Source organism: Salvia hispanica, chromosome 3 (genome assembly GCF_029641045.1).
Source record: "Salvia hispanica isolate PSC_SH4W2 chromosome 3, Shi_PSC_v1, whole genome shotgun sequence".
NCBI classification, from domain to species: Eukaryota; Viridiplantae; Streptophyta; class Magnoliopsida; order Lamiales; family Lamiaceae; genus Salvia; species Salvia hispanica.
Genome location: NC_142694.1, coordinates 65249659 through 65310606, shown reverse-complemented (window position 1 = coordinate 65310606; position 60948 = coordinate 65249659). Strand labels below are relative to the sequence as shown.

General features: G+C 35.3%; 6 protein-coding genes, 1 long non-coding RNA gene, 2 other non-coding genes and 2 pseudogenes across 16 annotated transcripts; 1 reads left to right on the top strand and 10 right to left on the bottom strand.

The window, feature by feature from the left end:
- Window positions 1–5271: 5271 nt before the first annotated feature.
- LOC148931242 (Polyketide cyclase/dehydrase and lipid transport superfamily protein) lies at window positions 5272–8060 on the bottom strand. Its single transcript, XM_089069112.1, has 7 exons — window positions 7920–8060; window positions 7618–7841; window positions 7405–7540; window positions 7067–7333; window positions 6312–6393; window positions 5889–6073; window positions 5272–5762 (listed from the first exon to the last, which is right to left on the bottom strand). Exons 2-7 carry the CDS (start codon window positions 7806–7808, stop codon window positions 5478–5480), a joined length of 1146 nt encoding a protein of 381 aa, XP_088925238.1. The 5' UTR covers window positions 7809–7841; window positions 7920–8060; the 3' UTR covers window positions 5272–5477.
- A 2720-nt stretch (window positions 8061–10780) lies between these two features.
- NIAP (Major facilitator superfamily protein) lies at window positions 10781–14703 on the bottom strand. Of its 4 annotated transcripts, none has more exons than XM_089066333.1 (6): window positions 14563–14703; window positions 14212–14483; window positions 13201–13438; window positions 11881–12391; window positions 11277–11479; window positions 10781–11202 (listed from the first exon to the last, which is right to left on the bottom strand). In XM_089066333.1, the coding sequence occupies exons 2-6, from the start codon at window positions 14481–14483 to the stop codon at window positions 10948–10950; spliced, it is 1479 nt and encodes a 492-aa protein (XP_088922459.1). In that variant the 5' UTR covers window positions 14563–14703; the 3' UTR covers window positions 10781–10947. The 4 variants fall into 4 exon arrangements, with proteins under 4 accessions (XP_088922459.1, XP_088922457.1, XP_088922460.1 ...); XM_089066331.1 differs by having other exon boundaries at window positions 14552–14699; XM_089066334.1 differs by having other exon boundaries at window positions 14212–14491; window positions 14563–14699.
- A 1656-nt stretch (window positions 14704–16359) lies between these two features.
- Window positions 16360–19858, bottom strand: LOC148931240 (transcription factor-like protein). The gene is made up of 4 exons (XM_089069209.1): window positions 19458–19858; window positions 18296–18831; window positions 16886–17794; window positions 16360–16800 (listed from the first exon to the last, which is right to left on the bottom strand). The coding sequence occupies exons 1-4, from the start codon at window positions 19620–19622 to the stop codon at window positions 16542–16544; spliced, it is 1869 nt and encodes a 622-aa protein (XP_088925335.1). The 5' UTR covers window positions 19623–19858; the 3' UTR covers window positions 16360–16541.
- Window positions 19859–21981: 2123 nt separating this feature from the next.
- On the bottom strand, window positions 21982–24720 carry LOC148931239 (putative bifunctional methylthioribulose-1-phosphate dehydratase/enolase-phosphatase E1 1). Its single transcript, XM_089067461.1, has 9 exons — window positions 24498–24720; window positions 24382–24434; window positions 23693–23770; window positions 23461–23616; window positions 23135–23281; window positions 22961–23062; window positions 22756–22865; window positions 22560–22678; window positions 21982–22223 (listed from the first exon to the last, which is right to left on the bottom strand). Exons 1-9 carry the CDS (start codon window positions 24586–24588, stop codon window positions 22132–22134), a joined length of 948 nt encoding a protein of 315 aa, XP_088923587.1. The 5' UTR covers window positions 24589–24720; the 3' UTR covers window positions 21982–22131.
- A 1327-nt stretch (window positions 24721–26047) lies between these two features.
- On the bottom strand, window positions 26048–26380 carry LOC148931238 (protein RALF-like 19 pseudogene; annotated as a pseudogene).
- Window positions 26381–28287: 1907 nt separating this feature from the next.
- On the top strand, window positions 28288–34331 carry SDE5 (silencing defective 5). 5 transcript variants are annotated; one of them, XR_016137105.1, is made up of 12 exons: window positions 28288–28975; window positions 29145–29170; window positions 29825–29902; window positions 30139–30209; window positions 30320–30561; window positions 31664–31749; window positions 31946–32002; window positions 32573–32640; window positions 32724–32815; window positions 32895–32962; window positions 33606–33670; window positions 34023–34097. XR_016137105.1 is itself a non-coding variant. In XM_089068391.1 (11 exons), the coding sequence occupies exons 1-11, from the start codon at window positions 28483–28485 to the stop codon at window positions 34137–34139; spliced, it is 1398 nt and encodes a 465-aa protein (XP_088924517.1). In that variant the 5' UTR covers window positions 28289–28482; the 3' UTR covers window positions 34140–34331. The 5 variants fall into 5 exon arrangements, 3 of the variants coding, with proteins under 3 accessions (XP_088924517.1, XP_088924516.1, XP_088924515.1); XR_016137104.1 differs by having other exon boundaries at window positions 32724–32824; XM_089068391.1 differs by lacking the exon at window positions 33606–33670 and having other exon boundaries at window positions 28289–28975; window positions 34023–34331.
- A 10337-nt stretch (window positions 34332–44668) lies between these two features.
- On the bottom strand, window positions 44669–45309 carry LOC148931234 (uncharacterized). Its single transcript, XR_016137106.1, has 2 exons — window positions 45195–45309; window positions 44669–44862 (listed from the first exon to the last, which is right to left on the bottom strand). It is a non-coding gene; the product is annotated as an uncharacterized LOC148931234 (long non-coding RNA).
- LOC148931236 (small nucleolar RNA snoR8a) lies at window positions 45040–45127 on the bottom strand. Its single transcript, XR_016137487.1, has one exon. It is a non-coding gene; the product is annotated as a small nucleolar RNA snoR8a (small nucleolar RNA).
- Window positions 45164–45250, bottom strand: LOC148931235 (small nucleolar RNA snoR126). The gene has a single exon (XR_016137486.1). It is a non-coding gene; the product is annotated as a small nucleolar RNA snoR126 (small nucleolar RNA).
- Window positions 45310–47377: 2068 nt separating the features above from the next.
- LOC148931233 (pentatricopeptide repeat-containing protein At3g49710-like) lies at window positions 47378–49038 on the bottom strand (annotated as a pseudogene).
- A 5985-nt stretch (window positions 49039–55023) lies between these two features.
- On the bottom strand, window positions 55024–56088 carry LOC148931232 (uncharacterized). Its single transcript, XM_089066763.1, has 2 exons — window positions 55705–56088; window positions 55024–55545 (listed from the first exon to the last, which is right to left on the bottom strand). The coding sequence occupies exons 1-2, from the start codon at window positions 56086–56088 to the stop codon at window positions 55024–55026; spliced, it is 906 nt and encodes a 301-aa protein (XP_088922889.1).
- Window positions 56089–60948: the final 4860 nt, after the last annotated feature.

Here is a 60948-nt window from a genome sequence, read left to right as displayed (position 1 = left end):
TTTCACTTATTATTAGAGGAAAGTTTTCAAATTTTAGATCATTTAAAGTTTAAGTCTATTAAAGAGCCTAAAAAATATATCATATATGTATTGCCTGTAAATAGGAGTATAATAATAATAATGATGATGATGATAATAATAATAATAATAATAATAATAATAATAATAATAATAATAATATGTAATTTACTTCTAAATTTTGTCAAAGTCTCATATTGAAAATTTGCAATGTCAAAAAAGTCTATTTTAATTTGAATTAATTTATTATGGTGTAGGATAAAATTGAATGATTATGACTAAAATGCAAAAAAATATGATAAAAAATTTGACGTTTTCGGTTTTACAATCATGCAGAAATGCGTAGAATTGAGAATACACAAAATCAATTAACAATCTTTGTGAGAAAATTTCAGAATTTTATATATTATAGATTGAATCATTGAATTGAATGATTGATCATTGAAGGATGGCCGTGAAATAGTTAATTCAACTTTTGGTGATAAACTAATAGTGTGATTAGGTGTAGGTTGAGTTATCTATCACAACCTTAGTCCTGCAAAATAAACATTTGAATAAGTTAAATCAATTCCGTTAGTTCGGTTGTAACCGAGAACCGACCGGTTCTAACCGAGTCGGTTAATTAAGTAACCGAACCGAATCGGTTCGGTTACGGTTAGTTTTTAGAAGGCATTTTGGGGTCGGTTAACCGACCGAATAACCAGTCCTAGAACAAACTAAAAAGAAAAACGTGTCATCTTAAGCAGGACGGAGGAAGTAGTATATTTTTATAGGATGGATGGAGTATCTTTTGACAATCCTTCATATTTTCCAAAACCTCACAAAGTCAAAATGAGATTTTATTTTGCAGAGGAGGGAAGTATTATTTTGTTAGTGTCCAATATACTTTACTATTTCACACTGGGAGGGTGATAAACTAAAATTTTAGTCAAGAGTCTTTCACCTTCTATAAAAAAGGAAAATGCCATTAATTTATGATCTCTTGGTTCATATACTTTTCAATGAATTAGTCTCATTAATATTTTCCGATACATATGCAATAATTAGTGTAATAAAGTTTTGAAAATTTGGAGTCAATGTTACTATATTTATTGTTGGATTGGCTAATCTTCTCCTTAGGGTGCCTTAGGTAGAAATGCAGGGCTTTTATCAAGTTTTCATATTATAGGTATTCCCAGAATTTTAATTAACTAATCTCGATTTTTCCATTGTTTGGTAGAATTATTTTATATCTTATTCCATTGTTTGATAGCTCTTTTACATTATGCTGAATACTTATATTAAACATTGTGAAGACATGTATGTCCTTTCTTTTTGAAGAGAAATGTCTCCCTTGGCCTCTTCCGTCCTTGCTCCCCTGCAGATTGGCGCGGATTATTTGCTTGATTCGCGCCATCTTCATATCCTTCCCTCCATATAAGCATGTGCAACATCTTTTCATTCCATCGCACACCCACTCTGAAAACCATCCACAAGTAAGCTCCCAGATCATCCGACTCCAACAAATCCATGATCCTAGATATGAAGTCATTGTTCACATACACCTTAGCCGCCTTGGCTTCCAAAGAAGACGAGGTCACAAACTTGAGCAAGAACTCGTATACCAGCTGCAAGTGTGACCACGCAGGATCAAACATGTGCTCATCATCGTTCTCATTTTCACCCGAGCATGTGCTTCTTGACCGACATTTGGGTGGGAAAACACAGAACAAATTAATGGAACACATCTTGCAAGAAGCTAAGATGGCATGCTCTGAGAACTTTGGAGGGGTTTCGGATACAAAATCGACTAACTCGACCAATGTGGCTCGTTTAAGCTCATTTTCTTGAACATTTTTGGTAGGATCAGATAAATCAAACACAACACAGCAAGACTCAACTTACTAATGAACAGATTCATCTTCTCCGAGTTTGAAACATCTTTAAACGCAAGCAATGGCTCGATTCTTGCAATCACACTGGCTGGAAACATCGCAGCCGAAGCCCGCTTCGCAGCGAAGCTGCCTGAGCAGGCAGCATAAACATCTTTAAACTGCTTCCACATTCTTCCCTTTTCAAATTTCTCTCACTATTTTCTTCTCCTCAGAATTAAATCGAACAAATTACACGGAGATAAAAAAAAGGTGAAATTCAAGTAGTTTCAAACTTCCAAACTAGTAGCAGAGTTTTATGATAAATAAAACTGCGGATCTGATGAAAACCACACCTGATCAACAAGGTGCCCTACAATTTTATCACAAAATGTACAGAGACGAGATCTCCAAACAACAAAACTAAACCGAATCACAGCATGAATTTCAAAATAGATAACACAAACAAACTGAATCTAGAACTACACCATCAACTCCTACATCAGATACCAAAATTTGATTTTCAACAATAATGCGCAATGTGCTTGCACATGAATATAGTACTGTATAAACCCCAAATCTTAAACTTGAGTCATCAAATTAGCGATTTCTGTAACGGCTTACCTGTGGTTATCGGAGCCATCGATTTACCGCCGCGTAAGAGTGTCCGATGCTACCTCTGTGTGTCCGGTGCTGAGTGACATGCAGAGCACCTCGTCCGACTGTACAAGGGCCTCATCGGAGATCATTTGCCTACAAGCAACAGAATCAAGCTCAGCTTTGCTGCCTGGTGCAGGGCAAGCTATCTCTTCCACTTTTTCTTGGATCTTTGCTTCAATGTGGCTGGCTGTGCATTCATAGCAGAATGAGTGTTGACACGTGTGTCGTTCGCGAACATCAGCCAGCTCGCTTGGTCTTCCAAGCATATCCCACAGAAGATTTGGCCCTAACCCTCAGCTATCTCAACCTTCGTTATTTCTCTATTAGTTCAGGCTCTTGCATTGATGAAGATGGATAGTCCAACTCCGAAGCAAAAAGTGAGGCTATCAGTGCTTCTTCGTTATTCCATGTGTTTGGTTGAATGGTAATGAAATCGTAAAGTGATCAATTATTCCATGAATACCCTCAATTAATTCCCATATTCTCAAATTACCAAAATTATCCTCTATCTTTATGCTTATTTCCAAAAAAAAAAAATAGGTGAAAATAAAGTCCTTTCATGACTTTATCTGACCAACATTACAAAAACTGATAGGTATATGTCCATTTTTTACTGATTAGAAAACATGCTCAAACGGCCTTCTTTCAACGGGCCATGACCCAATACTCGGGCCACCAAGAAACACTAAGGGCATGCTTGATATGATGAAATGGAATGGGGGTGGAATGGAATGGAGGTTGAAATGAAATGTCAATTTCCTTGGATTTCCTTTGTATTTTCATCCATTCACTCATTCATTCCATCACACCAAGCAAATGAATACTTATCATACAATTTAAGCACGTCCTAAATTTAGTGTTCTCAAAATCGATTCCTTTTGTAATGAAGCATAATACTGTTCGATAGTTTATTATTGACTCAACCTTCAAATGTTTCTATACTGAACACATAATAATTGATTAGCTTAATTAGGCCTAACGTGCTCTCTAACGGACTAAATATTTATGGAGATGGTTGTTTCAGGTAACAATCAAATTTGGGCTATAAAAAAATAATAATTGGGATACATTAGGCGCAAAATTCTTTTGGGCTTGAGAATATTAATACTCAAAAGACTCTTCAAAGTTTTGGACTCATCAGAATAAAGTAAACCAGAATATGCTGGCAATAAGATGGCGTAATATGAAACGAGTAACTCCATTTGATAAGTCAAAGCAGTGCATAATCAATATCGTATGCTCAATGCTAACCTATATTGATTAAGAAATAAATATTTATCAAGACCTCGCCTTTCAGCAGATAGCCTAAGGCAAGTCTTGCTGTTAGATCCGTTCAGTGCTATACCACACCAATGTCATCTTATTTCAGTAAGGCTTAGAAATATGCGGACTGACATTGCAACCTTTCTCGTTGGATAGTCAAATTCCAAATAGGTTGTGAAATTCATCTTTTTCTTTGTTTAGAACTGACCGTATTACCTTAAAGTGGACGACGCCCACAACCGGTCTACTAAAACAAAGACTTAGACTTTGTTAAGTTAACTTATACATTTAAACATGCATTAACATCCATTAAATGTAAAACATAACAACATTATGATAAAAAATAATCTGTTTTATTTATTGGAAAATAAAATAAGAGTTTTACAGTATTCAATCACTCGAAACGTGATTTCGAGTATACAAACTCTAACATAATCTCCAGTAAAAACTAAAGTCGTCCTAAACCTATGGTCCTAAGCAAAATCAGAGAAACCCTATATTCTCCTCGCCTCTCTTCTTTCTTTCTATATTTCGGACAGGCGCCGACTGCCCTTGGTTGGTCACCAACATCCAACGATTGTGAGGCTCCATCTACTTCCCTAAATGGAACCCTAATCGAGAAAGTTGAAGACCACTGCCTGCCTACCCTCTTCTCAAATTTGTAGTGTCCAACCATACGAAACTGACGTCGCCTTTCCTCCTTCTCAAACGCAACCATAAACTCGTCATAGCCGTGACGGAAAATCGTTGTAGCTTTCTTTGTCGCGGAGAAATGCACTGGAGCATTGATATGTACATATGGAAATGTTCATCTCCCTTTCTGATTAGGACATGTTCGGTCTGCGTATTTCCGAAATTGTGTTCCTCCATCATGTATAGTTATGGGTCGAACTTATCTGGATGGGTCTTGAAAAAATCATTTGTATCAGGTAAAGTCGAGGTTCTTAATTATCAGTAATGGAGGATAAACCCTAATTTCACACTACAAACCAAATTTACAGCGATACCAAGGACAGCGACTTTCGAAAACAGGTACCAGCTCGTCTTCGCAAGGGAACATCATAACATGTGGGTTCTAGGGTACGAGGGAAAGGAGAAATCTTCACTTTTCCGAATAGAGGTGCCAATGAAATAAGACAATTGGAAATGAAAGGTATTTTTTCGATAAAAGGCTAAAATCAGAGGTATCATTTAACATAAGGAAATTAATATCAAGCTCAAGCCAGTTATGTATAAGTGAAAATTTGGCAGACTGGGTAATCATGCCATGCCTATCAGTATAAAAACGTCGGGCCGAAGCCATTCAGTTACCATTGTCGTCAAGCCAAACATAAATACCACTAACTGGGCCTAAATGCAGGCCGAACAACTCCTTATTAACAATATGAAGTTATGTGGGATCCCAAACTCATACTGGCTTCTCCTTTCTGATTAACAATATCATTGCACTGCTCTACTAAAGTTATGCAGGATGCCAAACTTATAATAATAACAGTAACAAACACAACTATAATATACTGTATGTCAAATTTGACCAATTCATGTTAAACAGACCAAAGATACCAAAATTACTTGTATAGTTTGTGTAATACTCAAATATCTTGATTTGATACGACAAAACTATATCAGATATACCCCATCCTCCGTATTTACAGCCCATTTGCATTTGCAGCACCATCATCATTTCTAGCCTCTCTGTCCTTGTTTCTCATAAGAAGCGCCTCGTTTTGTAAGCTTGCCTAACAAATAGGCCACGGCAACCTTTGAACCCAAGCTCGTGTGACCTCTCGAGAGGCAGATGGCGCCGCCAAGGAGAACTAAACCATTAGCAATTAATTTACTTGAAGGCATTCTTCTCAGCCTAGTCTTGTTGGACTTGCAAGTCACAACATGCTGATTGGCAACTACAGCTGGGGTTTGTTCATCTACGGTGCTGATACTGATAGCTGTGACTTCAAATTCAGCTGGGACCTATCAAGCATCTCACCCCGATAAGCAATAGTTATAAGAGTAGCACTAGCACACAAACTCAAGAGGTTGGATTGCATATGTTATCAGTCAATATATGGCTTACTTACAGAAAATTCAATTCCTTACCTTCTGAATACACAACCTGGGACCAGCTCTATTCGGCTTTTTAACAGTGTACTTGCGAAGTGCATCATCCATCTTGCACACGTAACTCCATATCCTCTTTAGAAAGGCAAGTTTTGCCATTTCCGCATTCAATCCAGCATCTTCTTGGTGCACCATTCTAATCTCACAGGCATTTCTACCTGGAACTGCAGAAACAAACATATGCATGTTGTAAGGTAAAAACACACAGTAAGAGTGGAACTCAGAACATACTACATAAACAATATATGTACATGTATATGATGTAAGGTAAAAACGCATACACATATAGATGAAGGCTTAATTAATGGCTTGTTAGAGGTATATGAAGGCACACGCAGTCAAATTTTCATCTTTATAGTCATGGATGAGCTAATAAAATAAGAATATGTTTGAACTACTTGCCTTTCCTGATTCTCCAGCCAGATCTGTAAAGTGCAACTCTTACATATCTTTTATCCTCCGGGGCCAGTGGATGATCACATTCCTTATTGTGGTCATGAACACAAGATCAGCAACAAAATAGTTGGAAACTAACTCAAGAATGTTAACAGATAACTCGGTACAATACCAAGTGCAGCAAGTTATACCATCGGTCAAGAAATCAAAGTAAAGAGAAGAATAGAGATCTGGACAAACAATTCAATATCACTCTTCTAAAAATCTATCCCTGTAGATAAAAATCCATGTAGTTAAATCAAGCACTCAAACAGTTAAGTCATTAGAACAACATCTTTTACACCACGTAGATAAATCCATGTAGTTAAATCAAGCACTCAAACAGTTAAACTAGCGAAGATTTCAGTATCAGTGCCCAACAAACATACTACTACTACCTACGTCCACAAAAAATAGACTAATTTTACCATTTTGAGCCATCCACCAAAATTTAACCAATTCTAATTATACCCTATACATCATTCTAAATGTGGACCCCACAATCCACTAACACTACTTCCACAACTTTTTCACTCTCTCTCTCTTACTTTACCAATTGCGCATTAAAACTCGTGTCATCCACAACTTTGTAGTATATTTTTTGTGGACGGATGAAGTACTATTTATTATTTAAACAACTATACCACCACAGGTAGCATATAACAGTTGCATCCAAGTCCAAACTAAATGAAATGAAACAGCTTAGAAACACACACACACACCTTAGTAAAGCAGTAGTAAGAGCCATCGGTTCCCTGCCATAGTTTCCAAGCAAGAACATACTCTCTGCGAGTCAACCAGGGAAATTTCTTAACAGTTCTACCAAATTCAGTGGCAGTGGTTTGATCCAGCTGCAGTTGTTGATCCTGAACAACGGTCTTGTCCCACTCCATCCTATAATCACTGTCCATGTAAAAATCAAGCACCATATCCACAGAGCAATCCTCAAATGTGGTCACACTCAGATACTTCAACGCTCCAACTCCATCCTAAAACCCCAAATCAAATCAATAAAAACAAAAAACTGAAAGAAAAAAAAAGGAAAATACAGAAAACCTACTTTAGGTTTACAGCACTTGGCCATGTAAGAAACCGAATTAGAACTTTTCTCTATTAGGTTTTCCCAATTGCCCTTGCTCTCATCCAGCTCTTCCATGAGATTCTTCAAATCTGAATCAAATATAACCTCCCGAGCCCTAGATGCAAACAACAACACCGAATTAAGATGTGAATTTTGCAATTCCGTATTCACAGAAGGGAAATAGCAGTTTACCGGAGGGGTGCGGCGGCGGCGGCGGCGGCGGCTGGGGAAGATGGAGAATTTAGCGGTGGGGAACGGCGACGGAAGGAGAGGAATCGGTAAAGGGAGATGAAGAGCAGGACGGAGAAGGTCCATGTCAAACCATATCCATCCATTTTGGGACTGAATTTGAACTCTTCTTCCCAATCCCAAACCAACTTCATGTTTATGAAATTCCGATCCCAATCAGCTCATCTCTGCAATTTGCCATTTGTAATTGAAGATGCAATAACAAACAAAAATGCAATTCAAATAACAACAAAAATGTAATCAACCTTCTTGTTTGTTAGCTACACGATTATATGTGGATAGCGCATGTTGAAGCAGATGCGCCCATGCCTCACGCCCTCTGGTCTACTTCGGATCTCTTCCACAACCAATTTCTGCCTATTATAATTTTTAGTTAACAATAATAAAATATTTGTGTGCATCTTGATAATTACAAAGACAGGACTTTTGATTCTAGCTACTTCATTTCATTTTCATTTTCGTTTTCATTTTTTTATCTTATTTCGTCTTCCAAATTTTATTTTTCATAAACTCATAGTTTTATACTCTCTTCATTCCACAAAAGATGTCACACTTGTGGGACGGCATGAGATTTTATGAGGTTTTATTTTATGTGTTAAATAAAGAGAGAAAATATTATTTTTATATTCATGTGAGAGAGAATTTTTTCTAAAAATGAAAAATGTGACATCTGGGATAAACTAAAAAGGAAAGTGTGACATCTTTTATGAAACAGACAGAGGAGTTTTTTATTTATAAATTGAATTGTCGAGTTTTATAGCACATATTATGTTTTCATGCCAATCATACTCCAATTGGATTAATGTCGAGTTTGTTTGAGTATTTGTCGAGAAACAGGCAAAAACGAGTGATAAATGATAATGGTAAAGAACGGTGATACACTTTTTGTTTTGCACAAAAAATACTTGCAACTATACAAGTTAATAGATACAGTATAGTTAAAAGTAAGTACCGAGATATTGAATACGGAGATTGCAACTGACTATCTTTGAATTGGAGTTTGTACTTTGAATTGTAGTTTATCTTTCATTTAGATAAGAATAACTATTTTACAACAATATTTTCCTTGGTTTTCCATTTCTATTTGTAGTGTTTGAATTGATGGTATGTTATCTATAATCCTGAATAACACATGTTTGATTTGTTAGAGCATCTCCAATCATTTACACTAAAATCAAACCTATTTTGTGTAAATGTCACATCAAATAGTGTTTTACTCAAATCATTTTACACTAATTAAACTCAAACCAAAAGGAATATTTTTTAAAATATATGCTTTTTTTACTCATAAAATTTGAAAATTATTTTAGTTTAAGTTTAGTATAAACATAAAGATAGGTATTTTTTTCCCAAACACCAAAAATGTGATTGGTTTTAGAGTACTATTGGAACTAATTAGCTATCTCATTTTAGGTTTTTGTATACCCTTTGAGATGGTCTTATTTAAAGTCACACTATAGTAGGAAATTCCAAAATTATCCTCTGACTTTTTCTATTTCTCCAAGACTGAGGGTTATATTAGTAATTCCAAGTAATTTAAGATTGAAATAGTGTTGCATAGATTATATCACTGAATTTAACCAACAAACCAAACAACAGATAAGGTCATTAAATGTACTCTAAATGTCCCTATCTAATCCATTTAAATACACTCTTAAGCGTCATATATTATCTAGAGACACAAAGTTATGATTTGAATTTAAGAAACTAAACAAAAGTAATTAAATAAATATCATGATATATAAAAATAAATAATAAAATCAGACAAAGAATGGAATTCTAGATATATTGATTTCACAACTTAGTCTACCAATTAACAGTTTATCATCCAATTACATGTCTACATGATTAATAGGGTGAGTCACCTAATTATTGTCGTTGACAGAACAACGTTGATTCCTAGCATTAATGTTGTCAATTTTAGTTGTAGCTCCCAACTATTTAATTAAACCTTTAAACAGCTCTCACTCTTATATTTATCTTTTTTGTGACATCATCAATTCTGATCTAACATATGGATCCTCTCTCGATTAACCCACATGTTGTCAAATCATACATAGGTTGCGTCACTCAACTAGAAGCATTATCACATAGAATTGAACAAAATAAATGAAGACTTGGAATAATAAAACTGAATTAAATAAACATACGTGCTACAATCAAATCCCCATAATTCTTATAGTTTAACTACTCATGGACAATCAGTAAAGATAATAAATTAAAGTACTAGAATTGACCATATATTACTCACATGCAATGGTTTAGTTGAGATTAAATGCCTCTAAGTCACAGTTGACTCAAGATATTTCACACCAATGATTTAGTTGAGGTTCAATGCAGGTTTTACAGGTTCACGGCCATAAACATTTTCGGTGGAACAGAATATTTGGCTGACTTTGAACGATGGTGATGTGTTGCTCAATCCAACCCATTACAAAAGATTAGTTGGTCGACAATATACTTAACGGTCACATTTCGAGTTATTGGTGTTGCGTGTGATTCGTTATATCAAAAGCAAGTCTAGACAAGGTATTTTGATGGCATCCAATAATATTTTAAAGTATAGGCCTTCTATGAATCTAATTGGGCAGATTGTCCTGATACCTGAAAGTCCATTTGAGTTATTGTGTATTCTTGGGATCATCATTCATTTCTTGAAAATCGAAGAAACAGTCCAATGTTTATTCATTATCGGTAGAAGGGTCCATGTCAAACACTTGCTTAGAGTTGACTTGGCTACAAGATTTAAAAGTTAATTTGAAAGAACCTTCATCTCTTTATTGTGATAATCAATTCTTTGTATTGCAGTTAATCCAGTTTTTCACCAAGGCACTAAACACATTGAGATTGATTGCCACAAATTACAAGCAAGACATGTTAAGCCAACTTATGTCTTTACAAGATTACGGTTTGTAGATGTCTTTACTAAAGCATTGAGAAAGACAAATTTACTTTTCTGCAAAACAAGTTGGGAGTCTATAATGCCCACTCTCCAACTTGAGGGGGAGTATTAAGGAAGTTATATACCCATTTATGAAATTAACCGTAAAATATAAAGCCTATTTATCATATAGAGTAAAAGTGAAATGACACGTGTAAGAACCGATTAAAATAACAAATGAAACATGTATCCATAGACAGCGGGAGTATTATATTTCCATAGTGTAACTATGTTAAACACAGTCTTTTGTAATATGAAAATCACTATTATATTCTTGTACATTCTCTCAACATTTGTAACTGCCTGAGTAGATACAGTGTATGAAACATTATCTATAAGCTTACATCAAGGTGATTATGCTTGGAAGATGACACATTGTTGCTCAATTCAAGACCCCTTGTTTCAAAAGGTAGAAGGTAAACGCATACACCAGATACAAAAACAATGCTCTCAAATAGAAAAACTGCAGCACTCTGTTTACATCCATGAACCAGACCAACTGCAACCAGAGGACATATCATTCCGCCGATTCTGCCCACCGAGCTTGCCACTCCGACCCCAGTAGTCCTCACCGACGTCGGATATAACTGCAGTAGCGAGTGAAAATGAACCCAACACGCATAATTGCAACGAGAAAAAATAAAAAAGGCTTTTCGCTCACCTCGGGTGCATATATATATACAATCGTGAAGGTTCCTGTGATGCAAACTCGAGCCCCAAAGAGAAGACATGTTGTTAAGCTCTGAGGCTGTTGAACTACCAACGGCATCAGAAAAATGAAGCAGAAGAAGAACATTGCTGCCATGGATACCTTACGACCAACTTTGTCAACTGTTGCGGCTGATAAGAGAAGTCCGGGAAATTCTTGAAGCAAATAATACGAAATAAAGTTAGCATTCCTCTCAGAAATAATACTCCCCCCAACCCATAAAAATATGTGCACTTTCCATTTCCATTATCCCATAAAAATATGGGAATTTCTATTTATGGAAAGTTGTCCTCAACTCATTACTCATATTCATCAATTTATTTACAATTTATACCACAATGACCCAACATTACAACTCATTAAGCACTAATAATAATGCAGGTACCACTATCCACTAAAACTACTTTAACTACCCTTTCTCTCTTACTTTACCAATTGTGCATTAATTCCTGTGCCATTTCAAATGCTCATATTTTAATGGGATGGAGGGAGTATAATGCATGCATCATCAATCTCAGTGTGTCGTAAGGAAATCGAGCACGGAACAATATTTTACCTGCAAAGCTGGTAATAAAAATATCTCTGTAATTAACTTCCTGCTGATTAACAGAATGTGACCCTTTCTGTTCACATCGGTTATGATTGTTATTCAGCTCTGTTGTCAGCAGAACGAGCCCATAATAAGCGAATGCATTCCCGAAAAAAACCATCCATAAAAGTAGAGTTGATCTAACCAGTTCAGGTGAAAGAAGCATAATCAGCAACGATATGCCACTCTTCCGAGAACCAACATCAAGGTCATTCTTGGTTGATGGTATCAATTTCGTGTCTTCTGAAGATTTATCTAGTAGCTCAACTTGGTTGTCGGTAACAAGGACGCCTGAAGGAAGTTTTCTCCCATTGACCCTCGCGATTTTTTCCAAAATAGCTAGTGCATCACTTTTTCTTCCCACCATGCACAGATATCTGGGCGACTCGGGTGTTACTCTGTATAGTAAAAGCAACAGTGAGGAAGGAAGAGCAGACAATGCAAGCAGCCACCTCCAGCCCAATCTTGGCATGACAAACTACAACATATAGATACAATAATATTAATATAAACAACCCTTTCCTTTATTATTACAGGAAGGACAGTAGAGTTAATGAACAATTTAGAACAGATCCACTTATATAGGTCTACAAAAAAAAAAGATTGGCATTTTAAAGAAATGTCACGAAACTTCCAAAAATTTGTTTTTTCTCACGAACTCTAAACTAGGCATATAATATCACGAACTTAAAATATTTGTTGAATTTTTCACACCGGCGACGAAATTTAGCTAACTTTTAAATGAGATGAATAACCATATCTGCCTTCTAGGGACTTTGCAATCAATGTGGTGTGATGGTAAGTAAGATGCAGCCGGATTTCGTCGATGGTGAGAAAAATTCAACAACTATTTAAGTTCGTGATATTATATGCCAGGTTTAAAGTCCATAAGAAAAAACAAATTTTTGGAAAGTTTCATGATATTATGCGCCAATATCCCTTTAAAGAAACACATAAAGCCTCATATTCCTAATCTATGATTAAAAATAGAATATTTAGGATATTATTGGACCGTCCCATAAAAATAGACTATTTTTTGTCATTTTGGTCTGTCCCCATAAAAATAGGCATTTCTATTTTTAGTAACTTTTTTCTCTCTAATAAGGTGGGCCCATTCTACACTAACATCAATCCTATCACTCTTTCTTTCTATCTCTCTCTACATTACCAATTTTGTACAAAAACCCGTGTCATTCCAAGATGTGCTACTTTTATGGGACGGAGGTTAGCAGATTTGAAGAATTTGAAATGAAATGTGATGATAAGTAAAGAGGTACCATGGCATACCCATGCTATAGAAGCTTCAAGAACTGTTCCAAGGGTCCAGAAGGATGAAAATACTACCATCCACGCGCCTCTCTCCGAAGCAGGAATAAACTCCAGAAACCAGGACGAAAGCACAGGACCGCCTCCCAAGCCAATACCGACTAAACCACGGAAGATGACGAGCACATAAAGATTTGGGGAAAATGCACTTAGAAAACCAGCTGTCGACGTAATAATTGCTGTGATGAGAAATCCTTTCCTACGCGAACAAAAATGTTATTGATAGAAGCAAAAAATCCTAAGTTGAGTCCAAGAAAGAAGAAGCACCAAACTGTATGGATGATAGGGGAACTAAGAAAGGTGGCTGTTTTTGGGCAGGAGAGAGTTTTTCCTCCTGATTTATTCCAATCAATATACTTCCTCCGTCCCAGCTCAAGTGATTGACTGGTTTTCGGCACGTGTTTTGGAAAAATGATAATAAATAGTTAAAGTGGAGAGAAAATAAAGTAAGAGAGAGAATAATGTAGAGGAATTCATCTTCAACATTATTATCATTTTTCCAAAACAACGGCCAAAAAGAAATCAATCACATGAGCTGGGACAAAGGGAGTATATTTTCTGGGTAATAAAAGCAGCAAAGGCCGGTAACAAAACAAACTAACGAGAATATGAAATACCGAAACTATATCATGAAGCAACCAACTATTGAGACCTAGAGGTTGTGTCTCAAAACTCCTCTCTGAAAACTATAAGCAAAATACGACAAAAAATCGCAGAATAATTCCCTTCTCTACGTTTCTGATAACTTATTTCCGTTCAATTTGTGATTGTTCCATAGCAGAATGATACTACCTACATCCTAAAAAAAACAGACTAATTTTACCATTTTGAGCCATCTACCAAAAATAGACCAATTCCAAATATGAAAAAATTCAAACAAATACTAACTCTATCATTCTAAATGTGACCTCATAATCCATTTTCCATCCATCTCTCTTACTTTACCAATTTTGCATTAGAACTCGCAGTTACCTCCTTCCATAGATGTCTGAAACAACACCCCAGGAATAGGCGCCGAGCATCATGCCAGCAAAGACAACGCTAGTAATGAGGCTCTCTTGTTGAGAAGAAAGATCCCAAAGAGATTGAACAGCAGGTCCAACAAAAGAGAGCAGCATCATTTCCATGGCTTCAGAAACCCAACCCATCCCAGCATACATCAGAACCAACACTTGGAATTTTCCAAAACCCAACGCGGAAAGGGCATCGTCAACACTGTAGCTTTTCCTATCATCATCTTCCATCTACAATTCTTCATCACATTACCAAATCAATTTAAATTTATTTCAAATTAACATCAAAAGTTAAATACCTCATACGCACAAAATTGGTATTGGTATTGATATTATTCCTCCGTCAACTACGCCTCGCCGCCTGATTTTTCTCTTCTATTTTCTTACATCAAACTCATTGGATTCTGCTTTCTCCTAAATCTTCGCTATCTTCTGTTTGACTTTTACTTATTTCTTTTTATTTTACTATTTTCCATTTTTGGGTTCTTACTCCTTTTGTTTTAATTGGATATTTGCCTTTGAGCAATGTAACATCCTCAAATTGAATTACATGAAATTTATTGTTTTTATTAATATGTTGACATCGATATTAAAAATAATTTTGTAAAGTAAGTTTGAAAAAAATATACCACTGGAATTCTATAGAACTTAAAATAAACGGATTAAATTGAGAAGAATGTGAAAATATATGTACCCTTCCATCCTCCGTCCATAATTAAATAATTAAATAGCTCATATACAAAATTTAGCCACTCTTTATGAGATGAAGCTAATTTTTTACTATCAATATTTCAACCATATTGTCTTTTTATCTTGTCAAATTATTATTAAAACTGGTGTTGTTTATTACCAAGATTGCGGTAATGAACAAAAGTAGAGTAAAGATCAATTTTGGTCCTAAACATATTATCAAAATATAAATTTGGTCCAAAATATTCACTATATGAAAAACTGGTTCATAACAAATGAAATCCTTATTGGAGTGGTCCAAATTAACGGTCATGCCACTGTGCAATTAGCGTCAACCGTTAGTTTTTTTACGGAACCGTCAAAAAAAGGACTACTTCGTCGACATTTTCATTTGTTATGGACCTGTTTTTCAAAAAGTAAATGTTTTGGACCAAATTCGCATTTTGATCATATGTTTAGGACCAAAATTGATCTTTACTCACAAAAGTAATAGTATTGGAAAATAAGATTAGCTAGAGATGCGGTTGTTAGAATCTTGTTTTTTGCTTGCCCAAAGATTGATATCTTGCTTTTGTAAAGGATGGATGCACCATTTACCAGATTTGACTTGAAAAGTTTGAAGTTTTTTATTCTATGTTATCTTATGGTCTATTTGATAGCTCAGAAATAAAACAATCTTTCAAAAGATGGAACCGACTCAAACTGAGAAGAGACTCATTCTTTGTAGGCTATAAGAGCATGGACTAAATGATTGTTCCCGGAATTTCCTTTTTCATCAGGCCAAATGTGTAAGGATTTACTTAAAGATAGAAATGCGCGGAGCATAATCAAAGAAGCAATTTTAGTGAACACAAAAGTGCAATGTAGCTCGTCTTACTTACCAGTTTTTCTTATTTGTGGCTTTGATCTATGAGTGTTTTGTTTCTGGTTTTATTGTTTTTGTTTGAAGGGTGCACTTCTTGGTCTTCTCTCGATTGCTCCTTGTTTAGCTTGTTTGTTTTGGTTTAAGGTGTTTTGTTTTCTTGTCCTTGTTGGACTAGTTTTTCTAAATTTTAGTTCATTTGCTCATCGATCCTAGAACCGTTTAAGCCTTTACTCTTTTATAAAAAAAACCGTGATTATACGGATGTCATTAGATTATCTTATGGCATTTATGGAAAAAGATAGGTTTAAACAGATATAGAGTATAAAGAGCTAGTCATCAGTGGTGAGATGAGTTGCGTATGAATGAATATTTGGATAAATAGATAAAAGTTTACAGCTATGCAATTATCATACCAGAATTTGTGATATCAATTATTCAGTAAATTATTCAATAAGTCAAGTGTCACAATTGCTCGTATGTTTTTCATGTTTGATCAAAATTGATAAGGCCTGCCAATTGTTTAACATCATTTTTCATTGCAACACACGAAAGTCCTCAACAGAAAATTTTCATGAAATCCAAAGGGGTGTTAAAATCTGAACAGATTTAGAACTTAAATCTTCTCAATAGTTTGACACCCAACTTCACACAAAAACATCGGTTTCAAATGCAAAAAACTCAGACCTTCCTTATTCCCGCTTTTACATTGCCTGATAATCGATCCTAAACTCAGCCTAATCCTCATCGGCTGGCCCTGGGAGATGATGCTCGTCCTCTCCGTCTCCAGTTCCGTAGTTTACCCATGGTAGGATCGACTCAAATAGTACAGCAAGTGGACTTCTGTTAGCAACATCACGAAGCACATGGTTTTCAGGAATCTGTTCAGGGATCTCGATCCCACCACCCCTTTGATCGACGATAAAGTCCTGCAAGTTTTCAGGTGGCATTGTTGGCACCGAATCAGAGAATTCAGAGACCAACAAATGAGAATACCTGGCAAATCAAAGACGAAGAAAATATTAAATGAGTAAAATTTGCAGTAAAATCAATGAAAAAACTAATATGGCTTTGTGCTCACTCATTCTTCTCTGATGAGAAAGCCTCTTTCCTCACACATGCCCAGTCATTGACATCACTTTCTTTCTTCTCCAGCATCTCAATCAATGATATTGCCGAATCATATAAGAGTTTTTGCAGATCAGGGAGTCTCCATATTATGTAGCTTTTCTCAATATATATTGCAATCAAGTGATCCAGAGATGGGCTTCCTGTTTCTTCAGATCGAAAGAAACTGTGCTTCACTACACTGGTCCACTTCCGATCATTTAAAGGGACCTTCACAACCAGTTTCTTCAATACTGATGGATGGAGCATCAAAGCCTGCTTCATCAGTTCAAATGAAGAAGCTTTTCCGTCGTCTGTTTCCCCACCACCTAAAACTTCTTTGCTCTCAAGGCAAAGCCGGCAAATCGCAAGGGAATAAGAAAAATTCGGAAATAGCCACAGGGAATTGTCGGATTGATATTTTTCAGAAAACTGTTCCAACCAACCATGCTCCTCAGCTCTCAAAGCATAGTAGTCAATGCAGAACATAGCACCCATCGGATCGTTCGAATCTAGAGAAAGCAAGAGCTTACATATTTCAAGGGCAGATCTGTGGCAACCACGCCTATCCATATTTTTCATATGAGTAAAAAGTGCTGAGAAGAGTGGCTTGTTCATATCATGATCGTACTTCAATTGGCAGTTCCTTGATGGAGTGAATAGTGGATGCCATGCACATTCTAGAGCGTATAGACATTTTGCAGTAGCATCAGCTGACATTTGGTGTTCACCCGTGAATTTGAAATAGTCCGCTAATGTTGTTAGTGAGTCTATGTGATAAGGATAATTCAACAGAACATTTGCTATGCCATTAAGGTCGTGATTCTCCTTGGCAGATTCAAAAGCTCTCTGAGCTTGGGCATATGATGATGAATGTGTGTATCTGATATGCATATAACGGTGTAAACTGAGTAACTCAAGCACAATACATAATAACCAAAGCTCGTTGAGAAATTTATTTTTCAGTTTCATGTTATGCTCATGACACTAGCACTTGCAAATATAAGTCGATTACATACAATTTTTTATGCACCTCACAATCCTTAATCATCCTACATCTTCATATCCATTTACCCCTTCTTCTCTCAAGGACTAGCAGACATTGTAAAAGTATAGCATGTATTGACTTCGGAAATCAGTATCAGACATTGATATAAAAAATATGAAATGACTCAAAAGTCGAAACCAGTTGAGGCAATTTTTACACACTATGCTAATTGCTAAAATGGGGCTAATTTATCAAATGAGAGCAGTAGTCTTTTTCATTTTTTCCCCAGTATACATGTTCTGTGAGTCATTTGTATGCATTCAAATAAGTACACAAATTGATCCACAATTTAGAGATAAAATGTTGTTGATACTAAGAGAATGGAGCTTAAATTACCTGAAATAGTGGACACCCTCTACAGTATTGAGTAGTTCCATTGTTAGAGAGCCGTCCCAGCGTGGCCAATGTTGAGATGGAGATATTATGATAGTCTTCTTGAGATTATGAGTTCCTCGTCGACCACCACGCATAAGCCTAGGATTAGCGGATGATGAATTTCTGTCATGTGACTTCACCACTCTAGAACCAAATATCCTCCGGAGCTCATTTTCTGCACTGAGAAATTTGGGATCAACTTCTAGTACGCGAGTCTTGAAATGTTTCTTGGGCAACTTGGCATCGGCATCAGCATTTGGTAACTTGTTCTTAGCAGGAGAACAAGTCTCTTGATGACCATCTGTCAAACTTAGGCTGTCTAAGTCGAGATCAGAAGATCCAGTACGATTAACTAGAGATAAGTCAGCTTTGTTCGAGTTCTTCTTCTTCTTGTTTCTCTTCTTCTTTGAATTGACATTTTGGGCAGGAATGGCAGCCGTTTCTGATAACGGAGCAATGCCACGATCCGATGTCTCATCAGCATCTTCAGCTTGCTCCTGAATCAAACAAGTTTCAAATGAACACATATACTTTGTTGAAAAACTGTTTTGTGAGTAGCACATGTTGTGTAAACGCATCCAACATTGGATGAGTGAGGGTAGTTGAAAGCAGTATATGAGTATTGTCCTACACCAATTAGTTTCAGGCCTTTTGGAAGTGACCCAAAAACAAATTCATGCAGGCTTGACCAAAGCAGACAATATCAAACTAATGTGCAGTCGATATCAAACTAATATGCAGTCGACGATCCTACCAGGAAAACTATCAGCACACATGTACCCGAAAACAAATCCGTGCGGGCTTAACTCAAAGCGGAAAATATCAAACTAATGTCCAGTTGACGGTCCTAACAACACAACTATCAGCACGAACTAATGTGGAGTCGACAATCCTAACATCACAACTATCAGCACACATGTAGGCAGACACAATTGAAAGTGGTGAAGGAGCTTAAGCCCTACCCTGCTTATGTAAAATGTTAATGCAAAAGCTCCTAATTATAATCTGAATCACCTAAAAATATGCTCCTCATACACATATACACAACAAATTCATCAAGCACATAATTGAATTGACTGCTATCAATATTATTAAGAAGAAGAGGCGAAATTGATGAGTAAACCTGATCGACTGCAGTATCATCATCGTCATCTCCGAGAAGGCTAAAGAGATTCCGAGCAGGGGCGGAAGATTGAGGAGACTCAGAATCATCATCATCGCCATCGCTGTGGAGCTGCAGAGGTGCTGATTGCTCATTAAGAACTTTCTTCATCAATCTAGAAGACATTTTGCAAATCCAACCCTAATCAATCGACAGAGTTGAGTTGAGTTGAGGAGGTGGAATCCAGAAACCTTGTTACATCTGAAATTGGGAGAGAGAGAGAGAGAGAGAAAGAGGGATAGGTAAGCTAGCGGTGGCTGTGGCTGTGGCCGACGACGCAGACTACGGCGGTCGGAGCGATGTTTTCTTATCTGGGAAAGCGTTTAGCTTGTTAATGGGCTTGCCTTCTTCGTGGGCTGACTCCTTTATGGCCTAGCTCATTTCAACACTATGCTCATCCAATAAATTAATAATACTCTAATGAAAATTATATACTCTAGGGTAGTGATAAAATACAAACTTATATATTGTACAAATTCAAAACTTCTCAACAGCTTCAATATAGTTTCAATACAATATCAACACAGTGTAAAATTTTAAGATTTTAATGTCAACACAAGATCAACACAACATTAATCATTCACTACCATTGAAATTCTGTTGATATTTTCATGTTGATGCTTTTTTGTGATCTGTTGACATTTTTTAATGGTTCAGATCATAGTTTCGAGTTTGTATAATATTTAGAGTTTTTATTTGATCACATTCCTATCTACTAAATTATCATATTATCATATGTTACACTTTCCTGTTTAATTTATCTCATGAAAGGTGTCATATATCTATTTTTTTTAAGTCATATTAATATAAATATACTCCCTCCGTCCCAGAAAGATTGTCTCATTTCCTTTTTCACACTCGTTTCGCAAAAATAATACTCCCTCCGTCCCGCTTTAGCAGTCCCATTGACTTTTTTGCACTCGTTTTGTAAAAATGATAATAAATAGTTAAAGTGGAGAAATAATAAAGTAAAAAAGAGAATAATGTAGATAAGACTCTTCTCTATATTATTCTCTTTTTTACTTTATTATTTCTCCACTTTAACTATTTATTATCATTTTTACAAAACGAGTGCAGAAAAGTCAATGGGACTACTAAAGCGGGACGGAGGGAGTAATAAATAGTTAAAGTAGAAAGAAAGTAAATTAAAAGAGAGAATAATGTAAAGAATAGTCTTACCTATATTATTCTTTCTTTTATTTTACTCTCTTTCAACTTTACCTATTTATTATTATTTTTGCAAAACGAGTGCAGAAAATGAACTGGGACAATCTTTCTGGGACGAAGAGAGTACTATTTTCTCTTTCAACTTAATACACAAAAACACTCCTAAAATTATGTGTCATCATTAAAGTATATTACAGAACATCTATTATGCAACGAATAAAGTATATATCATAGCTTGAATAAGAGAGATAAGATGTAAAGTTCCAACTAGTCTATTAAAACAGTCAAAATCTATAATTAGTCATTTGACCATCTCTAGGGTACTAGAAAATCCGAAATGAAGTAAGCAACCTCCTATATATCTCAAAAATCAATCTCATTTATAGTTTTTGAGTAAAATATACTCCATCCGTTCCACTCAAGAGGTTAACTTTCTATATTTTGAAATAAATATCTCCTCATTAAAATATTCAATCATATTTTTCACTCTACTTTATCACAAACAACTACTCCACCTAAAACTACGTGCCACTAAAATAAACTCAAATAACTTTTTCAAAATTTTATGAATAAAAATAGGTAGTTGATAAAGAATATTCTCTTAAGTTTGAATTTAGTATAAATAAATGGTGAAGTAAAATTAGAGTAAAGTACTATTTTGGTCATAAACATATGACCAAAGTACGATGTTGGTCCAGAACATTCACTTTTTGAAAATCGAGTCTTAAATAAATGAAATCGTCGTCAAATTGGTCCTTTTTTGACAATTCCATAAAAAACTAACGGTGAACGGACGATTAAGTGAAATTTTAACTAAATTAGAATTTTAATTCATGATTAATTAAAATAAAATAAAATTCACTTTAATCTTTTTTTTTTCAATTTTTAATTTAATTTTATTCTAATTCATCATGGATTAATATTCTAATTTAGTCAAAATTTAACTTACCATCCGTTAACCATTAGTTTTTACGGAATCGTAACAAAAGGACTGATCTGGCGACAATTTCATTTGTTTAGGACTCGATTTTCAAAAAGTGAATTTTTTGGACCATCTTCGTATTTCGATCATATGTTTAAGATCAAAATAGTACTTTACACATGAAATTACTATTTAACGTGACATTTATCTTAAAATGAGTTTGAATTGTGTAATTGGAGATGCTCTTAGATTTTTTCAAATTAGTCATTTTTCATTTTGTGATTTACCCTAATTTGTTTAAACATAAAAACCTTTGCACTTTATAATTTTATTAAAATAGTCATAACGATTTTTTTTAATATAAAATGTAATCATTTGTAGTAGAACAACCACAACTAGTGAGACGATGAGAGTATTATATTAAAATCAGTAAAAAAAACCGCAAGAATATACTGTGAAACCTACTAATGATTTGCTCACCCTTATAAACTCTCCTATTTGATAATGTTACATATGTCAATATTAACAAGGGGTCTAGATTCTGAATTAAATTTCAGACAAGGAATTAGTGGTCTGAAAACCATGATTTTCTGGTAGCGGTCCATTTCCTGGTCTGATAGATATGATCACCTCCAAACCTGCATTACAACTCATGCAACTAAAAGTCAGTTTCTAGCTGGAAAAAACAAATACTCTGTCCGTCCCATAAAAATAGGGATACTTTCCTTTTCCGTGAGTACCATAAAAATAGCTCATTTCTATATATGAAAAGTTCTACCACTATATGGCCTATCGTTAAACACTACTAATAATGTGGGTCTCACTATCCACTAACACCACTTTACAAATTGTGCATTAATTATCGTGTCATTTCAAATGTCCGTATTTGTGTGGGATGGAGGGAGTTATAGGTTCTCACTTGGTAACATCATGTTATCCTTGAATTTGGAGAAAGCAAAAAGAGATAGGTATACCTGCTGCTTTTGCAGCTGTAGCTTCCTGATATACATCAGTGACAAATAAAATTTGTGATGGATCATCTACTCCAAGAGACTCCCAGATTTCTTGGTAGCTTTTCTTTTCTTTTTTGTTCCTGCAAGTCGGTATGGTATCAGTGTGATATTCATGTAGCAATTGATAGCCTGAGAAGCAAATACTGAAATAATTTACCCAATATTAGTATCAAAAAAACCACATAAGTATTTTCTGAGATCACCGTAGTTTGTATTGCCAAAAATTAGCCTCTGCGCCAATCTGCTACCACTCGAATATATATATACCTAATGGCATAAACAAGTTATCCCTTTATATGAATTATCCACAAATTCACACCTCAACTCATTAGATGAACATGAAAAAGCATAGCACATAACACCTTCATTCCCATAGCGTGCCACTTTTCTAGAGCTTCGGGTACATCATCGTACACAACTGCCTCTATCTCGTTACTCCAAAACCCTGTCCGCCATATATGTCCCTGTTAGATGACATGTTTTTCCAGAGTTAAACATCACACAATTGTTGCTAAAATGACATTTATTAGCCTTACCTGCAATTGCTTCAAGGATGTAATTTTCCTATCGGCTTTTATCATAGCCTGCACGTTCACAACGACACTTGCAATTACCTCCTCTCTGTCTCCATGTGTGGGGATAGGAACTGCCCCAACAACATTCTTTTCAACATCTTCTACCACCTGCACAAACAAAAACAGAAAAACCGCAGTTTGCAAAGTAGCCTAGATAAGGCCAAGATATATGAGTTATATGGGCTTATTTGACTATTTGGTAGATAAGATGAGGCCCACGTCAGGCACTTAAAGCCCATGTTTATCTCGTGTTATCTTAACATGCCTACCAAACAGCTGTGACTTACTTGAGCTCGTAGTAATTCAATGTCGTCTTGAGTTTCTGCAGTATCATATGTCAGCTCCAGATGCTTCCCCACATTGTCGCGAGCATATGGAAAGAGAACATCCGTAACAAACGATATGGGAGTAGTCGTTCCTTCAATGTCCAGAACAATACAACGCTGCAATTCATCGATTCGTTGACTTAGAACAACACAGTGTAGAAGTAAAGATTGAAGAAAAGAGCTAGGAAATTACTCTTGCTGGTGCAATGCCATTACTTGAAGTCCCTGCCTTAGCAGTAACTGGAGCATTTCGACGTCTACCAAGAACTCTCTGTGAAATTCAAATTGAAGCATGTGATGATGCTGTACAATCCAAGCCTAATTGATGGAGTTAATGGCAGCATAGAAAAGATAGTGGTAACATTCATCAATTTTCTAATCGAAAGGAAACACGAAAAATGGTGATTTATATCTCTATCATATAAACTACTTGTATGTCAGTGTATGAGTGTGTAAATAAAAGCAAACAATGCATAAACTGCTCACTAAAATGATCTGGAGAAAGAAGTATATCAATCATAAACATTGAGAAATTATCTTAGTCAAATCATCCTGTTATACTCACTCCATCCCATAAAAATATGTACACATTTCATTTTCGTCCCTACATAAAAATACGGCTATTTTCATTTATGGAAAGTTGTCTATTTATTTACAACTTATACCACTATGGTCCACCATTAATAATGCTAGTCTCACAATCCACACGCTACTTTAACTACCATTCTACTCCTCTCTCTTACTTACCAATTATGCAGTAATTCCGTGACATTTCTAATGCACATATTATTATAGAATGGAGAGAGTATTAGCTAAACATCATCATCAATTAGGTAAACATTAGAGCCCCAAATGTATTATCCTAAACAATAAAGAATTCACCTTGAGGAAATTGGAAGGGTTAGGCAACACATATTCACAGGGAGGCAACACACCTACAATAATTACCAATAATCAGAAAGTGATGGAAAAAAAAACTAACAGCAAACACAATATACCTGAAACCCAGCCAAGATGCGCAGAAACAATGGCCTTAGTTTGTTTCACTCCGAGGAAAATGGGGGGCGATGAAGCTACAGCCACTGCCATTCTTGTTTTTGTGAAATGCTGATTTCTCCCAACCTTATATACTTATATTTATGTGGGTGTCAGTCAGCTCAAGCCTCTATTTTTTCTTTCTATACATCACAACACTATCTTCTCATCTCAAACCGAACTGGACTGACGGTTAACTACAGGACCAGAACCGTAACCACAATTCCAATTTATAAAGAACCGGAAATTAATATTATAAAGCAATTATTTAAATGCGTAACTTAATTTTTAATAAACAATTCAAATCTAATTTTAGTAGGATTTTTTTGTATTGCAACTTTCTTCACAAAAAATAATATTTCATATTTTTGGTAGCATTAATAGGCAAGATAAAGTTTGAGTTTGAAATGCTTGAATTGAATATTTTGAATTTATTTTTAAGTGTTTCTTGGCTTTTATAGCTATCGCAAGGCAAAAATTTTATTTATGTATTAGTGTAGTTTTATATACTATGGAGTGTAAAAATATTTTTGCATTTTTATAGTTGTGTTTGTAATTTTTTTCACGGTTGCTATTTTTCATATTTATATATTCCCTACATCCATAAATATATATTAGGGTTCGGCAGTGCACATTCAAACTTCATATTAGTATGATATTGTTCTCTTTAGGCAAAATCCACATGATTTTGCTCATAGGGTAACTCCGAAAAGGCCTCATACTAATAGAGTTGGAGTACCCCATATGGTCATATTGCAGTTCTTGTTTATTCTCCAACGTGGAATATTGTTTGCCCCTACAATATAAAAATTCTTTCTATTTTAAAATTCTTGTAATCTCAAAAATATCTATTTTATGGAATGAATGAAATATTATATGTTTTCAATCTCTTAATACGTGTCCCATTTTGATCCGACACGAGTTTTAAAAAATATAAGCAAAAGTGAGATAAAAACATTAATTAAATTGGGAATAGTTAATAAGGCGGATCAAAATAGAATGTGCGCATAATATAAATGAGTTAGCGGAATGTAACATCTAATACCAATAGTAGTAAAAATGAAATGGGATAGTTAATAAGGCGGATCAAAATGGAAAACTTGAACATGGAGTATAATTAATGAAGGATAGTACTGAAAATAATTTCTGTGCCTGCCCCTATAGGGCAGTAGAGATGATTTGTGTTGACGAGACGGTGCAAGGCTTAGAGAATGAGGTGAATGGATCGACAATTTGATTAACGATGAGACAAAATTAGAAAGTTGGAGAATTCGAGAGATCGAATTTACCACCAAAATAAATTCAGGGGTAAATGACCACACTATTCACAATGGGCATTTTAAGTTGACGACTAGCATCCATGTATTGAGAAAGAGATTAGATTACAATATAGACAACAAGTTATGCATTGCCGTTTGAATTAAAATCCATCATATAGATTAAATACGAATGAGAAATGGAAAAGGAAACAACGGGTGTTGCTTTGTACGTAATACATGTCGAAAACCGATCCCTAAACGGTACTTCTAGCGCAACGAGAAGCCCGGGTGCAACCGCGGTTGTAAGGGTTGGCTTGCTCGTGGCCGCGACAATTGTAATAGGATCGGCCCCTCTTGTTACACGGTGTTTTGTTCCGGGAGAGGGCCCCGTAGCTGACGTAGCCCGCACGCCCAAGCTGTCTCCGCGCGCTCTCTGATTCCATCATCATCTCCTCGTCAATCTCGATGGCGTCCTCGACCAGCCCGTGGCCATCGGGCTCCGCCTCTCCCAAATCGTACGTGCTCGAATGCGCCACCGCGACAACTAGTGCAAGCATTAGAACAAACAACCCCATTCGTAAAGCCATCCTTGTTAATCGAAGATGATTAAACTAAGATGGCTTGGCTTTTTCTCCTTCTCCCTTTGTTCTTCCTAATTTGTGTTTTGGCTTCACCTTTTATATTTACTCATTGGGAAGGACCATAGAATTACATCAAATAGGTACCGCTTTTTGCTCCTTGTTTTTCTAGGAATGGGGACTAGAGCAAATATAGGACCATTAGTTCGTTTACCCTATCTCATCATTTTTGCCATTTAATCAACTCTTAATACATGAACTATTAACACAACTTGGTCTCTATTTTCAGTCTAAAATTTGATGTCACAAATAAATTTAAGTGTATTAAAAACAAAATTTTCTCAAAATTTTATTCCATCACGTGGCATTAAGGTGGGAAACTTATAGAAAACACATTATTTATGTAACAGTAGCTTCGAATCACCTTTAGCGTGAGCATGAGTTTTAAGAAATGTAAAGAAAAGCGGGTTGAATAAGTTAGTTGATTATGAGTCCCACTTATATATATTAGTTTTATAATAAAATATGAGTAGAATTGGTTGATGGAATGTGAGGTCTACTTACTATTTATAGTAAAAGTGAAATGTGACTCTTATTGTGGGACGGACCAAATAATAAAATGTGACACTTATTGTGGGACGGAGGTAGTATGAGAAAACGGATGTATTCAAATAATACTCCATCCGTCTAATAAAAATATGTGCAATTTTCATTTTCGTCCATTCCATCAAAATACGTGCATTCCATTTTGGAAAGTTATATCAATTTAATAATGTAGGTTTCACTATCCACTAACATTACTTTACAATTTTCCTCCTCTCTCTTATTTTACCATATCATTCTCCCCTCCTCTTTTACTTTATCAATTTTGTCTTAATTCTCGTGACATCCCCATTGCCTATATTTTTATGGGTCGAAGGGAGTAACATATTAGTCTCCGTCCCACGAGAATATGCATTTTCTAATTTTGAAAATTCTTTTTTCTATAATGAGGTGAGACACATTCCTAACTAATAATATTTTAATTATTTTTGTTTTCTCTATTTTTGTTTTACTTTAACAATTTTTTATTAAAATCTGCTTCAAATTCAAAATGCATATTCTTTTGAGACGGATGAAACAAATATTAACAATGATTAAATCTGGGCCGTACAAATCGAAACTTTTGCGGATGAGTTAACACCATATATCATTCGTGATTCTTTCTCACAAATCTAAAATACCTTAGTATTAATTTTTCATAACTTTTCCAATTTAAATTAAGATAAAATAAATACTCTCTTTTCCCCATAAAAATATAAATATTAGAAATGACACGTGAACTAATGCACAATTGATAAAGTAAGACATATAAAGATAATGATAGTTAAAGTAGTGTTAGTGGGTTGTGAGACCCACATCATTATAAGTATTTAATGAAGTGTAATGGTAAATCATAATGTTATAGTAAGTTGTAAATAAATTAATGCACACCATAATGAGTTGGAGATAATTTTTCACAAATGTAATTGTCCATATTTTTATAGAACGAAAGAAAATAGAAAGTACACATATTTTTACGGGACGGATGGAGTAACAGAAAGAATAAAATAGAAAAATAAAATTTCAAACTTAGAAATGCATCGTGACTATTTTAAAAATATATTTCACTGAAATGAGATACTCCCTCCGTCCCTGAAAATTTGTGACTTATTTTCTTTTTTTGTCTGTCCTTAAAAATTTGTCACATTTATCATTTTTGGTAGTGAACCCCACATTCCACATTCTCATTCACATTTTATTTTAAAACCAAGTATTCAGAAGTAGGATCCACATGTCACCAACTTTTTCAATTCATTTTCTATTACATTTCTTAAAACCCGTGCTGAATCATGCCAAAATTTTAAGAAACGGATGGAGTACTACAATTTCTTCACCTTCATACAAGAAAGATGGCAATGTTAAAGACGCGTGACTGAAGTACTGAACAGATGGAAGGCACCCAATTCATATAAAGTAAAATCAAGCAACACGATGAAAATGAATCTGCTGTGTTTAGCAAATTTGTTGGTGTCTAATTGAGGAATGAGTGTTATCTAGGGTTTTCGATAAACCTTTTTGTTGCCAAGAAGATGAAATTAGACGTGGTTCCTTCATTTGGGGATGATGATCAAAACAATCTGAATACACTGCTTGAAGCTTTCGGTTCCGCTGTTTCCTTCGAAGACATCGCTTCTTCCTACTGCGAAACCGGCCGGAATTTGAATTCCACCGCCGAAATGCTCTGCAACATTCAGTCCGACAACGGAGGGAGCTCCTCCTCTACCGATAAAGCCCGCATTGTTAAATTGAATTCGGATAAGTGTCCGGCGTCGATCGGAACTGTTTCTGGTGTGATCGGAAAGGACTACGTCAACCCTAGGCGACGTCGTTCCGATGGACCGAAGGAGAGGTTCAAACCTGTGAAAATTAATTCAATTGATTTTCCGGTCGCTGAGATCTGGGGTGAGGAAAAGGAGCCACGAGTTGCTACTCAGCCCATGGACAATGATCTTGGAGAATTTCTTTATAGAATGCTTGGAACTGGGTTTAAGCTTGACATGGGTGTAATCCAACAAGTTATTGGTGAGTTCTATTGTTTTCACACTGTTGAGTAGTTTTCAATTTATCTTGAATAGTCCTTGCATTACTTTGAAGAGGAGTTTATGGTTTCTGATATTTTGGTTATGAATGGTGAATTGTTTTTGGCTTGCAACACCTAACGTCTCTTGCTCTTCTGTTTTCTAATTTGCAGGACAATGTGGGTACAATATGCCAATGGTTAGTCAATGTTGTTAATTACCGTTTGCTTCTATTGATTGTTTATTGTTCATTTGAAGTTTGGAAGATGATGCCTTTGGAAGTATATAAACAAAGTTTCTCAAAAAAGCTTGGAAAGCACTCTGAATGCAGAAACATGTGTGATTTATATATTTCTGAATGTTGGAATTGATCTTCTCTGAAATCATTTAATGCCTAATACTTATAACAAGCATAATCCCTTTTCATTGTTAGAATAGACTCCCATGCTATCAGGATACAAAATAAAGCATAGTTTAACTCATGTTAAATTTGAGACATTCATTTTGTATTATGCTTGTGTCTGTAGCAAGATGAGCTTCTAGTTTGAGCTATTGTGAGAAAATTAATGTGGTTGTTTCTAAACCCTGTGTTTCCAATATCATGTCCTAATAGTTGATACAGTCATTTGTGTAACATAATTCCAATGATCCGTTTTGTTATAACTAGAATGAAGTAGTTGAACATTAATTCAGCTGCAACAGTTTTTGCATACAAAAAGGGAACATTATCTTGTTGATAGTGCTGAGAATTATATTAAAGGAAGACCCTTGTATAAATTTTTAAGTGTACTTAACTATTCCATCCTACTAATAACTTCTTATTTACTCCATTTGTGTTCCTAACAATGAGCAGTGCATTGAGAAACTCCTTGATATATCAGCTGCTACCCTAGAGAAGAGTGATGATGTTATTGGCATATCAACTACAACTGTGAGTTCTTCTTTAAAATTAGAATCTATTTAATATGATATCTGTCTTTTCAGAGTAAAATCCTTTAATGATTTTTCTGGAAAAGAACTCTTGTAGTACCTACCATTGTCAATATAATATTATGCCTACTCCTCAACGTATAGCAATTAACAATTTGATGTGCCCACTTATATCAAATAAGTTGCTGTGAGTTATCTTATATTGGCTTCCTTTCCAATTTTGTTGCTTCTTTAAAGCAGGAGATGAGCAAAATTCAGAATGTGGGGTCCACATCTTGTCCAAAGCAATCACAACTTCTTTCAGGAAGGTACAATTCTTGCTATTAGAATATAGCGGATGTGAATCATGTAATATTAACTTTCTTTTGTATCTGATATAAGTATGTTGAAAATAATATCATCTTTTCAAATTAAAAAGTGATGCTAGTGGTGGAGACCTATCAGTATTACCTCAGGCAGAGATAGGGGGGAAAGACGTGGAAAGAGAAATTTTAGAAGCACTTTTTGGTGCGCCTAACAGATTTGAAGATCATCATCAATCCACCCGTCCAGTTAGAACACACAAGCAATCGTCCTATGGTCGGATTGTGGCCAAACCAATGGAAGACAAAATCGTCGACGATTTTACTTTTATTACAAGGCAAACTATTAACTGTAGAAGTAAGTGTTTTCTTATATCTTTGTACTCTTTTGTGTTGTTGTGTTTCTTATCGAATCAACAGTTGTTTGTCTTTGCTCATTCTATCATGTTAGTGATGCAGATTGTTGCTTGCAGAAGTCCTAACTTACTCTTTTGATGTCCTTTATATCTATGTGTAAATGAACTAGCAAGCATCAAAATTCTCTCTTCACAGGCTGTCTTCGACATTATCCCCACGAGACATATCATCCTTTAGTTCTAACATAGGTTTTCATCTTACAGCTGCAACAACCTTTCATTTGACTTAAGACTAGTGATTCGACCTATGTTATTTGAGAGACTTATCTATTTCTTCAATGCCATAATTGCCATTATATTTATGTTTTCTGGATGTAACTTTAGACATCACTTTACTGTCAGTTTCCTCATCACACTGATACGATTAGAGAAATGAAGCAAATGTAAGTTTGTTGAAGAACACTTTGTGTATAAAATGAAAAACATAATTTTTTATAAAATTTATATAAAATATAACTCCTTCAAATGTAGGAAAGCCTTGGCAAAGCTGTCCAATACAATACTCAAAAGTAATCCTCTTCAACATCCAAGGACATCTATTTATAATTCTAGAAAGAAGAAATATATAATCTACTGGAAAATAATAACTAGCTACTGTTAATTTATTCAAGCTCCACTATCTGTAATTAATGTTCACTACTTGTTACCAAAGCAACCAACATCAACTGCTACTCCACTTTATTCAAGTTCCACTACTGCTGCCTGTATTATTGCGTATCAGATAATGCAACATTCTTGTCTATTTTACTTTTCATATTCTAAATTTTTCCTTCTAGTTAAGTCAGGGTTCAAAGAAGGTGTTACACTTTTGATGTACAACTACTACTATTGGACAAGGCTGAATGCTTTGGTTCTAAGATTATTCTGTGTAATCGTAAACAATTAACTGTTATGCCATATATTGATGTCATCATCTCGTAGCTTCTGCATGCCTCAGTGGGTCTAATGATTCTTTTGTAGGTTGTGCTTTTAATAAATTTTTACTACGTCAGGTTTTGCATACTTTTATGAATGCAGTCTAATGCATGCAAATGTGATTTGTAGATTCTGAAGCAAATGAGGAGAATTATGATGAACTACGAAAAGCTGTTGCAGAGAATTGGGTTACAATGAAAGAGTACTACAAAGCTGTATGTTTTTTCTTAATTGTGCCCCCTTCTTGTACTAAACATCTTCCTTGTCGTGTTATGAACACTATCAGTAGTATCTATAGCTACCATGTACCCTTGTTGAGCCCTCCCTACCTTATGTTTATTTTATTTTCTTTCAGGCAAATATAAAACTGTACTTCATGATCCATGACTAACTATTTGTAAGTTCTTGCAGTCTATGGATGCATTCATGAAAAAGGAATTTGAATCTGCTCAAAACCTTCTAGAACAGGTATTTGTATTTATACTAATTTTGCACCCTCACTTTGCATGACACAGTGCAGAATTAGGTCTCATTAAGTGGTACAAAAAAAATTATGGTGAATTGTAATTAAATCCCAACCTTTCAGCATTTTTGCAAATAAACTACTACATTGTTACAACAATGTCCCAGTCTTTCGATTTGTAGCAAATTTAACCCTCTTAAATTTTTTGCATAAATTTGGAGTTGATAATAGACATCTATTTATCATTGATACTCAAAATCGATTGAAATGTTTTTGAAGCCCATTATATGTGTTGTCCTCTGGAATTGTTGATTTCATCAGAATGTTTGCCGAATTCTGAAATATTTAGAACTTAGTAAATTTAGTGCTTGAACCTTTCATAGTTAATCTTCTGTAACAATTTGTGTAGATTATAGTACTCGGAATTTGAGAATTTTGAATGTGTGTACACTAAACTGGATCTTAATGTCCTTCAACTGAGGCTCCATCCCTGCAACATGAAAAATGGCAAATGAGATATTTTCCATTGATTTTTATGTGTAGCCATTGTTTATAAGATTTGTTGATTGTTGTAGGGTAATTTCTATAAAACGAAGGCCCGAGAAGCAGATGAAAAATCTGCCCAAAAACTAATTGAGAACAGGTCAGGATAAATACTTCTTGTTGTCTTTTTACATTCATTGGTCTTTGATCATTGATGTCCTAAATCTCCCATTGGGTTTGCAGTAACAAAGAAGAAGAATATTGCATCAATGCGCATTATCTTGAACCAAAGGAAGCCTTGAACCACATGAAACTTCATCTTAGCTGTCTTTGTGGTTTGTCATGTCCGTTACCATTCTAAACTTGAATTCTCATTTCACCTGGCTACAAAGCTCTGACACATGATTTCATCAGCTATTCAGTTCATGAAGGTTGTAGTTGGGACTGGTGGAGACAAGAAAGACAAGCGAAGGAAGCTTCTGGTATGGTTATGTTAAAGTTATATTGAATTTCTGTGTTTATTTGTTTATTTCTCTTTTTTTCTGCTATATGGAGTATTTTGTTATGCACTTCCGATCCAGAAAAAAGCAATGAACAGTTTTATGTGGTCGTACAAGAGTATGCGTTGAAGATTATTTTGAATCAGGATATGGATTTTATGTGTAGTTAAAAGCTCAATAACAATAGGTTTCTTTGATTTTGATGAGATGATTCTTTTTCACCCAAATTTGGTCCTTTTCTATTATCTGGGAATGAGTAATTACTCAAAAAGAGGCCCCACATTCCACTCACATATAATTTAATAGGAGTCCCGTTTTTCTATTTTGGTCCGTCCGTGAATAGGATTTCCAGTTCATAATTATTATAAATGGTAAAGAGGCTCCACATTCCACTAACTAATTCCACTCACATATCAGTTAAAACTAATACTCCCTCCGTCCGCGAATAGGAGTCCCGTTTTTCTATTTTAGTCCGTTCGCAAATAGGAGTCCCGGTTCACTTTTACCATAAATGGTAATAGGGTTTCACCTTCCACTAACTCATTCTACTCACATTTCATTTAAAACTAATATATACATGTGAGATCCCTATTCCACTAACTTTTTTCTACCCACTTTTGTTAAGATTTCTTAAAACCTGTGCCACCAAGAAATGAGACTCCTAATGGCAGACGGAGGGAGTATATACAAGTGAGACCTCTATTCCACTACTTTTCTTCCATCCACTTTTCTTAACATATTTTAAAACTCGTGCTGAAAAGAAATGAGACTCCTATTCGTGGACAAATGGAGTATATACAAGTTGGACCCATATTCCTTTAACTTTCTTCCACTCACTTTTATTAATATTTCTTAAAATCCATGCTGGAAAGGAAAGAGATTCCTATTCGCGGATGGAGGGAGTACAATTATACTCGAAAATGTTGAGCTATATCCAATAAATATGTACTGATTCTTTTCTTGATTAAGAAACAAATGTCTTCTCAATCCATCATTTATCATCTTTGCATTATAACCAGTACCTTACACTTACTGGCCACAGATTACCAAGCTTTTGGAAGAGGAGGGTATTACGTGGACTGAAGAAGGAAATGGATGGACAATTTCCATCCGAGTTGACCAGATTGATCATAATAAATTGAGTTTTATAAACAAATAAGGCAGCCACTTGTTTTGATTTGTCCATCTCAAGATTATTTTGTGGTGCCTTTGATGAAGCCTTATTCAAATATTGCTATTATTATTATTGGAAGGAAAACCATTTAAATTAGCTGCTACTCGTTATTGAAAATGTGTATTTTGAATCTTGATTATTTGATGGGGTATCTCCAGCAATACTATCTTTATCTCATTCTTGTACATTTATTTCCCTGTTTTTTTTATCTACTCTGTTTTGCTCTATGGACTTTCACTCTAGTTGTTTCAAATGTCCGACTTTTGGAGTTCATATAAATTCAAAATCATTATGTTGCATGTGAACTCTCCTTGTTCAACGTACATACTGCGTAAGAAGGGAGGAAAAGCATCGGAACATATTTACTCTCCTTGTTCTACTGAAGATGACCCATTTATCTATACTTTATTCTCTCTCTAATCAACCTATATGAACTCTCCTTGTTCTACTGAAGATGACTCATTTGTCTCTACTTTATTCTCTCTCTACTCAACATATATAATAAAATTGAATGAAATCCTATATCACCCAAGGAAAAGGTCATCATTCTTTGGGACGTAGGAAATATTAAATAAGAGGTGTGTACCCTTTTCCCATTTCTAACCCCTCTTTTTAATTTCCACCCCCTAATCACAGTTAACTGTGTTTTTACCATTCTTCGTAAAATGCGGCCGTGACCATGCCCTAAACTTACTATGAAATATCGTGACTTATGGAATGCAGAAAGAAGAATTGTGGCCAGAATTGGATCGATTGTTACTATCATATGTTGATAATTTTTAGAACCACCAAAGAAACTACTTGCAAGATCATATAATCATTCTGAAGAAGGAGCTGAACCTATCAACAATAGTCTAGCCCTAGACAAATATCATATTCGTAATTGAGGAGTTGATGGATGAGCTTGGGGCAGTATGATGGTTTTCAGAGATTGACCCGAGATCAGGGTACTGGCAAGTAAGAATGACCCCTACTGATATACACAGACAACATTTGAATCTCATGAGATATTATGAGTTTATTGTGATGCCATAAACTCTCTCTGCCCCACGAATGCTCTTGCAACATTTCAAAATTCAATGAATACTATCTCCGTCTTATAAAAGATGTCACATGTGTAGGATAACACTAGATTTAGGAGGTTTTGTTGTATATATTAAGTGAAGAGAACAAATACAATTTTGATATTAATGCGAAAAAGAACTTTTTCCATAAATGAAAATGTAACATCTTTAGTAAGACAAACTAAAAAGCAAAGTGAAACATCTTTTATGGACTGTACTATTTTTAGACAATATCTAAAAAAATTTATTTTAGTATTCTTTGATGATATAGTAGTGTGTAGCAGTGGTCAGACTGAACATGTGGTCAGAGAGCATCAATTTCTCTCTCCGTCCCATAAAATATGTACTCTTTCCTTTTTAGTCCGTTCCACAAGAATATGCACTTTCTAAATTTAAAAACTCTTTTCTCTCTAATGAAGTGAGATATATTTTTCACTAACAATACTTTAATTACTTTTTCCTTCTACAATTGTGCTAGGCCTGAAAATTTAATCCGCGGGTTTCGGGTATTCCCGACCCAATCCCAATACCCGACGGATTATGGGTACCCGAAACCCGAAATAATGGGTTCGGGTACGGGTTTGGGTAGTTAATGTTAGGATTTTTCGGGTTTAGGGTACCCCAAACCCGTATTAGGGTACCCAACTAATACCCGATTAAACCCGATTAATTATGTATTTGTGATAAATATTTTTATTTAGTATAGGGCCTATGGCCTATAAGGTAAATATAGGGTAACTTTATTTAATCACATGTAGATTTATAAATTTTTTCGTATGCCTCACTTTTTCAAGTTTCCTTCACGCCGCTGCTGCTGCTCTCTTTTTGCCGTTTGCTCTCTTCTTTACATACATGTTCGGTTCATGTTGCATTATTTATGTTCTTACTTGTTATCTTTTGAAAATATATAGTTAATTAGTTATGCTTTCTCCATTTTATATACATGTTCATTTAATGTCTTAAAAAGTTATTTTAATCTCTTTTATAATCCCTTTTATGTTTTAATTTATACCAAATTTTTTTTTATAAATTAAGTAGTGTCTATTTGTCTAAGGTCTATTTTATATAATATAGAATTATAGTCAATAAATAGTATAAGTATTGTGTGATTTTTAATAATTTCTATTCTCATCACAATTTAATTTATATAAAAGAAGAAATTTTAAATATAATAATTCCGGGTTTATGGGTACCCGATTAGTTGGGTTCGGGTACCCGCATTGGGTATTAGGGTACCCGAATTCACATACGGGTCGGGTATTGGGTATGATATTTTTGAGATTTCGGGTTTGGGTACCCGCGGGTACCCGAACTTACACCCCTAAATTGTGCATTAAAACTCATGTTCAACCAAAGGTGAATATTCTTGTGAGATGAATGGAGTATTAGCTAATAGATATCTAAATGTGAGTTTGGTAGTGTCTTATATTGTGTTTGCAGCGGCAGATTTTGTAAGTTACACAAATTACACACATGATCTATTTAGGTGATTATCTAGACTAGATCAATTCGTACGAATTGACATGTTTCATGCAAAAACTTAAATTAAATCATGCTTTAAGTGTAATTAAACCCTACTCATAAATCATAAGGAGTGAAATAGATATCTTGATGTTGATGATTCTCCAAATAACCGAAGTGGCTTCCTATCTCCACGTGATGATCTTTCTAACTTGACAAGAAATTTTCTGACTGTTTCCTAAACTAGTATTTTGATCTTAAAGTGAACTAAGTTTAGAATAGAGAAGAGACATAATTCATATTCTAGAGTAAAATTTCTGATTATTTTTGTAGTATGCTGGTCGTACTCCATTGTGTAGGAAAACTTTTTTACCGTTTTAGTGTTCTTTATTCAATAATGCTATTATTTATTTCAATTATCTTTGCTTCATTAAATTAATAAATTATATATTTATGATTCTATCATTTAATTAAGTAGCGCCTAAATTATTATATGTATACAATTAGTTTAATTGAGTTTTTGATAAGAAAATTTTATTTAAGTTTAAACTCAAATAAAATATGTAACTTACAAAAATTGGCCCTAGACGGAATTTGCAATTCTGATTAGGATTTGCAATTCTGATTAGGAGATTGGAGAACTAGGACTTTTTTTGAATAATTTGATATCGAAAAATAGCAATAATTACTAAATATAGTTAATAGTTTTTATAAGTCTAAAAATATGATGAGATGTTAGAATTCTAAGACATTGATAAGACGTTTTCTGCGATTAATTCAATATTGCAGAGGAATTAAATCAAATTGTATTAATCTATATGAATATACAATGCTATGAGAATTAAGTGCGTGAATTTCATGTAAGATTGAAACTGAAAAAATTGGAAGAATTTTTGCCAAGGTGTATAAAGTTTTAAGTTTAATTAAAGAGGATTGAAATATCAATATAATTAAGTATTACAAGCATGATGTGGGTAGAAGTAAGAAGAAATTTAGGATTAGATTAGTGTTAATATAAAATTTAATGTTGAAGGGAAATTGGTAAAATCACATAAAATAAACCAATTTATGTACCTAAGTTGAGGATTCTAGATTATTTTTTATAATTTGTTGCCAAATGGCACAAAATTGTTGGAACAAATAAAATAATCATAAGACACCATATTAAAATATCGAAGAACACACTTTTTTTCATAAGATACCACACCATATTAAAATAGCTAAGAACACACTTTTTTTCCCCACCTCCGGGGAGACAAAAATCGACAGCCACCCCTTGAACTCCCTAGGCATTTTCTCCATTTTTCTTACTAGTTTTTGCATCGTTATTAGAGGGTTAATCAAGGTAATTCTATCTATCTAACCTATTTTTATATAAAAGTAATTTATGGATTCATGAGTCTTATATTTTAGGAGTTTCGAAAATATTAAGAATGATTAAGCATGTGATTTGTCTCTTAATATGAATTATATGTGATTTTAGGATACTAAAAGTATGTTTTGTGGTTGTTTAAGGAACTGAAAATGTTTTCATTATATTACATGTTGACCGAAAATTAATCTTTATAAAGAACTATATGCTGTGAATTTCATTTGATGAATTTGAATACATATACGTGAATTAGGGGAGATATAATGCTAAATGAAATTTTATTTTAATTATTGGTAATGATTTAGTATATTTTGGAAAACTAATAAAGAATTATACCGTATATTTATCTAGCAGACGGATTGAATTGTGAGAACTGGCTATAGAAATGAATTCTAGACTTGCAATAATGTTTGTCATGATTTTTGTAAGAATCGACTGAATGAGAATAAGTTAAATTAGAAATTTAATTAGAATATTATTGAAAACACAAGTTAAATTAAGATAATAAATGAAATTATTTAGATGATATGAAAACATGATTTAGATGAATATGGATGTCAATGTAGATTATTGAAAATTTAATTTACGAATCAATTGGAAATGAGATGGAATGACGAGTGAGCATGAGAACTTACGTGATGCCTCGTGCTTGGTCGATTACATTCGGTACAATTGGCATGCCATAGAACAACAGTTCTGCATTATCTGTAATCACTTGTCTTCAGGATAACCGAAGCGAGGAACGTCTGATATCTGATCTGTCTGATTCTCTGTCTGCACCCTTAAGGGTGATCTGATTATCTATCTACACCGTCATGGGTGATCTGATTCTCTGTCTGCATCCTAAATGGGTGGTCTGTGCGGAGTCTTCTCGAGGACAAAATCTGCATCTCTATCTGATTCTGTTTCTAATCTGGTTCGCGTACCCTAGTCTTTCACTCAGCACCTCTCACATGAATATAAAAATTATATTCTCTCTCAATTTAACACACAAAACAAAACCTCCTAAAATCTCGTGCCGTCCCACAAGTGTGACATCTTTTGTGGGACGGAGGGAGTACCAAAAATGATATTAAAATATCTTCTCTCATTCTCCTCCCTCTTTATACTATTATTATTAATCAATATTAATATTATTATTTTGATGTTACAAATTACTCCCTCCGTCCCAGCTAAGATGACACATTCCTTAGCCGGCACGGGATTTTAGGAGTAATTGGTTAATGTGTTTAATTGGAGAGAGAAAAGGTGAGTCGAAGTATTAAAATAGAGAGAGAAAGAAAGGTGAATATTTTAATAGGGGTGGAAAAAAGTGGTTGAGTGTGTTAATTGGAGAGAAAAAGTTTCTAAAAAAGGAAATGTGTCTGTCATCTTGGTTGGGACAAACTAAAAAGGAAAACGTGTCATCTTAAGCGGGACGGAGGGAGTAATAATTAATTAATTTTTTTAATATCATTCAATTATACTCAATTAATAAATTAGTTTTAATTAATAAACAATTATAGTATAATTATTTAAATTATGAATCATATAATATTATATAATAATAAGTATTATTATTATTATTATTATTTTATATTAAATTAAAGAGCTAGGTTTAAAGTTTTTTTAATTTTTTTTTTAAAATTTTGGGTTTAATTTTTGTTTTGGTAACTTTTTACGGTTTATGGAACTTGTCATATAGCAATAGTAGTACTGATCTTTACATTCCAATGGAACTTAGTACAAACTCTTACATATAATATTAGTATCAGGTTCTCATATTCGTGTCACACACATGTAATAGAATCTTGAGTTGTAAATAATTGTTTTAACCAAATTAGAAAATTGGTTAAATTTTAGAAATTTCTAAATAAAACATTCTAATTAAAAGTAATTACAATTGGTATTTAGTGAAGATTTCTGAAATAACTTTGAAAGTGTTGACTTCACTTTATGAACTGAAATTCGAAAAGTAGATAAAAAATGACATAATTTTTGAAATATTCAATAACTAATTAATATAGTGTTAATGAAAATTTAAAATTATAAATTACATTCATAATGATATAATCAATTGAATATTTCAATTGAATATTTTTAGTTAGGTATTTCAACCCTAAAAGGAGTATAAAATAATTTAATTACAAATATTCAATTGATTTAGTTAGGTGTTCTTGATTTATATTATAAATATAATTAGAGGGTATTGTTAGGTTGAAATTTCATTAATAAAATGGCAGAAAATATAAAATTATATTTCAAACCATTTTCTAAAATCTTCTCTAAAACTCTCGCTGAAAACCTGCAAATCTTCATACAAATCTTCATAAAATCGAAGACCTTCAAAATCGAAAACCTGCAAATCTCGCTAAAAAATCAGCCGATCTTCAAATTTCAATTCATAGACCTTCAAAATCGAAGAGCAAAATCGAACAGTTTTGTGCAATGACGATAGAAAAGCAAAATCAAAGGCAATTGGCTGAAACGCCGATTGTAGCTGAATCGGCTGAAGTAGACCTGCCCACGGTTCATGAACCGGCGGTTTCGGTTCGGAACCGCCGGTTCCGGTTTTAGAAAATATGGAACCGGAACCGAACCGTGAGGCTATTTCACGGTTTTGGTTTTGGTTCGAAAACCAGCAGTTTCGGTTTCGGTTCCAAACCGCCGGTTTTTGGACGGTTCGTAGCGGTTTAGGTTCGATTTCACGGTTTTTTTCCTTTATTTTTTTTTGCCATGTAGTTTGAAATTATAAAATAAATTGAAACAAGAAATAGATAGTTTAAATTGAAACAAATGAGAAATATGAGGCAAATAGAGATCATTGAGAGATTGAAGAGAGAAATTCTTGAACAATAATGGGGTGAATGTAAGTAAGAATAGAGGGGAGTATTTATAGATAAAAATGGAGGGAAATGAGATCTAATTTGAATTTAAAATCAGCATTTACATAATAAATAAATAAAACTAAAAAAATAGTGTTTTGTGCCATCATTTTTGAAGAGTGCAACCATCACCCACCACCAACCAATGAACCAATGAACCAATCAATTTTGAAGAATGCATATTCATATTTTGAAGACTACATAATCATACGTAAAAAATGGTGAGATTGCATTAACTAAATTAATTGAATTTAATCGATCTTGATTAACTAAAACTAAATCATGTATGATCAACAATGCCAAAGAACCAATCAATTTTGAAGAATGTATATTCATATTTTGAATACTACATGATCATACTTAAAAACCGGTGAGATTGCATATATAACGCTTTTATATACGAAAATAGTGCAACATTAATGCTACTTTTGATAATTACAAATTTTGATCTCATTTTGGTTTCTGCGACATTTTGTGCATTATTGCAACAAAGCATCCCTTTTCAATTTTTAGCAAAATAGATGTGGAATAACTATCAAAATGTATTAAATGTGATTAGTTATTTTGAATCATTTCAGTCATTTTTGAATCCATTCCAATGAATAGTTATTCATATATGTAATTAAATTATAATTGTGAGAGAGAAAAGCAACATAATATACAGAAATAACTATAAATATTCACACAAGTCTAATGTTCACATTTAAAAGTTCAAATATAAATCATGTTCCCTTCTTAATTTTAGTAGAAATCAAATCAATATTAATTCATGTTGGAACCGTGAAACCGCCGGTTAACCGGCGGTTCGGAACCGTTCGAAACCGGCGGTTTGGAACCGTCCGGAACCGGCGGTTTGGTCAAGGTTTCGGTTCAAAATATTTGGAACCTGAACCGAACCACGGTTCTAAATTTCACGGTTTCGTTTCGGAATATTTCTCGCGGTTTCGGTTCGGAACCGTAACCGGAGGTTACGGTTTTAACCGCCGGTTCGATAAACCTTGGGCAGCTCTAGGCTGAAGCAACGATCGAAGAGAATCGGCATTCCAAATCGGCGGTGGTGGAAGCAACTTCTTCAGGTTGATGAATTTTCAAAATCGGCATTCAAAATCGTCGTTCATCCGAAAATTGAAGAATTTTTGAACAACATACGACTAATTCGATGGAGTTTGGTTGAATCTGAAGTTTTTAGGTTGATTTTATCGACTTTGATTCTGTTTTTATGCTTTATTTGTTGATGCACAGTCAAATTTGTTCCTAATCAGTTTATTTATTTATTTATTTTGCTTTTTCATTTTTAGGTTCGAGTACACTTCATAATCAAAGCCTAAGGTGTTATCTGATGGATTCTTCATCTTATTCATAGTCGACGTCGACGAATGTTGAAGGTATTTTGGTTTGATTTTCATTAGCATGACTTTTTTGTACTTTGTTGGTGACTTATACTCTGTTGACATAAATGCAGATTTGTTGACATTCTATATAGAATTTATTGAGTATACTCTCTGTTGCTATCATGATAATTTCCTGTTCACATAAATGCAAATCTATTGATATTTGAATTGATGTTTTGTTGACATAAATGCAAATATGTTGACATGTATGTTACCTGTTAAATATTCTATATAGCTATACTCTGTGTTGACATACAAAATAGTCGTATCCAAAATGCACCCCCCAGATGAAGAGCCCTTGCTGTTGTGTTTGTGGGTGGAGGAAGTGGTTATGGATAGGGTTGAGAGTCCATGGTAGGATGTGTGAGATGTTGCTGATGTGTTGGTGCTGCAAATTTTGAGATTTTGATTCTGGATTTTGGAAGTACTACTCTATGTTGTCAGTTAAGATATGCTAGTTGACATATTTGGATCTTAGTTTATATGTTGATATGTTGACACTATTCTAGTTGATATGTTGTCAGTTAAGATATGCTAGTTGATATGCTGGTGTATATTTTGAGACGTAGTGTTTAGATTTTGATTCTGGATTTTGGAAACCTTCTATGTTGTCAGTTAAGATATGCTAGTTGACATTATCTATTTCAGCTTGTTGACATATTTTCTCATTATGTTATAGGATCTGTTATTTCAATTTGTAATGTTGAGTTGAGGCTTTATGAAGGTGAAAAATTTTCTTCAATTGAGGAGGAATTTGCTTTTATTAAAAGTATGCTTAAGAGGTTTGTTTTGATTGTCGAAGATTTGAAAATAAGTCTAGTGGTGGTGTTGTTATTTTTCAGTATGTTTTTGCAACAGACAAAATTTTCATACAATTGATCCGTTGGATGTCGATACAAATATATCTGAGGAAGGGAATGTGCCAGATGATGATAAAGTAACTTCAAAGAAAGAACGCAGATGTGGCAGAGTTGGAGAATCACTGGAGAAGCTAATGGCTTGTGTGTGCAGTTGACATGACTTGTATGTACAGTTGATACGATATGGTTTGTACGTGTAGTTAACATGACTTATAATTGTAGTTGACATGACTTGTACGTGTAGTTGACATGACTTATAATTATTGACATAGCTTGTACGTGTAGTTGATATTACTTGTACGTGTAGCTGACATATTATATACCATAGTTGACATGACTTGTATGTGGAGTTGAGACGATATGTGTGAAAATGAAAGATCATGTACCATTTATGTAGTTCACTCTTTATTTTAATAGGCAATCGCGCTTGGTTTTACAAGCCTACTTTTATAACGTTTCATCATAAAAATTAGATAACGTTATACAAAAATAATAAAAGTTTTTAATAAATTACAAACCTAATAAGGACATCTAGTAACACTACTTTAACTATCTTTACATTTTTCTTTTTTACTTTTTACTTTTTTTTCATTCTTTACTAATTAGACATTTATTTTAGACACAAAAATTAAGAAATTGAATTATTAAAATTTAAGCTTGTCATACCTTAATCAAAAAGGTTTTCACTCCATTTTTATTTGGGATAACTGCTTTTAAAGTCACCAACTTTCCATGAATTCCGGTTTTTCCCACGAACTTTAAAAAGTTCGTGTAATGTCACGAACTTTATTGTCGGTTGCCATTTTCCCATGTCAGTTTTCCGGTCTGATTCAAACTGTTCGTTTTCTATTAAGACAATGTCCAAATTATTTTTTCTTACTATCGTTATCTTCGTCTTTGAAATAGCTTCGCGTGGGTACCTTGTACGCCTCAATCGGAACTCGGATGAAGAAGTTATGGACATTATGATGGTACAAGGTCGCGCAAAGGTCGCAGCCTTCATCAAATGGCCATAACTTCTTCATCCGAGTTTCGATTGAGGCGTACAAGGTACCCACGCAAAACTATTTCAAAGACGAAGATAACGATAATAAGAAAAAAAATTTGGACATTGTCTTAATAGGAAACGAACAGTTTGAATCAGACCGGAAAACCTGACATGGGAAAATTGGCAACCGACAATAAAGTTCGTGACATTACACGAACTTTTTAAAGTTCGTGGGAAAAACCGGAATTCATGGAAAGTTGGTGACTTTAAAAGCAGTTACCCCTTTTTATTTAGCAAGTTCAGGTTTTGATTACAATTTTATTTAGAAAATATTATTTTTGTTCTCTTAGGAGAAATTTTATTTATACAAGTAATTTAGTAAAATATCAAGTACTACTTGAATTATTATTATTAATATAAGTAATATATTATTCCTGTTTTATATAAGTAAATTGTAGATTATTAATATAAGCTTTTTAGATTAACTGAACGTTTGAATCCTAGTAAAAGGAGATTAAACATTAAAAAATATGATTATATCACTAAATTCTAAGAATAGCGTGTGATACATACCTTTTGGGATAGAAAATTAAATTAGACTAGGAGATTAAACATTAAAAAATATGATTATATCACTAAATTCTAAGAATAGCGTGTGATACATACCTTTTGGGATAGAAAATTAAATTAGAGGAGTCAATTAGAGAACTGCAACGAAAATTGAAAAACGAATTAGAACATTATCTGAATACAGTTGTTTTCGTGAATCGGCATGAAATCGGAAAAACAACAAAAACGAACCTTATTAACAAAATTTACAAATTTTCAAAAAAAAAAATAAAAAAAAATAATTGAAGAAATTGATGAATTGTAGAAAGAAGGTGATTCGCTCAGATTCTATGGGTGTAAAAGAGTCTTTCATGCCAATGATAGCATTCAGAACGAGGAATTGAATTCTAATCATTGCTAAAATCCCCTTCAAATTCAAATTCAAAAGAAATTGAGAAACGCGGCTCAGACACGCATAAAATTCAGCATACATATCAAACGAAGTCCAAAACTCAGCATCGAGAAATGTTTTCTGTCTTCACAGCCACAAAAATTGAGATGTAAATTATACAAATATCTGTAGGAAGACAAAGTTGAGGAAGCTTAAGTTTACATCTTATATTTATAGGCTTCTCGGTGTTAGGTTTAGGGTTTAGCCTTATATGGGCCGAGAACCCATTTTAAATTGGGCTCCCGACTATGGGTTACTGTTCAGTGTGTCTAATTTAGCATTTTCACTTGTAGCAAAAAGTGATGCGGTCACCCTGCCGGCCCCACACCCCAGTCCGATAATTTGTGAGGGGTTCAATCAGGGTACACAGCGGCCCGTTAGAGAGGAGGCCTTCAACCCACTGTCTTGATAGGAGCCCATCCCCCAAGGCCTCACACTTGTGCCTGAGAGATGGAAGCTCCCACACGCCAGTAGTGGGATTCGAACCCAGTTCCTTATAGCAATATCTGCTTCCCCGGAACCAACTGTACTAAGCCCCTGCGGACGCTAATTTAGCATTTTCACTTTTTCACTAAATGATTCTTCTTCCTTTACTTTCAGGTACTCATAAATGATGTTTTGCTAAGGATTTTACGTTTTCAAAATAAAAATATTTTTTTATATAGAAATGAAAGCTGTATAAAATTTTTATGGAAAATAATGTTATGTCAAAATTTTATGAAAAATAAAGTTAGGAGTTAGTAACTTTATCTACTAGTATTAAATTATAAAATTTTGGAAATGTATTATTAACTACTGTTTTATTATCTAAAATTTTCATTTATTTGATCAATTTTGCAGGATAATGCTTCTTATTGCTTGACAACCAATTTATGTATGATCTATTGATATGTGGCGGAATAGAATGAGACAACAAACATTAGAATTTAATTGATAACACTATAACTAATATACCAAAAATGTTAAACTTATTAGTGAGAACTTTAGTGTCTTTGGACATTGAATAGTTTTAAGAGGTTTTAAGTGTCTCTTCTCTGTTATCCAAGAAAGACTTAGAATAGTTTAAGACCCGTTATAGTAAACATTGAAATCATGAATGGATATTTGAACTATTAATTAATAAACCGAATAGTGAAATCTTATCATCGAAATTCCTCTCTTTACCTGATCTATCTTATATGTTTATTTACTTTATTTTATTATTTATTTGATTCTGCTTTAGTTATAAAAATCCAAACAAAACTCTCATTTGTTCAAATAGTATTACACTTGCTTACAATAGTCATTAGTCAGTTTGTCTATTAGTCCATATGATTCGATATCACATGCTTACCTCCATCTGTACCAAAATTATGTCTACTCACAGTTATTTTTAGTATTAGGCCATTAGCAATGGAAGGGCCCTTCCGGAGGGCCCTTCTTTTTTTATTATTTCCACATCATCAATTTTTGAGAGGGCCTATCTCCCCATAATGGAAGGGCCCTTCCATAGGGCCTTCCCATTTCCACTTCATTTCCACATCATCATTTATTTTATTTTAATTTTTTAGCACTTATATATTTAATATATTATTAACTTAATTAAATTAAAATGTAAAAATATTATAGTACCTGAAATAAATTTTAATTTATCTCAAATATGTGACAACTTATTAATTAACTAAATGAAAACCTAAATTAGCCCATCCCAAATATAGTCCATTCATTTAATAAAATTATTGGCCCATTCATTTATAGTCTATCTATTTAACAAATTTATTGGCCCACTAATTTATAGTTTAAATAATAAATTAGGGTTTTCCTCTCACAACCGCCGCTTTCTTCTTCTTCTCCCTCCCTCCTTCTTCTTCTTCCTCTATGTTTCTTCCCCTCTCTCATTCTGTTGCAGGAAAAAAAACAAAAAAAAAAGAAGAAGAAGATGAGGGCCGATCGTCGGCCCTCTCACCACAATGGAGGACCGATCGACGCCCCATTTGGATCGGCCAAGGCCGATACATCGGCCCTTTTGGAGAGAGAAGGTGGAGCCGCTGGACGGCCCTTCCACCGCAATGGTGGGGCGATGAGGGCCGATGGGGAAGGCCCCTCCATCGGCCCTCCATTGCTAATGCTCTTACTAAATTGTGCACACCTTTAGTCAAAGTCATTTCGAATATTAATCTTGTTTGCTATAAAAGGCTATTTCAATATATCCGTAGATTTTATCTTGTGAACTAGAAATCCCTACTAGAACTGTAATATCATTATCACAAGATCTTCATCAGTCATCACCATTGCGGCTGCCATCTTCTCAATGTGATGCCTCACCATCATCTCACGATACTCCTCTCCGTTAATTCATCGTCTTTAAACGCAACCCATCTCACATCCGCCTAATACCCGGCTCTCTTCCCAGAATCCGTGAATCCTCTTAATCCATCGGATGGGCTTTATCCTCCGTGACCAACATGTACAGTACCACCTAGTTCTCGATCTCAATCCAGCTGCGCCCTGCCCATCTATTCATCCTCCACCTCTTAACTCTAGCGACTCCTTCCCTATTACGCTCCCTGGCATATAGATCCGAGAGCATGACATCTGGGGCCGCGTTTGACGGGTGTAACTCAAGACACCGGCTTGCAACTTTCTCAGCTAACTGCACATTTCCACTCATTCTCAGCAGCGATCCCCAAATCATGATGTTTGGTTATTATAAGGGCATCGTTTCACTCTCCGCACTCGGCCTACAAGATCGATTATGCAGGTATAGTGCTGTAACGCAGCTTCAATTTGGAACTTTGATGTCATAACGGAAGTATCTCTCTCCATCCTCGACTCTCCCAGTACAGGCACAAGCACAGAGGACAGACACAAAGGTAACATTCGTTGGAGCAAAATCTTTCTTGAGTATCTGCTCAAAAAGCAACAAGGACTCAGTCCCAAGCCCATGCCGAGCGTAGCCAGCAATCATAGAATTGAATGGGGCATCATTGTGCTCAGGCATCCAATCAAACACCCTTGTTGCATTTGGAATACATGGCGACACAACATTGTCTATAGAGACTCTATTTCTCCGAACAGGACATTTGATGAATAACGAATGTATTTGCGTCTCTTTTGAGGGGGATGACATTCTAGAACAAGCCCTAATCACACAACGAAGGTGCAGCCATCGGGGATCAAACACCTTCCTATAGTTCATTTCGAATATAGATCAATCAGACAACTTCCAATGTGCCTGTAGCCATGGAATCCCATCTTGATCAACTTACCATGAAACAGCGTCCCACAGCGTGAGTCCTCCAAGGTCGTAAACTCTTAATCTATCATCTCTTCATACAAATCAAGTGCTTTGAGCCCCCCCCCCCCCCCCCCCCCCCCCCCTAGATCATCGAATTCCAAGACACCTCATCTTTAACCAACACCATATATATAGCTAAACACCCTTTCACCCTCATGAAAATAAGGGCATTACTCACTGAGGAGTAACCATCGAATTCGCCTAAAAGAGCCAAGCAGTGCAGCTGCTTGATCAATCCAACGTTTGAGTGCATTCGAAAAGGTGAATCCGTCAATCCCCAAACCCGACTCCTGCGCATTCGAAATGAGTTTGAGTGCAGGAGTTCAGCGTCAGCGGCAATGAGTGTGTTGTAAGAGACAAGGTCCGGTTCTGGAATTGTGTCGAACATGTGGTGTGCAAGATGGGGAAGTGATTCTTTAGCATAGGCCTTGATCATGAGGTTGCAGGCGTCAGAGAGACGGTGGCATTTGGAGTAGAGGAGAGTGAAGTGGTTGGAAAGGTAGGTAATGTGTGGAATGGAAGACTTGAGGTAAGAATTTTCCGGTGGCGGCGGAGCCACATGGGAGCAACCGAGCAAGGACGCATTAAGGGTGTCCACAATGGTCATTAAATTTTGAAGCTTCATCACCAAATTGAAAACAATCCATCATAGAAAACGATTGACTCTTATTTTTATGAATGGTCATTGCATACGACTAACCTACTTTTTGACACAAATACCCTTATTTTTATTCAAAAGCAGTCAGCCTATAACTAATACCCTATAACTTACACAGAATAACTGTTTATAAATTGACCACCTCCAGATCTGAACGTGTTGCAGAAATTGAAAGAAAAAGTGTATGACTCTAAAATAAATCCGAACGTGTCAAACTAATTGGAGAAAAATGTGTACGAGTCTACAACTAAAATTAACTCAATCAATATCACTATGTGAAGCTAAAAGGGAAATAAACAGAGTTAAATGTATACGAAAAAATTATCACTATCACCTTCATATATGAAATTCAACTTCATATATCTTCAAATAATACTCATGATGCATATAGTTCTTAAACTATAGATAACATCTTAGTAAACACAATATAACAATAGGATCAAAAGTATCGTCAACCTCGTCATTCTAGACTTAAATATCATGGCTCTAGAAAATATAATGTATTGCCCATGACTAAAAACTTGTATTTTTAGAACTTGATCAATATGAGCAAGTGAATACCGAAATAAAATTTTCACAATAAACATATTCACTTTAGCTAAATATTAATTCAATACATGAGAATTTCACAATGAATGTATTCAATATTTCGAGAAATCTAAAAACGATATGAGTAAAAGTCTTGAACAACAATATACTATCTAATAATAAATCAATAACTCAAATTTAACTATGTATATTAACTCAAGTAATTTAAATATACATATATAATGACAAGGATCCATGTATTTTATGATCCATTTCCCAAGAATTTACCCTTTGATGATGTTTGATCTAGATATTTTTGTGAGGCTATTTTCAATTTCTCAACACAAAGCAAAAGATAATAAAAGATCCAACCAACAAAAATTGAATCTAAATAAGAGAGGATGGTAGATTAGGAATGAAAAGCATGTGTATAATGATGAGATAAAAGAGCTACAACCATAGGACCTTGACCAAAACAATGGAAACAACCCTAGGCAACTTTCATTAGCTCTATCACCCCTTGGCTCCACTACTCAATGGATACACTCCATTGATGCATACCTCTACTTGAATCAATCTATGGAATTGGAACAAGCAACCTTCAAGGAAGGAATTGGATATATTCCTCAAAGAGGAAAAACTCACTAGGGAGATAACTTCAATCACAATCTTAATCTAGAATGAAAAACGACATCGAAAGGTATTTATACTAAAGGTCCAAAATATGGAAAAAGGCCCACAAAATCTAAGTTTCGGGTGATTCACCCGGTCGGATGAATTGCAGGGTGCAAAACACCCGCCCGGGTGTTCTCTCTGGACTCCCCGCCATTTCGCCATTTCACCCGGTCGGGTGATTTTCAGAGTGAAAACACTCGGCCGGGTGTTCCTTCTGGAACTCTTCGCCAGTTCTGCCCGACTTCTGTAAAACCGCCATAACTCCCTCATCCGGACTCCGATTGAGATGTGCAAGATACCCACGCGAAGCTGTTTCCAAGACAAAGATGATGGTGGCAATTTCATAGCTTTCGGATATCATCTCAATAGGATGGTTGCCGGTTGAATCCAGCTGTAGCTGAAATCCTTGACACATGGCCTCCATGATCGTATCATCCTCCCCTTCTTGGAAAGGATTTGTCCTCAAATCCGATCCTCCTCTATTCCTCGCATCGTCGGACGGCCCTATAGCTTTATTGAATCCTTGGCTTGTCTCCTCTTTCATCCTTGGGCCCCAATCAACCCATGGCTCACGCCGAAGTGAAGACCCTTGACGTCTAGCACTCATGATCATATCATTCTCCCCTTCTTGGAAAGGATTTGCCCTCAAATCCGGATTCCGCACACCTATGAAAATGGAAAAAGAGCATATCAATTATCAAAGTATGATGAAAATGATTAAGACCACAAACGGCTCTAAGTGACAATAATACACTAAAGACGTTGTATTGACCTCCAAATTCATGTTCCCTCAAGCTCAAGGCCAAGTCACAATAAATATGAGAACACAAATTAATGAATCCTTTCATGTTCAAATCCCACCCATAAGGAATCAAGACAAACTTATCAAGATACCTTCCATACCAAAACTCAAACAACATCACCATATAGGTACAGATTGCTAGGGTTTTGTGCCCCTTGCATAGCGGAAGACTTGTACAAAACAAATAAATCAGATACGGATCTATTTGACCGATTATGCGATTAATCAATTCACATGTTAAACAGATAATTGCATGCTAGAACGCAAATAATTCATGCTTAGAAAAATATAAATCCTAAACATGAATACTACGGTTTAGGGTTACCGATTTTGATTCTCCAAAGAATCGTCGATTGCTCGCGCCTTCTCCACGTGACGATCTTCAATACTAGACCACGGATCTTCTAACTGGTTCCCGAACTGTATCTCGATATTAGGGTGGGCTGATCTTATCAAAATACTAGGACTCGAATAAAGAAGACAGAAAAATCTCACGGAGGAGAGCTGAGAGAATTTTCGAGCTCCTCTAAAATTAGAGGGGAACGAAAATTTCTACTAATTAATTATGATTCTGTCTCTCCTTTATTCTCCTATTTATATTAAGTTCATATTGGGCACAGTTTTAGCTTTTTACTAATTAAATTGAACCCACAATTTAATACAAGCTTATATTGGAATATTACGAGCAGCCACTACAGAAGTAATATTGCATTCCCCATCCAAATCCGAAATTACAAGTAATCCGGGTTTCCATTATTTATATTATTTATTTCCCGCGCTTAAGATATAAATGTCCATTAATTAATTAATGCCTGCTATGGACTTAATTAATTAACATCTTATTAATTCCAAGAGTGGACTTAGCAAGAAACACTTATTTATTATTCATAGAGTAATAAAACTCCAACTGGCCAGTTTCCCGAATAATAAAACCTTGTTCGAGCTCCTCTTGAGGACATTATCAAACGAGACTCAGCCCGCGTACGATTCAACATAATAGCAATCCTAGCACCGCTAGATATTAATAACCACTACCCAATATATCAGGATTATTGGGTTGTGAAAAACCCGCACCATTTGATAAGTCAAAGTAGTGCATAATCAATACCGTATGCTCAATGCTAACGTATGTAGATTAAGAAATAGTTATTTATCAAGACCTAGTCTTTCAGTAGATAGCATAAAGACATGTCTTGCTGTTAGATCCATTCAGTGCTATACCACACCAATGTCATCTTATTTCAGTAAGACTTAGAAATAATCGGACTGACATTGCAACCTTTCACGATAGGTAGTCTAAGCCTATCTGGGCTGTGAAATTCTTCTTTTTCTTTTGCAAAGCATTGTATAGAACCGACTGTGTTACCTTAAAGTGGACGACGCCCATAACCAGTCTACTAAGCAAAAGACTTAGATTTTGTTTGCTTCTTATACATTTAAATGTTTATAAAACATCTTATATATGCACAAGTAAACACAATGTAATAATATACTGATTCTATTCGTGCGAAACTGCTCGAATAATACTGAATCGGGTTAAAAGTGGATTATAAAGTTTTACGTATACAAGCAAGATTCTATTCGAGCGAAACTTGCTCGAAACATGCTTTTCAGTATACCAAACCTAACAATCTCCCACTTATACTCAAAACATGCTTTCGAGTATGCCCACTGCCAAAAACTCTCCCACTTATACACAAAGCAGGACATGGTACTAGATATATCGAACCACCATTCATTTCACATCATGTTTGAACATGCTGCCACAAAGGCATTTTATGTGAAAAATCTGCTTGGTTGTTCTCTGATCATATCTTTTCCACCATAATGTCTTTGATGCGTACTTGATCTTTAATTAATTTCATCTCTCTATGTGATTGCTTAGCTTTATTAGCTCGTGTGTCCCTTGAGTTAGCATTCACTAGAGTCATACTCCAAATATAATACTCATAGGCATACTCAAACTTACGATTAAAACTATTAGGAAGATACTCCTAAGGTAAACACATATTCAGAGGATGACTTACTCGATCACTGATTAGTCATAAAACTAAGTCAGTGTAACCCTAAGGACACTACATGAATGACTGGTAAACTAGAATATAGCAATTAGTCTTTCTCAAGCACTATGGTATACTCTTTACCTCAATCAAAGTCCTTTGCCATGGTTAATATGATATACGCTTTTCATGCATAAGCACAACTAATATTAAACTTAGTACACATTATAGCATACATGAGACAACTATCTCTGAAACTAGTCTCATAATTCTTGATCTCACTAAGCGTCAAACGACACTTGACTAGAGACAAGACAATTCCATCTTGAAAGGTATAAACATTTTCATGGAATTTCTAATGCTAAAATGTTCCAAGCAATGTGTAGATATAGGATTCCTAAGAGAATCTCAATATTCTTTCTAGCAATCGTAAACGGACTTAGATGCTCAGAATGCAATTAGTTTCTCTGAAATCCTTTATCTTAAACTGGGTAGACAACCAGTTTCCTACGCCAGATGCTAATCTTAGTTGTTTGCAACTTTTGTAGATTTCATCATCGTAGAGTACTAATAATACCATATTTAATGCACTTTCAACTTCCTTGTGCTTACAGCACTGCTATGGGCAAAAGTCAAATTCCAAATATTTGACAATTTTGATAAAACACATATACTCTGAGTTAGATGCTTCCCTAAGACCACGAAGGTCTATATTAGCTTCCAATCATGCGTTTCTTGCCCTTAATTACATATCCATTGGAATGTTCTAGTAGATGATTTCCTCAAGACTTCTATTCATAGAAGGCTGTCTTGACAATCATAATACATACATTCTAATTTATGTAAGTTCTAATAGACAATATGATCGAATAAATCCTGGCACAACGATAGCGAGAAGATAATTCTCTTTGGGCATAACCCATTGTCATTGTTTAGCCATTTGAGATCAACATTTACACTTGCAAAGATGCTTGCTCCCACTGACTGACACAACCTGTAGGTAGTATTGCAAGTCTTGTAAAACATGATGTCTATCTTAGATTGTTATATGGAATCTATCACCTTTTCAAAGATGATTATCCAAATTAACCAATACTACATTGTAGTTAAAGGGATTATGTTCAAGTTAATCTAAGACTGAGTCTTACGACACTCTTAGACCCATGAACTTGTTGTGTTCCATTGGAACGCTCCCACTACGACATGGTTCTTACAATCTTAGGTACTGAAGTTGATTTTATTAGTGCAAAAGTTTCTAATGGTATGACTTCTTGGTAATGTGGAAAATCCGATATCTCTCTCTTTATTTTGAGAGCACCTTAAAGCTATGACTACTATTAATCGCGATAGAGAAAGACGATGTTGAGATGCACTCCATCACCCATTCGACGAACATCGGGTGAAACTTTAGTCCACACATGACGGCTCTCAAAAAGTCCAAGCTGATTGTGTCGTATGCCTTCCTGAGATCAATTTTGATTGCACATCGGGGTGTCGACCTCAATACCATGTAGTCTCGTAATATCTCTTGGGCCAGGTAGATGTTGTCCATAATACTGCCACCAGGAATGAAAGCCGATTGCGCCTGGTTGACTAGTTTGGGCAGTATGAGTATGGCAGCCATCCGTTTCGAGATAATTTTGGTGATTACCTTGTATATCACATTGCAACAAGCAATTGGTCGGTAGTCTCCAACTTTCGGGTTTAATGATGTCTTTGGGATAAGAGATACCAAGTAGTGTTGAACCTTCTTAACAATCGGCGGCTCCTGAAAAATTCCTTAACGGCTTCGGTAACATCTTTCCCGAAGATGTCCCAAGATTTCTTATAAAAAGCTGCAGTGTATCCATTGGGGCCTGGAGCCTTGTCATCGATATTGAAGACTGACTCTTTGATTTCTTCATCAGTAACTATCTTAATGAGGTCCCATTAATCTTCCATACTAAGAGTGTAGCCGCTTTGGAGGATCTCAGTGCTGATAGGTTCAACCTCGTTATTGACGCCGAACAAGCCTGAGTAGTAATTCACGAATGTATCAATGATCTCTCTCGGGTCCCTTATGACCAGGCCATTGTCTCCACACAAAAAGACGATGTAATTGCGGGCATTATTCCTGTTGACGAGTGAGTGGAAGAAGGAGATGTTGCGATCACTTAGAAGCAAGTGTTTCAGCTTTGCTTTTTGGCTAAAGAATTGCCTCTCCCACAGTCCCCAAGTATCTGCCTTTGCTTTTAGAAGTTTGATCCTTGCCTGCAATCCCCTATTGGATGTGTCTGCGTCAAGTTGGATTTGCAGCCTCTCGAGCTTGTCGGTAGCATTCTTTGCTCGAATTGAGATAAGGCTTGTCTCTTTGAAATTGAAGTTCTTAAGGTGTTGCTTGAAGGCCTTCCCTCTCTCGGCCAAGATATATTGGGCCGTGCCACTAAATATTGTCGGCCATTTTGGAAACCACTAAGGGGCCATACCCTGCATGGTTAGTCCATAGATTAAAGAACTTGAAGGGTTTTGGGAATGATATTCTATCTCCAAAAAGAGAAGTGATTGCCGGGGAATGGTCTAAGTGTGCTCCAACGGGACTAAAAATTGTGGATGCCAATCGTGTCATGCTACGTTAGCAAAAACCCGATCAATTTTGCTGAATGTTGTACCATTTGTCCATGTGAAATAGCACCCAGTATAGGGTACGTATTCCAGACCCAACAATGGGCAAGTGTCAATAGGGTCTTTCATCTCGTATTTTGTGGCCACTCTGTCCCCTCTCATTTTCTCTGGTGTCATTACGCAATTGAGATCCCTACTCATGAGCGCTGGATGATCATCTGAAATGAACTCAATCAACGAGTCCCACATTGGTAGGCGTTGAGTTGGGGAGTATAGTCCATATACTAAAGAAAAGTTGAAAAGCTTATTGGAAAGCAAGCACCTGATTTTCACATTGATGGTCTGTGCTTCCACGTTGATGATTTCCACCTCGGCCTTGACCGGGTTCCACATTAGGAGCATTCGCCCATTTTCAATGGTATGGAAATTATTTGTGGACTTCCAATCGGGGACGTAGTTACGTATGAAAAACTTGAAATTATTTAGGTCCATTTTGGTCTAGAGTACCCACATCACGTCGACTTCATTTTCCTAATGAAGTCGGCAATTACAGCATGTTTAGAGGGCTGCTGCAAACCCCTTAAATTCCAAGTGGCGATAATCATGACGCCTTATCGGTGTTATCTTGTAACCCGTCCTCCCTACTTTCCGGAGGCGGTCGTGATGTTGATTTCGACTGAGTTCTAGAAGTACTCTTCTTCCTTGGTTTGCGGCCATCAATTTTCCACCGTCAGCTTGTTTGGTCGGGTAGCTCTCCTAAACCACATCCACCTTGTGTTTGGTTGTATCATTTGAAGTGTTGTCAGGTGGTGGTCGGCTACTAGATGCATTGTTTGCTCCGTGTTTTGGGCCATGACTCCTGCCTCATTCAGTCCCTCGTTTAGCTGCATTTATGTAGGGAGTGCCTCCAGCCATTGCTTGTTCCACTATGCGGTCTGTTGAGCTTGACGGACAGTTCTGGTCTTACGGTTCCTTAGGCTTCGCGCTCTGCCTGTTCAGTTCCTCAAGAGGAGGGAAATCTTCCCCTCCGGCACTAATAGGATCGAATCTATTAGGTGAATCATAGGCCTCGATAGCATCTGTATGGTCCGGTAGTGGATCTTGAACTCGCTCAGCCCCTACAAGGTTACCGGTTGGCTTCCATTGACCTTTCACCGTAGGCTGATTTGTGGCCGTAGGCCTATTTGCGAGGCCATGTTGTGGGTTGTTCACATTGTTGCGTCGGTTAGTCTATTTCTTCTTTGTCCCGGCCATCCCTTGCCTTGGTGGTTGGCGAATAGTGTCCTTTGGTCCCATGCATCCAGACTCCAAGTGGCCAAAGGAGCGACACTTTGTGCAGTACTTGGGCATGTTTTCATACTCAAACCTGAGATTGTAGAATTCGCCAGTGTGGAGCCTAATTGCGAGCTCTTCTCTCGGTTTCGTGGCTGCGTTAACAATTACTTGGATCCTTGGACCATCGACATTCTCTCTATGGAGCGTACGGTAGTCCGTTGCAAGTGGGACCCCAATGCATGATACAATCTTGTGGATGGCTGATTCACTCCAAAGAGTAGCTCTAAGGTCCACCAGACGGCACCAAACCGGTATGTTGATGTCTGGGTCTTTGTTAGGGTTGAAATCTGATGCCATGGGCTGGAAAATGGGAGGGATTCCAAATATTGCATGTGGTCCTTGTTGCCTTGTAAATTCCTTCTCTTCCCCATTGGCTAATTAGGACACCATCCAGCCCCGTCGATGGAATGATACCCTAGCTTTGTGTGGCCAACGTTGCTTCAGATCGTAGACAGCCTGCTTCCCAGGGTATCTCCCTGCAAATATCCCTAGCATGCAAATACCCCAACTCTTGTGAACTAGAACATGGTCATATTGGAGGTAAATGGGGTGGGAGTGAGTGAAGGAACAAGCATCGTATTTGGGGGACCACGAAGAGACATGATTTAAGAGATGGATGGTTGATAATGATTTACCTTGATGGGCCTGATGCAGCATTGTTAGAGGCTGATCTTCGATGTATTTTGTACTAGTTAGGCATATTTTGATGTATGATGTACTCTCTATCTTGGGGTTTGTCCCCAAAGTCACTTCCCCCCCCCATCGGCCCTCTAGCTTCGGCTAGTTGGCATGTTTCCCCTCGGGTATGCCTGAGTTTGCTTGTACTTTAAATTTCCGTCTTTCTTAATTCCATTCATTGATTCATAAAAAAAAAATAGAACATGGTCATATTGTTTTAATTCAAGGATGGTCGTGCTTGGGTTAAGCGATGGTGTATGTGTTTAAGTGTGAGGTCCCCTTCGGTAAATTCCATAACCTCCTTAAAGGATGTTGCCCTCCTCGTCCAAGGGCACCTGGTCCAAACGTTGGTGTCTTCGGTATCTCCTCACCATCGTCTTCATCAATCGGCTCCCCTTCCTTTCTGGAGTTACTTGAGGGACATTATCAGGCTTCACTTCCAACCACGGGAGTGCTCCTCATATGTGCATCTACCGACTGAGGGTGCATGGCCGTGAACCCAGCCCTGTTCCAGCACTGGAAACACAATCTTGATGCATCATCTTCAAGTGCAAAGCACAAGTTCCGACTTTCATTGGATTGCTATATGTATTCAAGCTTAAAGTTGGATTACATGTTTTTTTTCAAGTTGTTTTGTAGAACTTAACCCAAAATATGTTAATAGTAGATTTTTATTAGTATTGTTCATGCTTAACTGGTGGCCTAACTTCTCATCAGAATTATTTAGTGTATTTGCAATCCTAGATATTGGTAGGCCCCACCCCACACCCCCTCACCTTTCTAGTTAAGCAAAGATCCTCATTCGTGTCACGAATCATATTCCATCAATGATCAAACCAACCACCCACCTCTTTGCACTACTCTCTTTTTGCCCTTTTCACTCTTTTCCCACAACTATTCAATATTTACGCATCCATATATATAATAAATCAAATAAACATTGAATGAATTTTAGTGATTAGGTCATAAAATCTTTAAAAAGATAAAATAAATCGTGTTTAATAAGAATACAAGCATTCCATCCCCACAACATTGTTGATGAAAAGGAGGTAGAGTTTAGTGACATCACAACCCCATTTCCAACAAATGAAAACAAACATGGTGTAAGAGACATGTCATGTGGTCTGCTCTCAAACACTAAAGTTTAGTATACCACATTATTGTTCCAAACTCATACTATTATTTGACTTTCCTCGGAAAATACATAGGGGTGGGTAGGTAAGGTATACCTTACCGAAACCACCAGACCGTAAATACGGTATGCGAAAAAGTCATACCTTTACCTTACCAAAATTTTCGGTATACCGAACTTCGGTATACCTTATATTTGATATGACAAATTTCCATACCGATACCGTACCTCATTTTCGGTATACCGTACCAAAGTTCGGTATACCTTATTTTTGCGGTATACCTGACTTTCAACATCAATTAAAATAGAAAATTAGAGTTTTTAAAATATTATTTATAATTTATAATTTTAAAAATAAATTAAATATAATTTATTCATAATTTATTTATATTTCACAATAGATTTATAATTTAAAAATATATAAAATATATTTTATATACAATTGTGTTTATATTATTGTGGTATATACCTTAATTTACGGTATATACCTTAGTTTACGGTATATACCGAATTTCTGTATGCAGCGGTATACCGCGGTATTTGAAAATTCATATCGTTACCTTACCGCAATCTTTCGGTAAGGTATCATACCATACCGAAAGTCACGGTATACCAAAAATTCGGTATTTTCGGTATTTTTTCGGTATGATAAGACCGGTTTTTCGGTATTTCAGTATTTTATCATATCGGTTTTTCGGTATTTCAGTATTTTTCCCCAGCCCTAAATATACATAATCACATCTTCAATATTCACCGCTAATAATTAAAGATTTTGTCATCATCTTATCATTCAAAACGCTCCCAAATAAATATGATTAATTGGTGTGATACCACCAAAAGTATCCTCACGTTCACACAACACAAGCTCCCAATCATTGTCACCATTTCTTTCTACTATTATTTCACTATTATTCTTGAATAAGAATTTCAATTATAACGAAAAGGGCCGGTTGCTGACATAGTATAGTGGAGATGGGCCGAATGTCAAATCGTATGTTGGTAAAGACTATAGCATAGAAAGAGAGAGGGTGGTAAAAATAATGAAAGAGTAAAAGAAAAATAGATCGATGGTATAAGTTTGTTCCCTATTTCTATGTAAATCCACGTAATGGTTTCTTCTTTAGTAGTTTCATCGTTGTTGGTCATCATAATTGGCGATAACAATAAGTAGGGTTCAATTGGTCAACCAAATACTTCCTCTTTTCTTCCTCCAATTCTAAGTGAATTATTTTTCTTTTTGAGATATTCCACTTTAAATGAAATATTTTGGAAAATAGAAACATCACTCTCTCTACTTTTTTTTCCTCTCCTATTATATTCTCTCCACTTAACTTACAATAACATTACGGCACGAGACTCTATGTTGTGTTATTTTATGAGTTGAAGAAAAGGAAATAAAAAAAAAATAAAAATGATATTTTTTTTATTATAAGAAATGTTTCATTATTAATGAGATAATTAAAAAAAGAGTGAACTACAAAAATGGTTCCTGGACTATGGGTTTATCTCGCCCATAGTCCCTGGACTTTAAAAATATCGCCAGTAGTCCCTGGACTAAGGGTTTATCTCGAAATTGGTCCTTTTGGCCTTTTTTGGTACGAAAATACCCTTTGATATTATTTTGGGGGGTTTGGGCAATTTGGTCTTTTTACACTTTTAACATTTTAAATCTGATATTATTTTAGTTATGTACTAACTTTGATATTATTTCAAAATTATCATTCTTCTTCCATTTTGTTATCCTTCACTGAATTTGTTTTTTTTAAATTTCAATATTAGATTTAATTTTATAAAATTAAATTTAATATTTAGATTTTTAAATATCAATAAAATTTTTTAATGAAAACTATTAATTCATGGACACTATAAATATTGATTAAAACTATTAATTTTTGTTATTTAATATAATATTCAATTGAATTGAAGAAGTACAGAAAAATAATATTAATCATGATGGAAAAATAAGAGTTATTCTATTTAGCCTCCGTTCGGTTGTTATAATTTCTTGTGATTAAATATTATGAAATTGACTAAAAATTTGATCCTACTTAAAATTTTATATAGGAGTATTTTTGTTGAAATTTTCTAGTAAATTTTGATTGTTTTCA

What these genes read in the sequence shown, in the direction of transcription:
- LOC148931239 (XM_089067461.1), bottom strand. Translation starts at nt 24,588, where the DNA reads ATGGCAGTGGCTGTAGCTTCATCGCCCCCCATTTTCCTCGGAGTGAAA. An exon ending in GCATCTTGGCTGGGTTTCAG is followed by an intron (nt 24,435 to 24,497) that starts GTATATTGTGTT and finishes TAATTATTGTAG; the next exon opens with GTGTGTTGCCTCCCTGTGAA. An exon ending in GGCACGCTATGGGAATGAAG is followed by an intron (nt 22,866 to 22,960) that starts GTGTTATGTGCT and finishes TTATGCCATTAG; the next exon opens with GTATATATATATTCGAGTGG.
- LOC148931240 (XM_089069209.1), bottom strand. Translation starts at nt 19,622, where the DNA reads ATGTCTTCTAGATTGATGAAGAAAGTTCTTAATGAGCAATCAGCACCT. An exon ending in ATGATACTGCAGTCGATCAG is followed by an intron (nt 18,832 to 19,457) that starts GTTTACTCATCA and finishes TGTTTGATTCAG; the next exon opens with GAGCAAGCTGAAGATGCTGA. An exon ending in GAGGGTGTCCACTATTTCAG is followed by an intron (nt 17,795 to 18,295) that starts GTAATTTAAGCT and finishes TATGCATATCAG; the next exon opens with ATACACACATTCATCATCAT.
- SDE5 (XM_089068389.1), top strand. Translation starts at nt 28,483, where the DNA reads ATGAAATTAGACGTGGTTCCTTCATTTGGGGATGATGATCAAAACAAT. An exon ending in TTGGCATATCAACTACAACT is followed by an intron (nt 29,903 to 30,138) that starts GTGAGTTCTTCT and finishes GCTTCTTTAAAG; the next exon opens with CAGGAGATGAGCAAAATTCA. An exon ending in TCACAACTTCTTTCAGGAAG is followed by an intron (nt 30,210 to 30,319) that starts GTACAATTCTTG and finishes CAAATTAAAAAG; the next exon opens with TGATGCTAGTGGTGGAGACC.
- LOC148931242 (XM_089069112.1), bottom strand. Translation starts at nt 7,808, where the DNA reads ATGAAGTTGGTTTGGGATTGGGAAGAAGAGTTCAAATTCAGTCCCAAA. An exon ending in CTTACTACTGCTTTACTAAG is followed by an intron (nt 6,394 to 7,066) that starts GTGTGTGTGTGT and finishes GACCACAATAAG; the next exon opens with GAATGTGATCATCCACTGGC. An exon ending in TGGCTGGAGAATCAGGAAAG is followed by an intron (nt 6,074 to 6,311) that starts GCAAGTAGTTCA and finishes TTGTTTCTGCAG; the next exon opens with TTCCAGGTAGAAATGCCTGT.
- NIAP (XM_089066333.1), bottom strand. Translation starts at nt 14,483, where the DNA reads ATGGAAGATGATGATAGGAAAAGCTACAGTGTTGACGATGCCCTTTCC. An exon ending in TTTTATTACCAGCTTTGCAG is followed by an intron (nt 11,480 to 11,880) that starts GTAAAATATTGT and finishes ATTTGCTTCAAG; the next exon opens with AATTTCCCGGACTTCTCTTA. An exon ending in TATATATATATGCACCCGAG is followed by an intron (nt 11,203 to 11,276) that starts GTGAGCGAAAAG and finishes TCGCTACTGCAG; the next exon opens with TTATATCCGACGTCGGTGAG.
- LOC148931232 (XM_089066763.1), bottom strand. Translation starts at nt 56,088, where the DNA reads ATGTGGAACCCGGTCAAGGCCGAGGTGGAAATCATCAACGTGGAAGCA. An exon ending in TTGATCGGGTTTTTGCTAAC is followed by an intron (nt 55,546 to 55,704) that starts GTAGCATGACAC and finishes ATGGCCCCTTAG; the next exon opens with TGGTTTCCAAAATGGCCGAC.